Source organism: Halichoerus grypus, chromosome 8, assembly GCF_964656455.1.
Source record: "Halichoerus grypus chromosome 8, mHalGry1.hap1.1, whole genome shotgun sequence".
Classification (NCBI taxonomy): domain Eukaryota; kingdom Metazoa; phylum Chordata; class Mammalia; order Carnivora; family Phocidae; genus Halichoerus; species Halichoerus grypus.
The window spans coordinates 5,421,235-5,474,848 of record NC_135719.1 but is presented as its reverse complement, the minus strand read 5'-3'; the positions used below and the strand labels follow the sequence as shown (position 1 = coordinate 5,474,848).

The following is a 53,614-nucleotide window of genomic DNA, read 5'->3' as shown; positions in this document are numbered from 1 at the left end:
GGCCCGCCCTGGTCCGCTCCGGGTCGCCTTAACTTGATGCGGCTACGCTCCCCAGGCCAAGGGGTGCTGCCTCCCGTGGGTGCCTGCAGTGATCACGATCCCTTTCCGTGCTTGCCACCCCGTCAATAAGACATCATTTTCGTGGTGGTTCTCCTTTCCCTGGGCATCTGTGTGGTTCATAATTTTGCAGCATCATAAACCGTACCGCAGTGAACATCTCCATGAATTCCACATTTTTCTTTTTATAGTATTACCTTAGGACAGATTGGCGACAGTGAGGTTACCTGGGCTTTAAAGATAAAGACCGATGTGACTGAGTATACTTGGCGTTCTATTGCTCCCCCAAAGGATTGTGCTATCAATGACAAACTGTTGAATATTGCTTAGTTTTTTTATTTGATTAACCAGATTTAAACTGTCATCTCATTGTTTTAACTCCCATCTCTTTTATCACCACAAACATTCTTCTAAGTTTATTTACGAACTGAAAGGCCTGGTATTATGGTGTTAGACCTAGGCTAGGTTTATGGTCCCCTATGTCTCTGTCTTTTGCCCTGTGTTCTGGGAAATTTATCTTCCAACCTTTCTGTTGAATTTTTCATTTTGGCGATCATAATTTTCTTTTCTTTTTTTTTTTAAGATTTTATTTATTTGAGAGAGCAAGAATGAGAGAGAGAGAGAGCATATGAGAGGGAGGAGGGTCAGAGGAAGAAGCAGACTCCCTGCTGAGCAGGAAGCCCGATGCGGGACTTGATCCCGGGACTCCAGGATCATGACCTGAGCCGAAGGCAGTCGCCTAACCAACTGAGCCACCCAGGCGCCCGCGATCATAATTTTCAAGACCTCCTGTTTGTTCCCTGGTGATTTTTTTTTTTAATTGACATATAATTCACAGTCTATGGCACAAGTCTTAAGTGTACAGCTTAGTTTTGATGAATGTATGCACAAGGATAATCACCACTCAGATCAAAATGGAACATTCCCATCAACCCCAAAATGTTCCCCTCTGTCAAGAGGTCAAGCAGTCCCTAAGCGCAGCATGGTGGCTAACGAGGGTCCCTACAGAAGCTGCTAGGTGGGCCTGCCACATTTCTGTAGCCTCAGCCAGTAAGGAGACTTGTCGACAAGCCCCCATGGATCCAGATAGCTTTCTACTCACGCAGACAGCAAAAGCAAAACCAGCATGGTGTCAGCTTTCCCCAGAGGACCAGAGTGAACCGGAGGGACCAGATGATAGGCAGCGAGGTGGTAGGTCTCTCTGTGGCTAAGGAGCCAACTCAACAACAATCGGACACTTTCACGGCCTGCAGCTGCCCTCGAAGTGGAGGGAGGGGCCGGGTGGAAAGCCTGGCACTCAGATGAACTAGGAGGAGGGCTGGGAGAGGGCCTGGGGGCAGTGTCCCCACACTGTCAGGCTGCTTCTGTCCTCTGGCTCCAGGGGGAATCATAATGCGTTCTGCCAAGACTTGGGTGGTTCTGTGGTCGAGCCTCACCTTCGTGGCCTATCGGCAGCTGGACAAGGGCATCAGGGCGCTGTGTCGGAGCTGCTTCCTACGACTCTACTTCCTGCCACCCCAACCTTTCATTTCTCCAGCTAAGAATTCTTTTCAGGAGCATAGCCACTCCATCAGAGAGTTAGTTGTACTGATGGGAGCTTGGACCAAATCCTTTCTATTTGTCTTAACATCAGATGAGAGTGCCCGCAACTGTGCCTCCCAGTAGGGTGATCAGGCCCACGGGGAGGACCGACCACAGCCAGGCTCCCTACTCGGAGCCAAACCACGATATCCCAGATGCCACCGAGGATCAACCTTAGAGCCAAGAGATAGATCACTCCACCTGTCCTAATTCATTAATTCGAGAGCAGCGAGAGGTGTTAGAAGCCATCAATATGCTGCCTTGACTGGCCAGCACAAAGTTCGGGGAGCAAAAGAACTGTCCATCACCACTTGTACTACAGACTTTAGACTGGTTTGTGTTTGGCAGGCCTAATGTCCTCAGCCACAACAAGGGCAGTAGGAGAAACACCAGGTTAGGATCTCCCACCCCCGGCTCTTCTTCGCTGCTGTAGGTCCCAGGAGCCTGGTTTCCTGGAGGCAGGGATGAGAGGGGAAAAGAAAGAGTAAAGGAGACCAGTTGAGGCCTCTTTTCTCCCTCTCAACCTTATAGTTAAACACTATCTGAGTGAGAACCGCCCTTTCCTGGAATTGCCACGTTCGGAATTCACACCGCCTCGTCTCAAGGGTGGGCTCCATTGGGAGCTGAGCTTCGGTCGTCTACTTAGCTTTTTTAGTTTTTCCTTTAAGAGTACATTCCATTTTTTGTTGGCACCTGCTACCTGTCAGTGATACAGGGCATGCAATGTCCGGGGAATGCCACAGGTAGTTACCCACTGCCCAGTGTTCTTGGCTATGAAAGCACCACTGATTGGATGTGTTTGGAGAACCCAAATGTGCAACACGGCCCATTTAGGAGTCTTTAAATGGTAGGGCCCACATCTACCGTGCAGACAGGAATTGTCCATCTCTGGAAAAAAGCTGCCGAGAACAGTCATTGCCCAGCAGTACCATTGAGCAGGAAGTAGGAGACGCATCTTGTCTATTTGTCATGACCAGCCAGGTTCGGTGCCCCAGACTACATGCCCCAGAGTTCCATCACTCCACTGTATAGCAGTAGTCCAGGCATATTAGCCAGGCCCTGGGTTACAGCTGTGCGGGCACGTCCTGTGTGATAATGGATCCAGGTGGCTGTAGTTCTTACCTGGGTGGTGCAGGTCTAACCAGCTTGTTGGTTCCACTGATGTTCATGGTCAAAGGGTCCTTTTCCATGGGTAGCCTGTATTAGCCAAGATTCTCCAGAGAAGAACCAATAGGACGTATGGATGTGTCTGTGTGTTTGAAGGAATAAGCTCACGCAATAATGGAAGCTGGCAAGTCAAAAATCTAGAGGGTAGACCAGCAGGCTGGAGACCCAGAGAGGAGCTAATGCTACACTTCAGTTCTGAAGGCTGAGACCCTGGAGACCCAGGGAAGAGCCAATGTTGCCGTTCAAGTCCAAAGGCCATCTGCTGCAGAATTCCCTCTTGACTGGGGGAGGTCAGTCTCTTGTTTTCTGCAGGGTTTCGGCTGATTGGATAAGGTCTACCCCCGTTATGGAGGGAAATTTGCTTTACTCAAAGACCATCCATTTAAATGTCAATTGCAACTAAAAAAGCCTTCACAGCAACCTCCACAATAATGTTTGACCATGATCTGGGCACCATGGCTCAGCCAAGTGGACACACAAGATAACCACCATGCTTTCCATGGGTTGTGAACAGGAACATGTGTTCCACGCAATCTGTTGTCATAGTGCTCTTCCTACAGGAGTTAGGACTGGTGGCAAATCACAGGGGAATTCGGCTAGTCCTGTGGCATCACTGTAAAGGTGTATTGCAACCCAAGCCAATGAAGGCAAGATGATTTTCATCCTTTGGATGTAATGGGATGCTAACAAAGGCATTAGCAAACAATGTCCACCACCACATCCCAGGTGTCTTCAGTCTGTGCCATGAGCTCTGTGACTTGTAATAATCTGTGATGCACCACAGGCAATTGGCCTTTGTTAGTGGCCACTTAGGGCTATTACAAGGAGATATCAGGTCGTTGAGCCCCCTTAAATCTACTAGTTCCTTCATCGAGACAGTAGTTCCCTCCTTCATCCCCCTATCCCGCTCTGCTTCGGGGTAACCACTTGGCTCCATTAGAGGAGGTGACCCCTGGTCCCTATCCTAATGACCATGATCCTGATTGTGACATTTCCCCATCGGGAACATCCCTTACAATCAAGAGACGTTAACACACATACTCAAAACATCCACTCCCATAATATATTCAACAGTATTAGTTACAACCACCTGGGTGGGTGTTGGCTCAAAAGGACTCACCCCAAAACTACGGCAATCCAGCGTCCAGTTTGTCCAAATCTAGTGAGGGAAGCTTTTGGCCATGCCTGAGAGTATGTCCCAGTATCACAGAGGCCCACAGGAGGTCTGCGAGGCTTTGGGAATTTTCGTTGCTCTCAGTTTTCTAATTCACCTTGGCCACTGCATAGGGCCTCTGGTCTCCCCTGGGGACGAAAGGACCTTGGCCTCCAACCTAGCCCCAGTTTGTCTATGAAGGGGGTCAAGGATAGTGCAGAAAGCGTTGGGTCAAACCACAGTCTGAACAGCACAAACCTCAGTGGGGAGGTCAGGGCTTTCTTGGCGTCTCTCCTGTTTGCTCACAGGACACACCAAAGCTGGCCCAGTTACAGCCCACATCTTTAAGTCCCATGGCCGTCCCGTGGCATGATAACCAGAGATAATTTTTTTGTCACAGTAAGATTATCACTTTCCTCTTTCGGGAACCCCTGGCACAATAGCCAGGTCCAAATGGCCTGGTTTCTCTCCCCTACCTTGGCCTGGGGTACATTATCTTGGCCTTTGCCAAGGCTTCCATTCTGGAAAAATTATCATGCGGTAGCTGAATAGTTTCCCGGAGACATCCTCAGAAAGCAAGAGAAGGCTCCATTTCTCCCACAGCCTGGTGGTGTTGAGCATATGTTCCAGCTGACTTTGGGTGACTATTTTGTTTTCTGGGCACTCACGATCTCCATTATGAATCCAGGTTCCAGGGCACTAAAAGGAAGGGGTAGCCTCTTCTAGTACTATCTGAGGGTGCTCATTGGATGACAGGAATTCATCGTGGATAGGCCACCATTTCATTATAGCTGTGAAGACCCCCTGCACAAGCCCTGATTTATCTTTATATTGTCCTCCCTCACATCCATGACATTGGCCGGGACGGTTGTAGCCAGGGGGGCTTGGAGTTTGGGGTCAATTGTGAAGCACCCGAATGACTTCCATTCCTTGTCAGCCTGTGGAACTTGCATAGCATCCTCATTGGCTAGTCAGATGAGCCATGCTTCTATGGTTTCATTGGACTTTTGTTCAAATCTCTCTCTCATTTCCTCCTTTCTCACTCACTGTAAGTGGATCCCAGCGGATTTCGGAGTGGCTGACTGCCCTTGATCACCAGGGAGTGTTCCATCCGTAGTAACAGGAAGAGAGTGAGCAGTAATTGCTGTGTGCTTTCTTCAGCTCTGCAAGAAACTCCCTCTTTGGCTTCTAACTCTAAGCACCAATGGATGGGGCTCCCGGCCGGCTCGGTCGCTAGAGCCTGTGACCCTTGATCTGGGGGTTGTGAGTTTGAGCCCCATGCTGGAGGTAGATACTACTTAAAAACAAAATCTTAAAAAAAAGAACACTGATGGAACTTATTTGGGATCAGGGATGATGGCCAAAGACCACCTGTCTCTGATGTCACCAAACACGTCGGCACGAAGTGGACACTAAGTGAGGCAGAATTCTCTCCCATACTTGACCTCACAGTCCGTAGAAGCCTGTCTCTTCTCCAAAGTGAGATTGTGGCCTTATCGGCCCCACAGAAAGTGCCAGATTGGTCACGTGGTCAGGTAGTCCCTGAGGGCAGTGTGGTGGCTAACAGGGCCACAAGGGTCACTATTGCTGTCACAAGGCCCATAGACCGCCTCACATCATAGACTCAGCCAGGAAGGAGACGACAAGGCCCAGTGCATCCAGACAGCTTTTTATTCACAGACAGCAAAAGCAAGCCCAGCATGGTGCCATGGCCATGGTGCCAACTTCTCACACCCCTAGTTCCACAGGACGACATTGAACTGGAGGGACCGGGACAGGAGGTATGGGGGTAGGTCACTCTGTGGCCAAGGAGCCAACTCTAAGCTACAGCCAAGCAGTTGCATGGCCTCAGGCTGCTCTCTACGAGGAGTGGGGGGCAGGTGAATAGCCCTGTACTCAACTAAAACTAGAGGAATGGGATGAGGAATGGCCTCATGGTGGTCTCTCACAGATGGGGAGGCTCCTCAGCCGGCTGCTTAGGGCCCCCTGCTCCAGGAGGAATTGTAGTGCATTCTGTCAAGACTCAAGTCAGATGCCTCAAGTCTCGCCTACACAGCCTACGTAGAGATGTGCAGAGTTGTAAGGACACTTGGGTGGGGCTGTGACCCTGCATTCACACCTCTTCCCATCGGTACGCCTCAGACCAAACCACGAGTTTGACTTCTCTATAGCTTAGTTTTGCCTGTTCTTGAACTTCATAAAATGGAATCCTAAAAAGGTACTCTTTCACGTCTGGCTTCTTTCCTCAACATGTCTTTGAGGTTTGTCAATGTTGGTGCAAGCACCTGTGGTCTGTTCTTCCTTATTCCTATAGAGACATTTGGGTCATTTCCGGTTTATTCTGGTCCTAACCTTGTTCTCCTTCTGGAATATCCATCACTCATATACTGGAATCTCATGTGTTTTTTAGGCTCTGCTTTTTCCAGTCTTTTTTTTTTTTTTTTAAATTTGAGAGAGAGAGAGAGAAAGTGGGGGGGGGTGCAGACGGAGAGGGAGAAAGAATCCTTAAGCAGACTCCCCACTGAGCATGGAACCCAATGCAGGGCTCTATCCCTGGACCCTGAGTTCATGACCTGAGCTGAAATCAGGAGTCAGATGCTTAACCGACTGAGCCACCCAGGTACCCCTGCTTTCTCCATTCTTTTATTTTTTTTCTCTCCCTATACCTCAGTTTAGATACCTTCTATTCTGTCTTCTGTGTCCAATTCCTATGGTTGTGACTTTATGCTTTAGTCCTTTGAGCCTTTATAAAATTCATGCAAGGAGCACATAATGCCAGAGATGGCAATTTTCAGTTCTACCTGCTCCTTCGGTTCTTTTTAAATAGATTCAGTCCTGCTAAAATTCTCTATATTTGCTCCTATTTGTCTTTTCATGCAGTTAATACATTAATCATCGTTATTTTTAAGTCCTTGTCTGCCAACTCCAATATCTGGATCATCGGTGAGTCTGCTTCTATTGTTCCTTTTTTCTCCTGTTTATTGGCCCCATTTTCTATCCCCTTTTGTGCATGTTTTATAATTTCTGATCGTAGGTTGCATGTTGTGTATAAAAGAAGGGTATATTGATGAGCACTGAGTAATATACAGAATTGTTAAATCACTATATTGTACACCTGAAACTAATTTAACACTATGTTAACTATACTGGAATTAAAATAAAAAATATAGGGCGCCTGGGTGGCTCAGATGGTTAAGCGTCTGCGTTCGGCTCAGGTCATGATCCCAGGGTCCTGGGATCGCGTCCCGCATCGGGCTCCCTGCTCAGCGGGGAGCCTGCTTCTCCCTGCCTCTCTCTCTCTCTGTCACTTATGAATAAATAAAATCTTTAAAAAATAAAATAAAATAAAATAAAAAATATATAATAACTTTTATGGGGCGCCTGGGTGGCTCAGTCGTTAAGCGTCTGCTTTCAGCTCAGGTCATGATCCCAGGGTCCTGGGATCGAGCCCCACATTGGGCTCCCTGCTCGGCGGGAAGCCTGCTTCTCCCTCTCCCTCTCCTCCTGCTGTGCTCCCTCCCTCACTGTGTCTCTCTCTGTCAAATAAATAAAATCTTAAAAAAAAAAAAAATATATATATATATATATATAATAACCTTTAAAAAAAAAAGGGTAGGACTACAGACTATGTTATTCCTCTCCCTTATCCCCCATCCCAGGGAAGCCACTCACCTCGATGTAATCAAGTATTGAGCTGAGTTGGGGCAGAGCTATAGTTCCAGTAAAACTCAATCCTTTTCTGGATTGTCCCTGTCCCTTAGGAGTGGCCCTCTTGGATTTGGGTTTGAAAGCCTGGCCAGCCTATATCTCTCTAGTCCTTCAAGTTCTCTTTTGAGACTTTTTTTTTTTTTTTTTAATTTTATTTATTTGTCAGAGAGAGAGCACAAGCAGGGGGACTGGCAGGCAGAGCAGGCAGAGGGAGAAGCAGGCTTCCCACTGAGCAGGGAGCCTGATGTGGGACTCGATCCCAGGACTCTGGGATCATGACCTGAGCCGAAGGCAGACGCTTAACCGACTGAGCCACCGAGGCGTCCCTCTCTTTTGAGATTTTGAGGTTAGCTCTTCAGCCTCCAAGACCACCAGGTTCAAAATCTGGCCAATATCTTGAGGGGGGAGACCAGTTTTTGTTTCAGCCCCTCTCCCTCTAAACACTGCAAGACTGTGGGACTTGCCTTTCCAGCCCACCCAGTACTCAGCTGCCCACAGTGCTCCAGAACTCAGCAAATCTTCTGTGGGGAAAACTGGCTTGGCATTCCAGCCTCCTCTAGTGCCCAACCCATGACAGTCCCTGCAAGAACCACAGACTGTTCATTTCTCTTTTCCTCAGTAGGGTCTCCCTGCTCGGGGCAATGCTGGTCATTGGAGATGGCCCAGATCAACGAATGTCTGAGAAGAAAGTAACCACCCATCATCAGCTCACCTTGGAAGGTCTCTTTCCCCCTGGAAATTTTGTTCATCTGGTCCTTATTCCTTCCACCACTCCTCATTCTCTTTAAAAATGATGACTTCCAGGGCACCTGGGTGGCTTAGTCGTTAAGCATCCACCTTTGGCTCGGGTCATGATCCCACGGTCCTGGGATCGAGCCCTGCATCGGGCTCCCTGCTCAGCGGGGAGTCTACTTCTCCCTCTCCTTTTGCCTGTCTCTTCCCCTGCCTGTGCTCACTCGCCCTGTCTCTCAAAAATAAATAAGATCTTTAAAATTTTTTTTTAAAAATTAAAAAGATGATTTCCGTCTCGTTTCCTCCTAGCTGTTGCAACGGGAGCAGTGGCCCGTGGAGACCTACCACATCCTACCCAGAAGCAAAAGTTCCTTGGTTCTGCTTTTTATCACTTCCAATGATAAAGACTTTTTAGTATTTTTTCTTAATCACACTCTAACTTGATTTCCTCTTGTTCACACAAGTTATAGTGTTTTTATCTCCTTCCTACTAAGGAAGTAGATGTGATCTACTTCCTTAGCTTTCTTGAGGGATGGCCATTTTACCTCAAAGTTCTTGTTGCTTTGTTCTTTGGTGCGAGAGATCTTTCCTGGTTTCGGTTTTTCAGTTTGTTCATACCTCTTTGTCTTCTTGCCCTTCTCTGGAGCTGCTGGGAAGGTTTCTGATGATTTTATAGATTTCGGGGGGGCCTTTATAGACTTAGAGGAGGAGGTGAGGGCTCCGCGCTCTGCTGCCCTGTTGCTCAGTAGACTTGCCTTGATGGATGAACTCCCTGGGGAGCATGTTCTTTCTCTTCAGTCACCCCAGTCCCCTTTTAGGGAAACTCACTTTCCCTGACTCCCTGCCCCTCTCTCCTGAATCTCCTAATGACTGCAGCACACACCTAACGTTTGTCCGCTAAGGACTTCCCAACGCCAGTGCCCGGCCTTTGCCTCCATCTGGGCTTCTGGACTTCTGTGTCACACCTACATCCCCACAGGCCCCTCAAATGCAACGTCTCCCACCTCCCCACTCCTCCCGCAGCTCTGCTCCTCTGCCCGTGACCCTCTCCGGGTGCCAGAAGCCCACACACCGTCTCCCTCTTCCCCGCGTCTCGCTTCCAGGGGCTGCCGGATCAGGTCCGTTCTGCTCCGCGAGCACTGCCCGTCCTCCCCCTTCCCACGGCCACAGCGTGCGCCCCCGACTCCTCCGCAGACCTGCTGTCCGGAGGAGCGCACATGCCAAGAGCACTCAATGGGCACAAGTGGTTTTTATTACTTCCGCCCGGAAGAGGAAGGCCCGGCCGAGCAGAGCCGCATGGCCGCCGGCAGCATGGACGCCAGTGGCCGGGGTCCAGGACGGGGAGGAGCCATCGGCCGTGTGAGCCACACTGCGTGGACGTACACTCTTGCCTGCAGAGGCCACTGGCTTGAGAAGGGGGCCCGGCCTCACCGATGCCGCTTCCGGATGCTCTGCAGCTCCTGGGAGATGGCGCTGAAGCTGGGCCGCTGCCCGGGCTCGTAGGCCCAGCACTGCTCCATGAGCCTGAACACGGCGTCGGGGCACAGCTCGGGGCAGGGCAGGCGGCCCCCTGTGGGCACAGGCACCGCACACACGGGCTGTGAGGGCGGGCGGGGGGACCCGGCAGCCCCCGGGGCCATTCCTGGAGCAATGGGAGCTGCTTATTAAGAGGCACTGTTCTCGGGGCGCCACTCTTCGAGGGCCCCAAGGACACAGAGGCTCGAATCTCGGTCCCACCGTGTGCCAGCTGGGTGACCTCTGCAAGGCTGCTTGTTCCGGCTCTAAAAAGGATGTATTAAGCCCTCCCTCCCTTGTTGTGAAGCGTGAATGAGATATGCTGGCCTGGCACACACGGGGGCTCGCTCAGCGGCAGCTACGGGAGGACTCTCGCTCTGCGCCCGTGGGCGGTCAGGGGCCTGGGGGAGCCCGGCCGGAGCCCTGGGAAGGCGGCGTGGCTCGGCCTTACCCTTTTCCACAAACTCCCGGGTCTGCTGATTGCTGAGGTTGGGGTAGGGGGAGGCCCCCAGGCTGAAGGTCTCCCAGAGCAAGATCCCGAAGCTCCACACGTCGCTCTCAGAGGAGTAGCGTCCTGCAGGGAGAAGAGGCGTGAGTGGGCTGGCCACGTCCGCTGGCCAGAGTGAGGGCCCTGGCCTGGGGACAGCCGGAGTGGGTAAGGCCCAGGTACCGTAGTTAAGAGCCTCTGGGGCCGTCCACTTCACGGGGACTTGTCTGAGGCCCCCTGAGGCTGCATAGATCCCATCGGCTTCCTCCCGGGACATCCCGAAGTCACTGATCTTCAGGACGTTCTTCTCCGTCACCAGGCAGTTCCGAGCAGCCAGGTCCCTGGGTGGGGCAGGAGAGCGTCCATGCGGTAGCCGCACCTGCCCAGGCCGGCGCTCCAGGCACAGCCATGAACAAAGCTGCTCCCCCCACCCCTGGGACTCCTGGTCCATGGGGACAGGCAACCAGCAGGTCTGCAGCATGTGCCTGCCCTGAGGGGAGCGGCGGGGTGCGCCAGGTGGTGGGGGGGGCTGCAGTGGGCGCCCCTCACTCACCGGTGGATACAGCACTTGCTCTCCAGGTACTCCATGCCCGCAGCCGCGTCCCCCACCATCTGCAGCAGGGTCTTCATCCTCAGGCGGGCGCCCTCAGTCCGCAGGAAGGTCAGGAAGTCGCCCCCTGGGGGTGGGCAGGGGAAGCCAGGGTGAACCTTAGGCAGCAGCCTCCTCCCCACCCCTGCAGACCAGCTTCCTTGCTCACCCTGCACGAGCTCCATGACGATGTAGATGGGCTGCTTCTGGGTGCAGACGCCAATGAGACGCACGATGTTGGGGTGGCTGTACTGCTTCAGGATCCTGGAGAGCCCCGGGAACCCCAGGGAGACCGAGGGAGGATGGGAGAAGGCAGCAGAAGAGGAGAGCATGGCCTCTGAGACCAGCAGACCTGGACATGTGACCTTGGGTGGGTCACTGAGCCTCTACCCCTTGGCACTAAGTGGGGGGTACCACCTGCACGGTGCGGGGGGCGGGGGCGTGAGAATTAAGTCAAGCACTTTACCTCATGCCACGCACAGAGGGACCCTTTGTATGTGCAACTGTGGGATTGTTACTTTATCACCCACCTCGCTTCCTGTAGAAACTTGGCCTTGAGGTCAGGTGGGAGTGTCTCTCGACAAGACTTCACCGCCACCAGAGTGTTGTCGGCCCTCAGACGTCCACTGAACACTTCGCCAAAGTTCCCCTGAAAGGGTCTCGGGCTCCTACCAGTTGTCCCTAGACCATGGTCCTCTTCCTCACTCCCGGGGATTTGTCCTCATCTTGTCGCCACCCACCCTTCACTGCCCCCGCGCTCGGACTGCTCAGCCATGCTCCGCAGGAGTTTACCCCCTGGGTGGGGAGCCAAAGGGGTGCACACGGGATAGGCAGAGAAGGTTACCTCGGACTTGCCACATTCACGGGGAGAAGTGACACAGAAAACCCCAAAATCTCTTTCACTTGGGTTGAAAAACCATTCTGATTCTTAAGAAAGTGACTTTTTTCTTTAGCAGGTATTTTATAGCTCATGTGAACAAAGCGTATCACCCCACGCACATGAGAGCAACCTGAGGAGAAAGGGCCTGGGTCGCGTGAGGGGGCGTCGGGGATGCCGGCGGAAGTGGGGGAGGGAAAACCAGGCAGCCAGGGGGCTGGCAGGGCACTCGACTCACCCGCCCAATCTGCTCACCCAACACCAGGTCCTCGTGGTTTAGCACCCACTTGTCCTGGCGGAGGGAGAGGATGGGGGGGGGTCGGAAGTCAGTGAGGGGAATGGGTGCTGGGCCCTGCAGGGGACCAGACATCCCCCACCAATGCTATGTTTTTCATTTCTCAGCACCTCGGTTTGCTGGTCTGAAAAATGGGGGTTGGACAGTATCAGGATCACACTTAGATGACTTTGGGGACCAGGCGGGGGCCCCTAACTGAGGGAGTATCAGCTCTGCGTGTATGTGCATATGTGTGTGCGTCCCACGGAACGGGCGTGGCCTTGAGAGTCCAAACCTAGAGGGAAGCTGGCCCCCTGAGGCGTGAGGAATCAGGCTGCAGGCCGCACGGAGACAGGAACCGGGGATCCCCTCCTGCTCCGACGCTGCGCGGCTTAGCGCGTGCGCGGGGCTGGGCGCAGCTCACCTTGGGCACCGCCCTGTTCAGGACAATACCGCTCTTCTTGGTGAGGGGCTGCTGGGAGCGCAGCAGGTGGTCGATGAGCAAGGGGATGCTGGGAAAGCCGTCCCCCTCCAGTCGGTACAGGTTCTGCGGGGCAGGGGAACCCAGGGTCAACGGCCTCCTCTGCTGGGGGGCCTGAGCCCTGGGAGAGGAGAGACGGGAGGCAGAGCGGGCAGGGCAGGTGCTCTCTGAGGCCGCGCCACGGCCTGGAGCCCTCCTCGGGGCAGGACCGCGCTGAAGACTGTGCCTCTGGCTCGCTGCACGGACTGGGTGCTCTCCAGGGCCCCTTGCAGCTCCGCCAAGCAAGCGTGGGATGTCGCAGCAACTTCCTCCCCTCCCGCGGCCATTCCGCTGCTGGGGGGGCGGGGGGAGAGGCAGGGAAGGCCCGAGGGCAGGCCCCACTCACGTCCGCCGACTGGATGATGAAGTGCCGGGGCTGGCCGTCCCACAGCGCGGACAGCACGTACTCCTGCTTGCCCTGGCTCTCCCGCACCAGGAAGTCCCCGGAGTGCGTCAGCAGCTCGGCCACCTCTGCCCGGGGAACGGCCCCGTGGTACCAGAGCTGCTCGTGCAGCGGCTTCTGCACCTCTGGCACGAGCTGCAGGGGCGGGGGGAGCTGGCGGGCGCAGGGGCGGGGGAAGCGAGGAAGGGTCATTCAGCCAGTTTGCCAGGGGAGGCCACCGGGACAGACGGGGTCAGCTGGGGGGGTCTCTCTCACATAAGCCCCTCGTGCTCACGGACCACCTGCGTGGCGTTAGCGCCCCCGAGCAGGCACCAGACTGAGCCGGGCTCGCTCCAGGCAGAGCTGGGAGGGGGAGCCCAGGCTGGCCGATCTCAAACCGGGCTTCTGCCTTCTCCTCCGGGCCCCCGCGGCCCAACTCCTCCCTCCGGAGCCGGGGGGGGGGGGAAGGGGGGGGGAACAAGGTTGCAGCACACGTTGGGGTGGAGGGGAAGGAGGGGCTGACTGGCAAAGACCTGGGGACATACGCAATCTGGAATCCCAGGGAAGACGGGGACTCCCCAATAAAAGCGGTCCCCTCTGGGCAGAGCCGCCTCTCTAGGGCAACGCAGTGATGAACCCCAAACACCCTGGTGGGAGGGGCTTAGCGGGTACGTGTCGGAGACCCCTGGCCTGACCCCCTGCTTAGAGAAGGGCAGAGATGCAGGCCCAGGCTGGGCTCCACTCACCGAGAACTTGGGGCGGAAGATTCCCGAGATGTGGCTCTTAAGGATCTCCAGGGTGGGTGTCCTTCCCCCTTCTCGCTCCTGCTCCTGAGGCCAGGGACAGACGTCAGCGGGTGGCCAGGCTTGGGGAGGGGGAGGGCAAAAATGAGGAGCGCGCCCCGGGCGGGCAGGCGAGGCTGGTGGCGGCGGGCAGTGGCGGGCAGCTCACCGAGGACGATGTGGAGTGGCGGTCGTCCTGCAGGAGCAGCACGGGTGGGGGCTCCCCAGGGCCCAGCTGCTCCAGCTTGGCGCGCAGCAGCTCCTGCTGGGCCTGCAGCTTGGCCTGGCTGCACAGAGCGACCCGCAGCCCCTGCAGCGCCTCTTGTAGCACCTGCTTCTTGGCCAGCAGCTGCACCCTGCAGGCGGGGCAGGCGGGGGGGGGGGCGGGGAGAGGGGCTCAGCCCACAGCTGGCGGCCAGCAGCTGCACCCTGCAAGCGGGGCTGGGGGGGCGCCGCGGAGAGGGGCTCAGCCCACAGCTGGCGGGCCAGCGGACGAGGGGGGGCGCGGGGAGAGGGGCTCAGCCCACAGCTGGCAGGCCAGCGGGCGAGGGGGGGCGCGGGGAGAGGGGCTCAGCCCACAGCTGGCGGTCAGCAGCTGCACCCTGCAGGCGGGGCTGGGCGGGGGGGGGGGGGGGGCGGGGAGAGGGGCTCAGCCCACAGCTGGCGGCCAGCAGCTGCACCCTGCAGGCAGGGCTGGGCGGGGGGGCGGGGCAGGGACAGGGGCTCAGCCCACAGCTGGCGGGCCAGCGGGCGAGGGGGGGGGGGCAGGCCAGGAGGCTGCTGTGGGCGAACCCGCTCACCGCTCCCGGGGATGGGTGTTCTGCTCCTCGTTCCGGAGATCATGCTGCAGCTGAGTGACCGCCTCCTGCCGGCTAAGCACCGTCTCGGTGGCCACAGCCAGTTCGTCTGTCACCGAGGTCAGCCTGTGCCCGGAGGAAGAGCGGTGTCCGAGCCGTGCCCCGCAGACGCACGGCCGCGCCCCCGGCCGCCCCGGCCCAGCGCCCAGCCAGCACGCACGTGTGCTGCACGCTCTCCACGGTCAGCTCGTTCAGCTGCAGCTCCCCTGGCTCCAGCAGTTCGCCCTCCTCAAGCAGTGACTCGTCGAAGGTGACACAGGGCGGGATGTCGGGTGCGGACCTTCAGGGGGACGGTGCCCCGTCAGCGAACAGGCCAGAAGCCCTGGTGCCCGGCAGGATCAAGGAGGGGCTTACCCATACTGTCGCAGGAAGCCTTGGTACTCGGTCTCGGGCTGGATGCGGGCGACAGCGGCAGTCATCTCCAGGTGAATAGCCACCACCTCGTCCTGCACCAGGCTGCTAATCTCCAGGTACTCCTGCAGGATCTCCTTCCTGCCCCCGGACAGGAGCCCTGGTCAGTGGGGCCTCGGGCTGGGCCGGGCTGGGCAGCACGGGGCCCCTGACGCTGGGTTTGGAGGAGTCCGCCCCGGGGGGTTGACCCTTCCTCTTCCCCTCATCATTTACCAGCCAAATGACCACAGGCAAGTTACTCAATGTCTCCCTTATCTCTGCTTCCTGGTGCGTATGACGGGGATGCTGGGCATGGTGACAAGGACCCGGTGAGAGCTGGTGTGCAGAGCGTGTGGTGTGCGCGGACGGCTCGGTGAATGGGAGCATGGGTGCACCTGTCCCGGGCAGCCAGCCCCACGGCGGGGGCTCTGGGCTCCCATGTGCTGCTGGCCCTACACCTACGTGTCCAGTCCCAGGCCCTCCCCGAGCTGCAGCCTCACGCGGCCACGCACATACGCCAGCGTCCCCCCGGACGTCCCTTAGACACCCTAACTCCGTGAGTTGAAACGTCAACGCCTGTCTCCTGAACCCGTCTCTCTCCTTCCTGTCCACGTAAGTTAGCAGGAGCTCCATCGTCCCTGGCTCCACCTCACACCTCACTTCCGGTCCGTAGAGAAGCGGCCCCAGCTCCACCGTGGGAGCGCGCCCAGGAACCACCACTGGCCCAGCGGTCCGCGCTCCCGCAGCCGCCCTGGCCCGGCCCCCTGGAGTGTCTTCTCAACACAGCGGCGCCCGAGTCCTCACAGCGGCCTGCCGGCCCCTCCATCACCAGCAGCGCCCCAAGCCCTGGACCCGAGCGGCCTCGCTCCCGCTCCGCCCTCCCCGCCGTCCCGCTGCTCCTGGATTCCAGGCACCCTCCGCTCTCCCACCCCGGGGCCTGCGCACCTGCTCTTCCCTCTTTCTGGAATGGTCTTTCTCCGAACACCGCCCCCCCATTTGCTCTGGTACCTCTGAGGCCTTCCCAGAGCACTCTACTGAGAGCTGTCCCTCTCCCTGCCCGCCCTGCGCCCCTGCCTCCCCATCGCCTTTCCTTGTCTGATTTTTCTCACATGCTACCCATCGTAGCTGCTCTCATCTCTCTCCGATACCACGAATAACCCTAGAGGACAGGCGCTGTCGTCTCCGCTGTCCCTACTGTACCCCAGAGCCCACACTGGTGCTCCATACAAGAAGAAAACCCTGCAGCAGGAATTCTGGAATAGCGTGGCCCGGACAGACGCTGACGGGCTCCACGCCCCGGCCCAGGGCCCGCTCCCCCGTGACTACGCGGCCTTTCCCGCTCGCCCGCTCAGGGACTAGGTTGCCCGGGCCTGGCGGCAGGGCCGCGGGGCGCTGGGGGGCGGGCCGCGGCCGCGGGCTTACAGGACGCACGCCATGTCCTGGTGCAGGTCCTGCAGCGACTGGAGCAGGCCGGGCAGCATGAGCTGGTGGTGGTGCTGGTGATGGAGCTGCGCGGCCCGCACGCCCAGCACGTAGCGGTTGTGGTGAGCGAAGAGCTTCCACAGGCTGCGCACGTACTTGTCCTTGGCCTTGTCACGGTCCTTGTCTGCCGGGGGAGGACAGGGCTGGTGGGGGACGGCTCAGAGGCCCCGGGCGGGCCCCACCCCGTGGGCACCGGTGCACAGGGCAGGACCGGCTCGGGATTCCTTCTCTCCCAGGAAGGGAAGCCGCGCACCTTTGCTGGCCTCCTGGTACTTGCGCCTGGCCTGGGCGCTGTCCCGCGCCAGGACCCGGTACTGGCTCTTCAGTTTCTCGATGTCCTGGCTGTGCGTCTGGGGAGAGAGGAGGGGCCGGCGTGGGCTAGCGGGTCCCCGGGGCACAGGAGAGTTCCGCCCGAGGCGAAGCCCTGCACGCGGCCCACGGTCTTGGCAGGCCTCGCATCTAAGTCTGTCCTCCGGGAAGGCCCCGGACGCCTCTGGGGCCCAACTTCTGCTGAAGTTAGGTCAGAGGAGCTGGCTTGAGGACAGGCCCCTGGGCGAGGCAGAGAGGGGGGCCGGGCAGGCCACACCTGGCCCTCCTTGACCTAGAGTGGTATCTGGTGGCAGGGAGGCCCCAGCTGCGGGCACGTATGGCCTGGGCTTGGTTTAACGCTCTGTTGATGACATCTTGAAACTCTTTCATAATTTTTTGACAACAGGCCCTGCATTATCACTTTGCAGCAAGTCCTGCAAATTACGTTCTGGGTGGCAGGAACAATGGATGGTCAACAGCAAAGTTCTTATCCCAGTTCCCCTGTGTATGCACTGGGATCCTTGGGGTAAGTTCCGTCCCTGTCTTCTAAACCTTAGTTTCCCCGTCTGTATAACAACTTAATGGAAAGACGAGATGAACCTTTCTCTTGAAGGGCCGGATGGTAAACACTTTAGGCTCATACGGTCTCTGCTGAAATCACTCAGCTCTGCCGCTCTAGCTCTGTAACAGCCCCAGGTAACAGGAAACGAAGAAACGGGCATGGCTGGGTTCCAGGAGAAGTACCCCATAAAAGCAGGCCGACCCGGAATTAGATGCGCTTCTGGGGAGAGCGCCGGCGGGTGGCCAGTGGCCACCAGGGGCCGCTGTGGGTCCGTGGGAAGGCTGGGGTGGCGCAGGTGGAGGGGTGTGGTGCGGGGGGGTGCAGACCGGCACACTGCACCGGGCAGGCTCAGCCCAACAGCTCCGACCGCCCGGCCTCTAGACGGAGCAGCAGGGCGGGGCTCAGACGCAGGCGGGCCGACTTCACACCTCTGTGTCAGGGGGCCACACCGCTGCCGTTCGAGGAGCCACTCCTCCCCCAGGCCCCAGAGCCCGCCGGCGCCGGGCGGGAGGGGGTCACTGATCCTGCGCGCCCTGCAGCCGCCGGCTGGATCGCTCCCCTTTACTCCCCGCGCTTTACTGGGGCGCACGGTCAGGGCGCAGAGCATGCACGGAGAGGCCTTGCCACGGGGGCCCAAGGGCAGGGAGGCGGGACGGAAGCTAGGGCAGGCCTGCGGTCAGGGACTTGCACTTCCCCCAGTGAATCCAGGGGCTCTTGTGCAAAAGCAGCCCCTTAGGGTCAGCCTTTGGGCAGCAGGGGCCAGGGGGAGCCCAGGGCCCCCGACCCACCTTGGTGAGCTCCTGCTGCAGCTGCTGCCACTGCTCGCTGTAGGTCTTGCGCAGCTGCTGCCGCTCCCGGATCAGCAGGCCCAGCTTGCTCAGGGGCCCTGAGTTCAGGTCCTCCGCGTGCTGCCTCAGCAACCGGCTCAGGCCCTCCGTCTGGCTGGTGAGCTCTGCCCAGGACTGTGCGACGCAGGACGGGCGAGACAGGGAGTGGGGGCACAATGGCTCCCCAGCCCGGGCCTGCCGACTCCCCAACCCTGCCCAGCCCTGCCCAGCCCTGCCCAGTGGGCTCCGGGAAAGGAAGGGGGCGGGCGGACGGACAGAACCGTCACCCAGAGGAATTCCTCAGTCGAAGGCAGGAAGGGGATGAGGAGGCCCACCTGGCTGATGGGGCTACTGGGGCTCATGCCCCGGCCCCCACCGTCCTGTAGGGACATGTGATGCAGCAGCCCCGCATACTCCCGGTCGCTCTTGACGCGCTGGGCCATCCACTTCCTCATGCCCTCCAGCAGCCGCAGCTCGGCCTCTTGCATCTGCTGCACTGCCCCGTGGCCCTGGGGGCTGCACAGCTCCGAGGAGAAGCCCATGGTGCCGTCCTGGGGACAGAGACAGGGCAGGCCAGCCCTGGGTAAGGCAGCGGCCGGAGACGGAGGGGCCAGCCGGGGAGGCTGGGGGCTGTGGGGCGAAGAGGAGCTGCAGACAGACAGGAGGTGGGGTCCTGTCCTGCTGAAATGCAGCCCGAGGTCCAAAACGGGCAACTTGGCCTGGGACGGGCCCTCATTGCTTCCCGTGTCTCGGGCCAAGGCCTGGCGCCAGGGGACCCCTCCCTCCCCAGGCCCTCCCACCGGGCACCCTTCCCTTGCCAGGGGCTCGGCGTGCCCGGGACCCTCCGCCGGGCTTCAGGCAGCCACAGCCTGAGCCGGGCTCCTGCCCTGCCACGCGCACCCCACCGTGGGGGGCGGGGGGGAGTGTCCCCCTCTCGGCACCCCTGGCCGCCGCTGCCCCCCCGCCCCCACCCCCCCGCGCGCCCCTCCACCCCCGCGCGCGCGCGCCCGCCCGCGCCGCCTGGGCCTCGGGGCAGGAGTTACCCGCGCGGGCAGCTGCTCCGGGGCTGCCGAGGACGCCTCGGGGACGACTCCGGCCCGACTGCGGCCCGGGCGACCCTGGCCAGTTCCTGATTCGGCTTCCTCCTGCCGCGGTTTCAGTTGGCCGGCCGGGGCGGGCCCGGCGAGGGGAAGGGGCGGGCGGGAGGGCCGGCGCCCCCGACGCCTGCCGGCCCCCCTGCCCAGCGCGCCGCGCGGCCGCGGAAACGGAAGGGAGGAGGGGGCCGGGGAAGAATGGCCGCGCGGAGAGCCGCCTGCCGGCGCCCCCAAGGCCTGGGCAGCGCCCGGGAGCGCGGGGAAGCGGCCGCCGCGCGGTGGGGGCCTGGCGCCCGGCCCGGGCGGCCCAGAAGGGGAAGGGGGAAGCCTGCTCCAGGCCTCCCCACCCCATCGGATTCCCCTAGGAGAGCTCAGGCGCCAGCCAACGTTTGAATAAAATTTCCAAGTAAATATCGCCGAGGAGAGGCCTCCTTCTCGGGCGCAGGTCCCGGGGAACCGGCCACCACTCCCCTACCCGAGGCAGGGGCTTCCTGTCCCAAGGGAAGCCAGGGGAGGGGGTGCTGGCTGGGATGGGGGAGTGGACAGGTACGGAGTTTCCTGACGGGACACGGGCCAGCAAAAACCATCTGTCTTGGTTCAGTCCGGCTCCACCATAGACCTCAGCCCTACAGCCAAGGGAGATCCTGAGCAGGGGAGGGGGGGAACACCACCCTGCTGGAGACCAGGCCTGTGGGGGTGCAAGCCCTCTGCTTGTCCTACTCTTGGAGCTCCCCTGTCCCACAGCCTGGGGCTTGTCCCCAGCTGCTGCCTCCTTCCACAGCCCACTGCTCCCCCAGGGAGGCCCTAGAACTCCGTGGGAGACGGCCTTTGGAGCCCTGACTTGGGCCCACCTAGAGGCAAGCAGGACATGAACTGGCCCCAATCCCCGCCCCCATCCCGGATGCAGTCCCAGGGTCCTAGGAAGAACGACATCACCACACTGGAGACCAGGCCTGGTTTGCATAGTCTGCACGTTTAATCACTTTAAAACCTCTAACATTATCTCGTGTCCATTAAATAGAACCAACAATGCTGGGCCTGTTTAAATTACAAGAAAAAAAAAATCACTGGGCAGCAACCCAGTATCTTACAAAATCAGCCAGGCTGGCCACAAGGGTGGGGGGATGGGAGAGGAGGGGACACCCCTGGGCAGGTGGCTGGGTGCCAGGAAGGGCTAGGGGAGAGAAAGAAAAGAGGGCTCCCAGATGGGAGGGGACTGATTGTCCTAATGGGAGGGGTGCGAAAGGCACGTCAGAAGAGGGGGACTTAAGGGGGCAGAACAGGTCAGTGCTTTCTCCACAAGGGCACAGTGTTGGAGGGGGCTCAGTGCCACCACCTGCCCGCCCCTGGCACTTGGAGAACCAGTGACCCATGAGCCCTTGGCACGATGAGCCCCATCTGAAACACGGATGACAGCCTGCCCCTCCCACCACGATCCCCTTTCCTAGGGCCCACCTGGCTTGCCCGCCTGCCTCTTCAGGACTTGGGGCTCAACTCTTCCTCACTCCTCAGCAACATGCTGCAGCCCCCCGCACCTCAGGGCCAGCGTAGCCGGGGGAACAGCAGAATGGACAGTGGGTGTGGGAAGGTGGGTGGTCCAGCTGCTACCCCCATTACAAATACAAAAAAAACAAAAAAACCAAAAAAACCCAAAATCAGCATCTAAAGTGAAATAATCACAAAGTGAAAATATATCCTCAAACAGCCCCTGAGATCCCCACAGGGGAAAGCAGCATCGGGTGGGAGGCGGGAGAGGCCGGCTGGGCCACCGTCCCTCCCCACCACCCACCCAGGGGCTCCGGGACTGTGAGTGCCAACAGCCCAGGCAGCCCCGGGCTCAGAAAACAGGGACTTGGGCCCTGGCGGGAAGGGAGGGGAGGGGAGGGGAGGGGAGGGGAGGGGGCCCGAAAAGGTAGGGTGGTCAGGACACCAGCACGGGGCTCGGCGGGCAGCCAGCGGTGGTGGAGGTGGGGAAGGGGACACCCACGCGCGTGTGCTCACGTGCCCACCCTAAAGCACCTGCCTGGCCTTGGTCCCTTCCTTTAATCGCCACTTCCTCAAGAGGCTCACCAGACGTGGGAGACAAGGTCGGGGATACAAAAGCCCTTGGAGAGGTGGCCTCCTCCTTCAAATACCCCCTAGGCCAGCCTCCCTGCTGCCTGGATGGGGACCGTTATTGCTTTAGAGGGAACAGGGTAGGGAGAGAGCTGCAGCCCGGGTCAGGAATCCCCAAAGAGAAGGGCTGACCCTCTTCACTCCGCAGAAAACCCCGGCTGGGGCCTGGACCTTGGAAAGCTGCCCTAAAGGTTCCACTCCTTTCTCCACACGGAAGGGGTGCTGGAGGTGGGGGTGAGGCCCTCCCCGGCTCCCCAGCTGGTCCTGGGGCCCCACCTCAGGCAGCCAAGTGGCCCGAAGGTGGGGTGGGAAGCAGTCTCTGCCCCTCTTGCCTCCCAGCTGGGGTCCAAACCCAGTCCCAAGATAAAAAAATACTTTGGTGAATTAAAAAGTGCCCAAGGAGGGGATGGGCTTGAAGGGGCAGGCAGTAGGCGCTCGTCAAAGGGCGCTCTGGTCTTTGATAAAGGCGGTCCTCTCGCCCCGGCCCTCGTCCTCTTCTGAGTCGGATGGGCACTCTTCCTGCCAGGCTTCGGGGGGCAGCCCCTTGTAGGAGATGAGGCCGCGGTCCATGGTGTACACCTTCACCCCCCGGAAGCTGAAGCCGGAGCGCAGCTGCAGGACCAGGAAGACAGTGACGAAGACCAGCACGATGAAGGCGCAGCTGAGGCCGGCCACCACCTCGGGCAGGTGTGAGGGCGGCAGCCCTGCGCGCGGCCGGGGCTCCGTGTCCACCTCGGCGGGCGGCGGCGGCGGCCGCTGCTGGGGCGACTCGCGGCTGCTCTGGCTCTGCCGGGAGCACGTCTGCTCCACGGGGTCCAGGGAGGCGTGGCTGGGGCAGCTGAGGCAGTCTGTGGGGGCCAGCCCCTGGCAGGTGGCGCACGAGCTGTGGCAGGGGGCGCAGACGCTGGCCCGGATGATCTCCACGTCGTTGTCCGTGCTGTAGTGAGTATCGAGGACTTGGGGGGTGAAGCCCGGCGGGCAGCGCTGCACACAGCTCTTCTGGAGCAGGGAGAAGCCTTCCTCGCAGACTGCCGGCGTGGGGGAGGAGGTGCGCGTCAGCTCAGGAGGCGTGGCGGCCCCCAGCGGCCTCCAGCCCCGTAACCGCGGCCGCCCCGAGGTCTCTTCAAACCCCCTTTCCTCCTAGCCCTGGGCTTCAGCACAGGTCCCCTCTGGGCGCACCCACCCCCCCAAACCCCAGGCCCCCAGACCCCAGCAGCAACCACTACTGACCCACACAGGCCTGGCTGGTCGTGAGGGTCTTGCAGCCGCTGCTCTCGGGAGGCGGGTGCGACCCCTCGGGGGCCGTGCCATACAGCACGAGGGTGAACTTGGTCAGTGTCCCTATCCCGGGGTGGGGGAGGAGGCAAGAGTTAGGGAGCACTAGCACCGCTCCTGGAATCCCAGGGCCCGCCGGCTCCCGTCTCTGCTGCCCCCTCAGTCCTCAAACATCCCCAGTACCGTAGTTGTTGGCTTCGCTGGTGTTTTCAATCTCCAGGACCCACTCGCCAGAGGGGTCCTCATCCCAGGAATGGGTTGTCATGAAGGCCCAGTCGTTAAACCCATCTGCGGAGTAGTCGTGCGGCCTGCGGGAGAAGGGTGCCCATGGCTGTTGGAGGCCTCCGGGAGACCCCAGCCAGGGGACACCAGGGCCCCAACACGTGGAGCACACACCCTCCCCCAGTGCAGCGCCAACCCCACTGGGCCGGAAATGCCTGTAGCTGTTGTTTGCCAGTAGGCCAGCTGTTCTCCACCAGAAGGTTGGTGGAAACGTGCAAGGTGCTTGCTACACACGGGAAGGCGCACTACTGGCATGTAACGACTAGAAGCCAGGGATTCCTTCGATGCGGGACAGTCCCTTAGGACAGAACCATCCCTCCTCAAGTGCCAATAGCACCCGCACCGAGAAGAACGTGGTGGCCACTAAGACCCTGTGACAAGTCCAGGAGGGTGAACGTGTGCGAGTGTGAGGAACGGGACAAGCTGGGCAGGGGAGAGGGCAGGCACCTGGCGGCCAGCAAGGTGGAGCGGGTGCCCATGGGGCTGACCAGGTGGATGGCCAGGTCGCCACGGCGATTGTAGGACAGGGTGAGGCGGGCCTGCGCGTGCTCTAGCCGTGTGATGTGGCTGGGCTCCCCCAGGCAGGCGGTCACCGTCTTCCGCACCTCCAGCCGCTTCCCGATGTCCCTGTGCAGACAGCAGGGACAGTGTGCCGGCCTGACCCCCCCCCAACACCCCGGCCCCCCCCCGCCCCGGCACCAGCCCCGGGCCAGGCCTCACTTGGGTTCGGTGAGGATGTCAATGATGCATTTCCGCTGGGGGGGCACCATCGTCCAGTTCTGGGCCAGGGTCACCATAGCACCCGCGTCCAACAGCCCGTAGCCGTATGAATGGCTCACTGCGGGGGCAGGGGAGGCAGGGTCATCTGGGAGGCAGAGGGCCCCCTACCCGCCCCCAGCCTGCGCACTGGGCCACCCTGTCCTCACCTTTCCGGCCCACACCGTTGGTGGCCCAATCGTTAGCATTGAGGTGGGCGGGCTTTGAGGTCTGTACCACCAGGTGCTGCATGTCCCGCCAGGTGAGGTTCTTACTGCAAAGGGCGGAGAGTGAGGCCCGGGGCTCAGGCCGAGGGCTGCCCTGCAGGGGGCACTGGGGGGGGCGAGGTTGCTTACTTGGCTTCCAGGGTGAGAGCGATGATGCCGGCTGCCAAGGGGGCCGAGGCCGAGGTGCCCGTGTGAGACTCGGTGCACTTCTGCCGCAAGTCTGTGGTCACCTGCCGGGAGGACGGTGCGTTGGGCCCGTGATGAGTGCAGGGACTAGAGGGGCTACCTGCCCGCCCCCTGCCCACAGGCCCAGAGCACCAACGGATGGCAGGGGAGCCGGGGCCAGGACACCTCAGGCCCAGCTGCTGCCTCGCTCACTAGCTGTGAACAGGCTAACGCCTGGCCCTCCCGGGGCCTGTTTCCCAAGGCACGAGGGGCTGAGCTCCAGGCTGGAGACCGTTCAGAGCCGTGCGCATCTTCAGAGAGTCTACGCTTCTCAGGGGCTTCGCACAGCCCCGTGGCCCCATTCCCAGTCTCAGAGCGCCCCGGCTCCCGTCCCACGACGACTGAGCCACCGATCCCCCAGCCACACGTGGTCCGGGAAGGGGGCCCTGAGCAGAGCCAGCAGGCAGCCCCCACCTCCCCCCCCCCGGGCAGGACTCACGATCTGCTTCTCGTTCTGGTTGCCGCTGCTGTACGTGGTGGCCAGTGTGGACGAGCATGCCTCGCTGTACCAGGGCACGTTGCCGAGCTGCGTGGCGCTGCTGATGGACAGCGTGTAGATGCTGTTCGTGTAGCCGTCACAGTTGCAGCTGTCGTGCTCCCGGCCCCCGTTCCCCGAGGCCCACACGAAGATGGAGCCCAGCCCCCCGCGGCCCTGCGGACAGAGCGGGCTGGGGTCACTCGCAGACGGGGCCTGGGGGGGCCTGGCGGGAGGGTGCTGCCGGGGGACAGGGCCCCTCGTCCGCACACGCCGCCCTGCTCCGCAGCCCGTGAGACCCCTGCTGGGTCGGGCGCTTGTGCAAGTCTGTCTGTCTGCGCCGAACAACAGACCCGGGCTGCCACCGAACTGCCCAGACCGGTGACTGCGGGGGCTGGAACGATGGGTGATTTCCACTTATTTTTCTCTTTTGCTATCTGTCTGGTCCATTAGCATTTTAATAAATAAGCCTTGTATAAACTAAGGTGTAACATGAGAATAAACGAACAGGAACAGAAAAACATGGGGAAAAAAACTAGGGAGCAGACAGCGCCCGGCCTGGCCCGCGGGGCTGCGCAGGGACCCCCACCGCACCTGGCTAACCCCCCGGAAGAAGGCCTCCTCGGCGAGGCGGGCGGGTCCATCCACGGTCTTGCCGTCGTCCTCGGGGCCCCAGCTAGCGCTGTAGATGTGGATGTGGTTGGGGTTCAGGCCCAGTGAGCGAGCCTCCACCGCGTCCGTCACCTCGCCGTCCAGCATGCGCACCCCTGGCCGCGGAGGGGGGTGAGGAGAGGGATGCTGCGTGGGTCTAGCCGCCAGGGGCACCCCCAAAGCACACCCAGCCCTGCACCCGGAGGATGCGCAGGGGAAGGCAGAGGCCGGTGCTGGGAAGCCCTGAGCCCCTAGCCCCCGGGCCTCTCTGCCTCTCCAGGCCAAGAGCCCGAAGGGAAAAAGAGAACACACCCTGCCCTCAACCACAGAGCCTGGCTTAGAAGGAGCCTCTGGGTTCCCTAGGGAGTGTGGCGATCAAGGCCTGCCCTGTAAGGACGCAGTGGGGCTGGTGGGGATTCAGGGAGGCTCCTGCTAAGAAGCCCTGCCCTGCCCCGCAGCACAGGGGGCTCAGTTCTGAGCTGTCGAGAAGCCTCTAAGGAACAGCCACGTGGCCAAACGGATCCACGGATCCACGGTGGGCAAGTGACAGGCACTGGCCGGATGGGAGAGAATCCCACCCGCAGGGCCCTCCCCACGGACAGGGTGGCCAAGGCCCACACCCACCTCCGATGCGGGCGTTGTAGGCCACGCCCACACCGCAGACACCGTTGTTGGCCACGGCGGCCACCTCGCCCGCGCACCGTGTGCCATGCCTGCCGGGGCCAAGAGCACAGCGTTAGCGGCGGACAGAGCACGGCGGGCGCAGCCTGAGGGGCGGGACGGGCCGGCACGCCCCTCCTGCCACGACCTCTGTCCCCTCCCACGCTCTCCGCTCTGTGGCCACCCCTGCTCTGACCAGAACTGCAGCAAGACCACGGAAACGTCAGCCCACTGGGGGAATGGGTCTTAGCCCGGGCTCGACCCTGCTTCCTCAGTGGAAGGGAGGAGAAGGCAGGCAGGGGCCGGGGCCCTGCCGTCGCTTACCTGTTGTCATTCATCTGTGTGTACCGAGGCTGGGGGTCAGGGTCCTGGTCGTTGACGTCGAAGCTGGCGCCGGGATCCTGGAGAGGACATGGCCATCGTCAGGAACAGTCTGAGCACACCAGCAGAACAGGACCGCCCTGAGACACCCCTCACCGGGGACGGCTGCCTCCCTCCCCCACCTCCTCACATAATTGCCTGCCAAGTCTGGGTGGTTCTTCTCGATGCCATCGTCCAGAATGGAGACCACAATGCCGTGCCCCGTGTAGCCCTGAGCCCAGGCCTCCTTCACGTTCAGGTCCCGCTGGGTGACGCCGGACTGCAGAGACACCCGCCCCATCACCCCAGCACTTACGAGATGTGGTTGGCCGTGTGAGGTCAGGGGTACCCTGAAGAATCCCTTCACCACCCCTGAAACCTCTTTCTCCACCTGCCCCCGCGCCCGCAACACCATCCCTGGCTGCCTGGGCTCCGTGGGAGTGCCCAGAACTCTGGAAGGGCAGCCCCCAGGCTTCGCGGGAAGGGGCGGGGAGGGAGTGCTGGGCAGAGAGAAAGAAGAAGAAGGAGGGGAGGCCTGCACATCAGCCTCAGCGTCCCGCGGGAGCCCTCAGTGGCCAGATGGGTGCCGCCGGGGAGGAGTACCCACGACCCGAGGCGGCAACGTACCAGGTACCACTGCTGGGGAAACTTGGGGTCCGTGGGCTCCTGGTACACATCTCGTTTGGTCCTTCGCTTTACCACCTGCTGCTCCAGCCACTGCACCTGCAGGAGTGAAGGGGGCCGGTGTGGGCGGGGCGGGGGGGCTCAAGCGGCTCCAGAGAGCGGCAAGGGAAGGGTGGCAGCCGGAGGGGCTGGGGCCGCACTCACTTGAGGCTCCCTCTGCAGCCGGCTGTGTCGCAGGCGGTGAGGCGACAGGGACCGCTTTGTCACCGCTCGATGCCAGAAGTGGTAATAGTCCCCGAAGATCTGCAACAGAGCAGGGAGCCTGGGCTGGGCTTTCCATCTGGCAGTCCCCGGGAGGCAGCGGACGGGGGTGGACAGCCGGCTGCAAGGGGAGGCGCACGACGCCAGGGGGTGGTGGGGCATCTGCTCCCTGCCCAGGCCCCGGCCAGGGGGTGCAGGGGACGGAGAGGGACGCACCCTCCCGGGCAGAGTCTGCTCCCCTGAACAACCTCTGTTGGAAGCCCAAGGGCGGGACCAGCCACGGCTCCCATCCCCCTAGAGCCACCCAGAACATGCCTCCTACCCAGATGGCCCTGAGAAGATAAGCCCACAGTCCCGGTCCCGGTGCCCGAACCCCTGCCCTCGCTGAGCCCACCCCTGGCCATGACCCGCGCCTAGGCCAGCCGGCAGTCGGCGCACCTACCTGGCCCAAGTTGAGGAAGCCGTGCTTGCGCGCCAGGCTGTCAGCCACGGCCGGGCCTCCGGGAACGTGCACGGCCCACGTGTTGGTGTAGACCTTCTGGGCACGGGCGTCGGCTGCCAGCAGGACCAAGGCTCCTGCCGCTACCACCCATAGCAACCAGGGCCTCAGCTCCATGGGGGGGGCCGGTGGCCGGGACCCCGGAGCCCCCGTCTCCTTGGCCTGGTCACAGGGCCTCGGCTCCCGCGTGCCTGCTCACTGCCTGTGGCCCGGGGCTGACTGGCGGGGGCATGGGGCCGAGCAGGGCAGGGCTGGGAGGGGAGGAGGGCCGCCGGCTCTGAGGGGAACAAGGGAGGAAGAAGGGTAGACAGTCAGTCCCCCCGCCATGTGCAAAAGCCACCCCCATGGCTCAATCTAGGCCTGAAAAGGGCCCCCGGGGGAGACGGGTGAGAATCCAGCCCCTCCAAGGTCAGCCAGCCAGCCAGATGGACCCCCCCCCCCACACACACACACACCTCCCAAGCCTCTCTCCACACAAGAATACGGAAGTGGGATGAAGAGTATCAGGCTTGAGTCATCCAAAATCAGAAACAACAACAGAATAAATGTTCACCGCAATCAAAGTGAAAAAGAGATGGGTTATAAAGCAGTATGTATACATGACCCCATTTTGTTTTTAAAGAACTATTTATAAGTGTGTATTTATATATAACCACAAAACAAAATCTGGAAGGACACATGCTAAAACGTTAACCAACGATTCTCTCAAGATGGTGACGATTATGAATAACTGTTATTTTCTTCTTTGTGCCACTGTATATTTTCCAAATTACCTAGGTATATTTTATAAAATGTTGGCTTTTCAAAGTTTTTTAATGGGTGGTGTCTACCCAGCTCACCAGGGGTTCCTGGTTCAGCAAAGCAGACCTAGCCACAGGGAATTACCTGCACGAAGACCCACAGCCCTCTGGGAAGAAACAGCGGGTGACCTTAGGAGGGATGGGGCTTCGGGGGCTGAGCACAGGGGATCCCAGTGGCTTCACCTCCCTCCACGGGCAGACCCCAGACCAGTGTCCGTCAGCAAAGTCAGGGGCCCAGACTCTTTTGAGGCTGTTTCCTGGGGAACACTGGGGCCACCCAGCCCTGCCCTGCGCAGGTCCTGGGCGCAGAGGCCCCCGGCAGCCCCCTTGCACTCCACGCCCACCAGCCTTGCGTAATCCGAGCCCAGGCAGCCAGGGCAAACACTGGCTGCTGAGCCAGGAGCACCAAGGTGAGGCTGAATCAATAGTCTGCGTGTTGTTTTTCCTCCTTCAGCAAACAGACAGCGGGACCTCTCTGCTCGGGGCCACATAACTGTCCCCACAGAGGGCCCCTGACTAGCCAGAAGCCAAGCCCCTGGGGTGGGGAGAAGCTGGGGGAGGCCCCAGTGGGGCTGTTGGAGGTATCCTGCCTCAGTGCCAAGCTCACTGAGCAGAGGGCCTGCCCACAGGGCCCCGGATGCCCCCACCACTCCCAGCCCCAAAGGAGGCCACTCTGCCAGACGGCTGAAATGAAGCTCCCCAGCTCACCCAGGCCGTGGGGAGCTGGGCAGGCGGGTTCGCCCCTGGGAAACCTTGCCCCTCCAGGGGCTACCCTCAGCCACAACCAGCCTTGCTGGCCGCTCCTACTGCAGTCCCACCCTGCAGCCTGGGAGGGACTCAACACACAATTCCCAGGGTATTTTCAGTTTACACCAAAATAACCTGACAGCTGATGGCAGGAGGCATCCACAATACGGCTCCTCCTCACCCTGGATGGGGCAGAGTCCACGGGGCTCCAGGACAGGCCCATGATGCCTTGGGCATCCAAGTTCCAGAAAGCCAGTCTTAGCAATGGCTGGGTGGCCAAACATAGGCCCTAGGGTGTGAAGAGACCCCACGCCCCTCATTTAACAGAGGATGTGGGGCCCTGAGGGCAGAGCCACGTAGGAACAAGGCCTCTTCTGCTCTTCTGCCCACTGCAATAGCCCCCTCTTGGGTCCAGATGGCAAGTAAAGCTGCCCCGGACCACAGTGCTGTGAGCCCCGCCAAAGCCCCCAAATCAAGACGGGCTCATCTGGGTCTAGCCTGGGTTCCAGCACATTGTGAATGGAGCTGCAGCTGCTTCGCCTTAAAGGTGATTAACCAACTAGTTAATTACCCTGCAGCACCCAAAAAGCAAGCAGGCTTCCGGCACAACCCAACTATCCCCCAAGAAAGGGCCTGCCTCCCTCTGCCCAGCATCCCTAGCCATGGTGAGCTGTGGATATGGCTTCCACAGAGCCCCGAAGACCACCCCCCCAGCCCCACCTCAGCATCCTGGAGGGAGGGAAGATTTCCCCACCTCCCTCCCTCCCAAAAGAGCAGGCTCTGAGAACAATGAATGAATGGGCTTCTCCCCACCCCCATCCCAGACTCTGACTCACCCTCTGAGTCCCAGTTCAGCTTAAACACCCCCCCCCCCCCAGGCTGGCTGTATTTCTAGCCTCCTGCGATGCCCCCTCACATGGGACTGAGCTCTGGGCTGTGGCCACAGAGTGCTGGGAGTGCTCTTCCTGGCTGTGTTCTTAGGCAAAGCCCTTTCTCCAGAGGTCCCAGGAACCTCGGACACCGCTCTGAGGCCTCAAACTGAACCTACCCCCAGGTCCGGACGCTGTTTCCCAGGCACTGAGGGTCTGGTGTGTACAGGATCCAGTCCCTCTTTCTAGCAGAGACACCAAGCCAGGTCCTGTTACGGGAACTGAGAGGCTCCCCTGAAATTCTGATTTCCAGTCTATGCTCAACTACTCATTTGCTGTGTGATCTCAAACAAGTTACTTCCTCTCTCTGGGCCTCAGTTTCCTTGGTGGTAAAAACTGCTAGATATGAGATTTTCAAACTTTTCTTTAAAGCCACATAATCCTTTTTTAAAAAAAAAAAAAAATCAAATCTCACGTGAAAGCCCCATATAGGAAACAGTAAAATTTGGGTTGCTCTGGTCGAGACGCGTCAAGCTTGGCCAGTCCCCTGTGCTCCCTCCACACCTGGCCAGCAGCTGCCCAGCCCTCACTAGGCCACATCACCCGGGTTCCCCTCACGCTTCCCGAGTCCAAAATAGAATTCCGACACCCTCTCGCGGCAGAGGGTCTGCACCCCCTCCCCGGGCCACGCGGGGAGCAGGTACAGCCCAGACAAGTGACTGCTGTCAGACCTGTCTGGCGAGCAGGCAGCCCCGCAGCCCAGCCACCCCACGGGGGCAGCAGGGGCCTGCGCCAGGCCTCGGCGGGAGGCAGCCCCAGCACCCACCTGAGCCAGCCTCCCGGAGCCCGCAGAGCCCGCACCTGCGGCTCCGTCGCCCAGGTGTGCGGCCGGGGGCGAGGCCGGGCCGGGGAATGATCCCCTCCGCCCGGCGACCAGCCGTCCCTCCCCTCCCCGGCCGCGGAGTGGGCGAGCCGGCGGCGGCCCCCGGCGGCCGGCGGGGAGGCGGGAGCACCCGGCGCCTCTGGAATTCTCTCCCCATCCCGCCCCCAGCGGGGGCCCCCGCAGACGCTTCCTGAGGTCAGAGGGCTCGCCCCGGCCCCAAGCGGAAAAGTACCGGCACGGGCAGGGGGCCGGGGGCCGAGGCGGGCCCGGCGCGCTCAGGTGGGCTGCAGGGCGCCCTTCCTGCCCCCCGCGGCTCCACCCTCCGGCCGGCCCCCGGGCCAGTTCCGAACGCCGGGCGCAGCGGCCGGGGCCTGGGGGGCCCGGGTCGGGACGGCCCCGACCCTCCCCCGCCGGGGCGCCGGGGCCCGCTCCCGGGGCACAGCGGCCCAGTCCGGCCGGCTCTCCCCGGGCCCCGCGCCCTCCCGCTTACCCGAGGGAGCCCGGGCGGGTAACTTTTCCAGGCGAGCGCCGCGGCGGCTCGGGCGCCCCTCGGCCGAGCGGAGAGCCCGGCGGCGGGGGCCTGGGCTCGGCGCCGTCCCCGCGCCCAGCAGCAGCGTCACCGCGCGGAGGCGGGGAGGCGCGGCGGGCGGTCCTCGGCGCGGCCCGCGACCAGGGGCAGGGCTCGGCCTGGGCTCGGGCTCCAGCGCGGGCGGGGGCAGCGGCCGGGCCCCGGCGACGCTGCTTGTTTACTCCCGTCGCTGTCAGCGGCGGCGGCGGCCCGGGCTCCTCCTCCTCCGCCGCCGCGCCCCTCCCCCTCGCGGCGCCACCTCCGCGCTCCCGGCCCGCCGCCGCCGCCCCGCCGCCCCGCCGCCGCCCCGCCGCCCATGCCGCCTGCGCCCCGGCCGGCGTTCGGAGCCGGAGCCGCGCGCACCCAGAGCGCCGGGCCCCGAGCCCAGGCCCTGCGGCCTTCTGGGGCGCCCGCTGCCTCCGGCGCCCGGTAGGGGCAGGTAGAAAGTGGGGCCGGAGATCCCAAAGCCCAGGCGGCCGCCCGGCGCGTCCCCACACCCCCCCCCCACGGCCCCGCTGCCCGCGCCCCCGCCCCCCGCTCTGCGCGCCCCAAGCTCCCGGGGCAGGCGGCGGTGGAGACCCGAACTCGGAACCCTCGGCTTGGGCACACAAGGGCTCAAGGAGGCACTCGGAGCTCAGTGTCGGCTGGACTGTGGGGGAGCCGGCCCTCTCGTCCCCAACCCCCCACGACTGCCCCATTCCTGAGCCAGGAATTTGGGCATGACCCAGTTGAGTGTCCCGGGGTGACCGACCTGGGGTAGCTCCCCCTGAGGTCAGACTTCAGCGAGGCGAGGCGCACCTTCCCAGGCCTACTGTTAGGGGAGTCACGACTGTTTGCGTCTATATAGACAGGTGGAGAAGCTGAACCAGCAGCCCACGCCTTTTACTTTTTTTTTTTTTTTTTAAAAAAACACCAACCGCGGGCGAGGCACTGGGACAGTCACTTTACATTACCTCCTTCTTAAGTACATTATTTAATCCACATAATCCCTCTGGGCCGACATTATTAATCCCATTTTACAGATAAGGAAACTGAGGAGCACAAAGTTAAATAATTTGCCCGAGGTCCCCCAACTAGCAGGCCTCAGAGCCTGGGCGAGATCCGGGCCCTGGCAGAGCCCGAATCCAAGCTACTTGCAATATACCAACGGGCTCCTCTCCCTCCCTGGGTCCCTGCCCTAGAAAACGTCTGTGCTACTTGGCTGAGGCCGCCACTGCTTGAGCTAAGAAAGAAAAGAGGGGAAATGTGGCCAAGAGCTCCCCAGGCTGGGTTATTCCAAGGTCATGGAGCAGTCTCTGCCCATCCCTTCCTGCTCCCTGTGAGGTTACCTGGCAGGACAGTATTATCCTATGGTGTCCTCAACACAGGGGGTAATGACAAAACCGAACGCTGCCCAGTGCTCTCTATAGGCCAGGTGCTATTCTCGGCTCTTTTCCATGCGTTAACTGACTTCTCTCTCCCCACAAACCCCACCAGGTGGGTACAATACATTTTCCTTTGGCACCTTTCATGTAGCATTTATGTCTACATTTTACAGAAGAGGAAACTGAGGCCCAGAGAGGTCAAGTAATATCCCTAAGGTCACTGGGTGGCAAGTCAACTGGCAAGCCCGGGTCCAGATTCCCGGGGCACTGTTGCATACCCCGCCCCCTTGGACAAGTTACTTCCTTCTGAGAGCCTCCATTTACTCCTCAGTAAAGCGGGGAGGATCCTCAACGAATGCCATGAGGTACCACTGGGAACCCTTTCAGATGCCGCGGAAACTGGAAACTCGGGTTGCAGTGTGGGGTTCCGAAAGTCGGGCTGGGGGCTAAGTCTGGGTTCGCTCCCGCTCGGGGTGGGAACTTCCCTCCCAAGGAGCTGAGACTCCTGGGGCCACCCTGGGGTAGTCCCACCAGCGGCAGAGCAGCATTTGGGAGAACAATGCTTGTGCAGTCAGACTGAGGCAGGAAGTGAGTCATGGTTCTTCCCTAGTCTATGAGCTAGAGAACCCCATTGAGAGGAAATTTGGACTGGGCTAGCCCCACCTAGGCTCGGAGTTCCCTAGTGCCCTTCCCACTTGTCCTCTGGCCTTGCAAGAAAGGTCACCGCAGAGAGAGAGCAATCCTGGCCGCCTGGAGGTGCCCCACCCATCCCGGAGGCTGGCCCCAGGGGCGCTGCGGCGGGTCTCAGGAGGAGGAGGGGCTGGCCCTGTCTCAGAGGGCTGCCACCCCGGCAGGGCCTGCCTCTCCAATCCCGCCTTGGGCAGGAGGTGGAACTCTTTTCAGCTGTGTTGCTCAGCGGTGCATCACTTGAGGGGAGGAGGGGGGCGAGGACTGAGCAAGTGAGCACCTGTCCTTACTTTGCCCAGAGCATCTTTACCTTCGTCCCTCTCCAGTTTGGGAGTTTCACATACAATCGTATTTTGCAACAGTCCTCTTTGCTAAAATGAATTTGGAAGCCACTCTCCTTGAGACGAGGCCCCTCCGGAGAGAATCCCACCTTGCCACAGCTGGTGATCGTTAGCCAACTTCTTCCTTTATCTCCCCCGAAACAAGTCCTGGGGGCATGTATTGTTCTTTGGATCATGCCCAAACATTTACCTGAGGCCTTAACGCCTAAGGGAGCTAAGCGGCCCCTGAAGCCCAGGTGTCACCCCCCCCCCCCCCCACACACACACACACTGCCTTAGGGCCTTAAGAGCCCAAGGGTCTCTGGATCCGTTTATCAGTTTTACACAGCAGTTGATAAGATGGTGGGACCACATGACAGAAGCCTGGAGTAGGAAGCCTTGGGGGGGTGGGGGTGGGGGAAGCAGGGCCCGCCGCGTAAGGCCCGACAGACGAAGGGGCTGTGAAGGGGGTTCCCACCTTCCCAGCAAGGCTCTGGGAGGAAGGATCCAGCCAGCCAGGCCGCTCTTTATCTTCAAAGTGGGGCGAATCTGCAAGGCTCCTGAGGGCAACCACCGTCCTGTGGCTACGTTCACCCAGACACTCCCATGTCCCCTGAGTGCTCCCGGGGGGGGGGTCCTCTTCTCCCCAAATCTCCTCCCCGCTCTCGGGCACCTCAGAGCCCTCCACAGCAGCACCCACACCTGGTTTTAATCAGACCCATTCGTGCGTGCATGTTAGGGCCCCTGACAAAATAACTGGTACTTTCTCTGAAAGGGTGGTATTTTGAGAGCTTTTTTTGTTTTCTTCCTTTTTGCTTAGCTGCATTTTCAGGAATGTCTACAGTAACTTTTCTAATAAAATAATTAAACCTTGAAGTCATGCAAAATTGAGTAAAGCACGCCCATACTTCACCAGCTAGCGCCTGAACACCTGGGGTCCATCCCGAGCGCCTCCGCCGCCCGCCGGGGGCGACAGCCAGGCTCCTCCTATCTGGTCACGGGGCAGGGCCTCTCCAGTTCTGGCTAAACCACTTTGGGAAAACCTCCTTTATATGACAGGCCACCAGGGTGTCTGTGGGTGGGGGGAGGAGCCAGAAGTGCTGACATCTGAACCCAGCACGGCCAGCTCTCCTCATTTTCCTAGTTATTGGGGTGGGTCTGCCACGTCCCCAGGTCATTACCGGCTTAATGGCTTCTCTCTGCCCACTTCGTGTCTTCTTCCTCGCCCTCAGTGCCCCGCCAGTGTTACCCACAGCTGGGCACCTGACAGGTGCGTTGGGTGCAGTCTAGCCTGGCTGACATTCATTGAGCACCTGCTGCATGCGGGGTCCCGGTGCCTCAGTGCCGCGTCCCTTAGAGCTTGTCCTTGGGAAGCCAGCGACCACCTCTGCTAGGGTTGGAAGGAGGTGCCTGTGAGGACACCAGTGTCCCTGAAAATCTGCACCCTGCCGTGCCCTTGCAGCTCCAACAGACCCCTGCCCTTCCTTCTCCCTCAGTCCATTTTCATGACTTCTTGTTGAGTTTTCCAATCAGTGTGTCATCATCCAGAATGGGGTTTCTCAACGTCAGCACTATTGACCACTTGGGCCACCGGATCATTCTTTTTTTGTGGGGACTGTCCTGTGTATCGTAGGATGTTTAGCACTATCCCTGGTCTCTAAACACTAGGTGCCAGGAGCACCACCGCCCCATCGTGACAACCAAAAAAACATCCCCCAGACGTTGCCTAATGTCCCCCGGGGTGGGGGGCGCAGAGTCTCCCCCAGCAGAGAGCCACTGGTCCAGAGTGAGGAAGGCGAATGGTGCTGGAGGCGGCTGGTGAGCCCGGGTGCGAGACAGCAGGAGTTGTCTACGTGCGGAGACAGTTGGCAACAAGGGGGAAAACTGCCAGGCCCCAAACCGCCTGTCATAGCAGCACAACAATGGGGCCATTTAGTGTCCAGGGCAAACAGTCCTAGGTGTTTCTACGGCATCTCTTCGGTAACATTCGCGATAACGCCGAATCCAGGTAAGAACAACCACGGTGATCACACTGTTTCCTAGGGTCGGGGAGACAGCTTTGCCGTAAATATGTGTTTAGAAAGCAGACTGGTAGCTGCTTGGGGAGCAGGGGCCAGGAGGGGCCGGAGGAAACTTTCAAGAGTGACGGGGCAGACTTCATTAGCTGGATTGTGCGGAGGGTTTCATGGGTGTGTACAGACGTCAAAATGGATCAAGTTGTACCCTTTAAACACGCGCAGTTTAGAGTGTGTCAATCATATCTCGATTCACCTGTTTTTAAAATGTATTTGTTTCAAGTTTTAGTGCTTGAAAGGCATTATTTTGAAAATTTACTAACATGCACTAGCCTGCTTCTTGACCATGACAGATAAATTGAGGGTCCTTAAGATCAATGTGGTACTTAAGAAGAAAACAGAAAAAAAAAGAAGACGATCACGGGCCTCAAGGCTGACCTAAAGGAGGGAGAGCCAGAGTGAAGCCGGTGAGAGCCGGTCCCCCCGCTCAGGGGAAGCGCAGGAGTTCTGCTCTTGGAGGATGCTATCAAACCAACGTGTCTGGAACCGTATTATCAGGGGCTTGGGGAAATGAAATAACAAATGTGGTGCTGGCTGCCAGGAAGGGAACAGATGATTCTGGACCTTACAGGCTCCTCCACTAACTTTAATCCCTAAAACAAACATTGCTGGGGAGAAAGTCAATTAATACAGGAGGAGGGTGGGCGCTACTGCTCAGTGGGGCATGGAACACCCAGGGAGCAGAGAGCCCTTACGGGGGCCACCTGCCCATTAAAGGCACCAGCCCTAGTGCCCGAGGGGGTGCACCTGGCAGGGCGGGGTGCTGGAGATGCCCAGGAGGGAGAGTCATTGCAAACAATGAGGGGCTTCGAGAGCTTTTTAGCTGATGGAGACATCCAACCAAGGTTCTCAAGAACCCGTGAGTGAGGCCGGGGAGCGAGGGGAGGACTCGGGTGAGGCTAAGGTATTGGGACCATGAAACCCTGTTTGTGGAGGGTTGATTGTGCACCAAGCGTTTCATACGTTCGTTCCTTAGACATTGACCGAGCACCTGCTGGGCGCAGGACCTCCTCCAGCGCTCCAGTTGTGGTAAGGGAGGCAGACAGCGGCGGGTAGGTAAGCCAGGTTCCAAGAGGAGTCCAGATCACCGTAAGTTCTCTGGAACACAAATCATAAAGACGGCAATTCGGTAGTGCCTGGGGGAGGGCGACGGCCGCTGTCCCTAGGGTGATCAGGGAAGGCTTCTTGGAGGAGGTGATATTGGAGCCCAGGCTCAAGAAGCAGGCAGTGATGTGGAGATCTGGAGAGAGGGCGTCCCAGGCCAGGGAAACTGGGAGGTCACGGGCCTGGGCGTGAGCTCGTGTGCTTGGGAAGCAGACACTTCTTGGTGCGGTGGGGGCAGCCAGAGCGGAAGAGATGAAATGGGAGGGTAGGTCAAGGCCAGGTTGTGGAGCACGGTGGCAGGTCAGTCAGGGTGTTGAAATGAATTCCCAGAGCACTGGACAGTTTTGGGGAACTGTTACTAATTTACCTCTTTGCAAGGTTCTCTGACTACGGTGGGCAGAAGACACGTAGGGGGCAAGAGTGGGAGCCCCACAAAAGCCCTGCGCGGGAAGCACCGTTAGCAACCCTCCCATGTCCCCTGTGGGCTAGGGGTCTGCCTTGGGGAAGCTGAGTGACTTTCATAACTTGGTCAGCGGGTTTGTGGGCTCCTGAGCAAGCCTGGAAGGATGGGGTATCACTCATCACCTTGAGAAACCAGCACCTCTGCAGGCCAAGAGTTGGCCAGGGCTGCCGGCTCTGGAGTCATCCCACTGCCGCGGGGGCTGCTCGGGGGGCTCGGGGATGTCCTCCAAAACCACCCGTATGTGGGTGTCCTAGCAAGTGACTGGGCAACGGGGTTGCTTTGAGTGAACGCCTGGAAGTCACAGGGCGCTCGTTCGCTGGTTCTGTGACCGGGCTTGTGCTCGTGGCTTCATTTATGGCTCAGAACACCCCTGAGGCAGGTTCCGTCAGTATCCCCATTTTATAGATTCGGAAACTGAGGTCCGGACGGCTTGCTGGCAGTCACGGTTCGGAAGAGGGAGACCCACGGTATGAACCTGGGGACCCGTAATGGAAAGCCCACATACTTAAACCGCTCAGCTCTCTGCCTCTAGAAGAGGCTGAATCACAAGCCAGCTCCCTCAGGCGTCGTGGCGCAGGCTGCTTGGCTGTGATTCACCTTTGACTCTGGACAAGGCCCGCTCGGCCGCATCCTTCCAGAAGTCCGTGTTGCCGTTTCTGAACGTGCGTCCTGCTGCGCCGCTGACCCGCCCTGCCCCCCCCCCCACCGCACACCTTGCGGGAGGCCTTCCAGGTGTGCTGGTTGTCCGTCCAGATCCCGCTCTGAAGGCCCCCTGGGCAAATTACGTCACCTCCTGGGGCCCCAGTTCCCTCCTCTGGAAAATGGGATAAAAATCTACCCCGAGCATCAGCTGATACCTGTGAAGTGCTCAGCCCGGCACCTGGCCGGAATTGATGGCCTCTCTGATTAAGCGGCCTCCTCCTTCCTTCCAAGGCAGGAATGCTTCCTGATGCTTCCACACTGGCCTAAAACCAGGCTCTCAGGCACAAATTCTCTGCCCTCACTGCAGCTCTTCTGGGGCTGTCAGACTTTTTTTTCTCTTTCCTGGACAGGAGAGTTGCTAGCCTCCTCGCACTGCTGTCTGTGCTCGAGGCGGCCTTTGGGGTGGCCTGGGCCCTGGGTGGTCCGTGAGGTGACTTGTACCCATTCTGCAAGCTACCTGCTCCTTCGCCCTCTTCTCTCTGAGGTCAGAGACCTGCAGGCAGTCTTCCTGTCTTGTTCACAGCATGACTCGCAGAATATGGGGGCAGCCCGCTGGGGCAAATGGACCAGGCTGGTTGGGGCTGGTGGGGCCTTGCCGACAGCAGCCACCCCACATCCTGATGCCTGCCTGCAGGGCTGTAGGAGCCATTTCAGGCACACTAGAGGGCAGGGCTCTCGAAGGGGCACCTGGCGGGCTGGCCACATGGGGGACAGGTGGCTACACCCCATCTCCCAGCACCGGCCACAGCATCGTGCTTTCTGGGCTCGCTCTTCAGAGAGTCCTGCTAGGGCTAATCTTCCTGACCTTCTCATTGTTTAGACATAAGGAATACTTCCAGATAGTATTCTAGGAAGATAGTTCTCCTGGGAAGCAATAGGGCCCTTTATCATCGACAGTGTGCCTCTAATCCGAGCCTTGTACATTCCCTTTACGGGAGAGAGACCCCTGCAGCCTCCCCAATGCTGACTGAGGTACATTATTTTTGTTCTATTAGGTGTACATTCCTTGTCACACTTCTTATGCAGCCATCCATCCAGAATGATCCAAAGGTCAACACTATACAGAAAAATACACAGAAAGGGATCCCACCTCTGCCCCCTCTATACGGCCCCCCACTACACCTGAGCACCAGTTTTTACTAGATCTGATTTATCCTTCCAGAAAGAAAAAAATATATATATATGTATATATATATATACACACATACACATTCATCTTTCTCTCCATGTATATTCTTGTACTATCCCCTTCTTATCAAAAGGTGGCATATAACAGTTTGTTTGTTTTTTAAAGATTTTATTTATTTATTTGACAGAGAGAGACACAGCGAGAGAGGGAACACAAGCAGGGGAAGTGGGAGAGGGAGAAGCAGGCTTCCCGCGGAGCAGGGAGCCCGACATGGGGCTCGATCTCAGGACCCTGAGATCATGACCTGAGCCGAAGGCAGACGCTTAACGACTGAGCCACCCAGGCGCCCAACAATTTGTTTTTTACTTAGCAATACATTCTGGAGAAACTCACATAATAAATACAATCAAAACTACAAACTCAATACAATTCAAAATGAACATTTGTCTAAAGGGAAGGATGATGTTGTTTGGCTGAAACCAATCGCTGCTTGTGGGGACGTGGGACTGACCAATGAGAACGGCGCTCCTTTTGGGTTTGAGATGCCTACGGATGCTGCCGTGTGCTGCGAATGACTCAGTGCTCCCACTACTTTTCTCTATTTGAATTACTGCAATACTTCTGTTTACACAGTGGGCTGTTACATCATTTGGCCTTCGCTTGGCTTCAGCGCATCATTTACGCATTAAATCCGCCTCTGTTCCGTTCTTGCTAGCCAGCAGCGATTAACAAGGACTGCTTGATGCCAACACAAGCACAAACACAAACGCACACTCGGGCAGTGAAATCCCGTGTCAACGGTAGATTGTAAGGTGGTCAGGCCGACAGTAACGATGATGAAAATAATCGTAATGGCCAACACTCACTGAGGACTTGCTGTGTGTTCACCGTGCTGAATCCTTTACATGCGGGGCCGTATGTAATCCTTTATGAAGGAAGCACTGCCCATTTTAAAGATGAGACTGTTTGGTTTTACAGGGATGAAATAACTTGCTCAGGGTCACATACATGTACAGGAAGTGGTGAACCCATGTCACTGACCCCAGTGACCACTCTAAAGGCTGGGGGCTGAGGCAGGGACCTTACTAAGCTCTTTGACATCAGATCCTGGCCATAATTGCGCACCTTGGCCAGGCCCTGCTGGGCTGCGCTAGGCAGGATATATGGGGCTAGAGCAGAGGGCAAAAGGGGAACATGGGGGTCATAGTCCCTGGTGGGACCTGGACCCCCAAGGGACCCTCTCCCTGAAGTCCTGGGTAAAAAAGTGTGCTGAGCCTGTGATCCTGCCTCCTCTCTCTCAGTATCAAAGCAAATCAACACAAGCCAAAAATACCTTTTAGAAGAAAACGATCTATGTCCGTGACTGTAACAATGACATGTTGTCAGGTCCTGGCGGAGGACTGGGAGCTCTACATGTTCCCGTGGAGTCCCTGGCCAGCTCTGCTGGGCTGGGGCCGGGCAGGGGCTAGGCAGTGTTTAAGATAAAAGTGCAGAAAGAAAAAAAAAAAAGTGCAGACTCTATGGCCATCACCTCCCCATGGCCTACTATTTACCCCGACTCCTGCCCTGCCTCACTTCACCTCCTACCCCTTCTCCTGCCACACTACCTGTTTGTTCTTTCCCTGTCCTGGGCCTGACCTTGCTCCCCGTAGCTCCGGGTGCAAGAGAGAAGGTGGTCAGGTAGGCCCGGAGCCAGAAGCCTCCGCCCAAGCCTCCGCCCAAGCCTAGGGATCAGGTCACAGGGCATGTCTGAGCTGCAAAGGCTTCCTGGCAATGGGCAGCAATAGTTTGATGATGAAGAGGATGACCCAGTGAAGTCCCCTCCTCAATGGCCGCCCCAGGGTGGGTGGGGGTTTAGCCCTGAAGGATCAGGACCCTCAGGGCCAAGCAGGCTGCTGGGGCTGATTCACTGGAAGGTTCACATAATGAATGCCTGGGCCCTCTCCATGTCTAGGTATTCCCGCTGTCTGCCAAAAACTCTCTCTTGGCGAGGGTCCTGGGAGGCACGCCCAGGCCCAAGGCAGCCGGGGAGGGAGGGTACCATTCCACGCCCACCTTTGCACCCTTCCTCAGATCCAGGCCTGAGAACACTGACACCCTCCCCCGGCCCCCACTAGGCCCAAGGAAGCCCAGCCCTTTCTGTGAAGCCTCTTACCAAATTACATAATAATTTGGTTTCCATTTTCCTATGTCAATACAATTGTTTATAAAACTAAGTTGCCCTGTCTCTTTGGCTCCACGTGACGTGCCAGGCACTGTTGGAGTTCCAGAAATGCTGGTCCCATCGTCAGTTCCCAGTGTGGTCTTTACTTGGTTCGCCCTGATTGGATCTGGGTATTCTTTTTACCTGGGTTGGAGCTTCTGCTAGAGTCTAACCCTTTCCTATTTAAAAAATTTGGCTTCTTGCCTTACCAAAGCCATACATCTGCAAGCACCATCTACTCTACCCCTGGGCCTTCCTGACCCCATCTCATCTCCCATAGTTCTCCACCTGGCTCATTTGGCTCCAGCACACTGGCCTCCCTGCTATTTCTCAGTCTCTCCAATAGCACTCCTACCTCAGGACCTTTGCACTGGCCATTCTACCTGGACTTCTCTTGCAAAACACCCATGTGCCCTAGACTGGTCATCTCGCTCAGGATTTTGTTCGAACATCACCTTCACTGCCTACGGTATGTTAAAATACAAATGTAACACTCCCATTCCCCCTTTCCTTGCTTCATTTTTTCTCCATCGGACAGACTCTGTCTTCTCTTCACGTGTTTGTTTGTTGCCTTCCCCCCCCCCCCCGCCCCCACTGGATTGTCAGCTCTAGGAGGGTGGGATTTTTATCTCTTTTGTTCACTGCTTGTCCCTAGTGGCTACAACAGTGCTGGCCCTGTGGTAGGCACTCCGTTAATTTGTTGAATGAATGGTTTCCCTGTAGAAAACGGGAATCTACATAAAGACACAAAGAAGAAATAAAAGATGCCTAGAATTTCCAATCCTTCCAGTGGAGCTCCTCGTCTTTGGAGGCATGGAAGTGGAAACTGAGCATCCATTTGGTGAGGAGTTGTGGCAGGGATGTGGGCACTGGGTGGAGGCGGGACTCTAGTCTCAGGAAGATTTTGGGGATCCTGCAAAATGCTCTCCACCACTCTGCAATTTAGAGCCACCGAGCAGCACAGGACTTTCCTTTGGTCCTCAGGACTGGGTGGGGAGCCCTATGGCCCAGAAAGCTTGGGGAACAGGGTGGAGTAGAATCACCTATCACAGCCAAACAAGACCGTCCCAGGAGAAAATGCAACAGAGACCTGCAAAACAGTGACAAAGGTGTGGTGAAGGCCTGACTGATTCGAGGAATGTCGGCCCGTCCCCACATTGCCAGACACGTCCCAACGACCAGCCACAATGTCTGGAGTTCCTTCATTAGAGAGACTTAAGTTTCTGCTTTTTAAAATGCACTCCTGGGGGGCGCCTGGGTGGCTCAGTTGGTTAAGCGACTGCCTTCGGCTCAGGTCATGATCCTGGAGTCCCAGGATCGAGTCCCGCATCGGGCTCCCTGCTCAGCGGGGGGTCTGCTTCTCCCTCTGACCCTCTTCCCTCTCGTGCTCTCTGTCTCTCATTCTCTCTCTCAAATAAATAAATAAAATCTTTAAAAAAAAGAAAAAAAAAAAGTTTAAAATGCACTCCTGGGAGGGTCACGCATTTGGCCACGTCAGCCATGTAAACCAGGTCCGAGTTTGCACATCAGCCCCGAACGGGTCACGAGGCAGTGTGAGATTTGGTCCCGGGGGCATTTAGAAGCAGGGTGCTGCCTGGAAAGAGAGCAGCTTGCAAGCCCTGTTCTCCAGGACAGGAGTCCCCAGAATCGAAGAGCTCAAAGACAGCAGCGTGACATCACAGGTCAGCCCTGGTGCAGGTATTGGAGCGAGTTATCTGGGACAGGAAGTGGCTATGAGAGGCAGGAACCAATGCAAAATCCCCTCTCAATAGCTGCGTAATTTCTCCAAGGAGCCTGTCTTCACAGAAATGGGGTTACTGGGGCACGTCATCTGTGGGGAGCACTTGGGGAACTCCTTGAGGGCTCACTGGGGACAAGACACTTGGGGATCACAGCTATGGCAAACACACAGCGCACGCACTACCACTTCTTTATCCTTGCCCATGGCAGACATTGCTAATCCATCACCACACAGCTGTGCAATCCTTCTCTCTCCCGAGTTCCAGACAGTCACTGCTAATCTATCGGCACTCAGACACAAGAGGTGAAACATAATGGCTATCGCTGGTGGGAGGGCCATGCCTGAGGGGGAAGGTGGTGGGCAAAAGAAATGTCTTCACCTTGCCTGCCCTTCGAGAATCATGGGGTTAGGATTCCTCAGATGAGGAAACCAAGGCTTAGGGAGGGAGGCAGACCTGGCCCAGGTTACGCTGGACATTAGTGGGGACAGGTGGGTCTGGAGGTCTGGTCTCCCCGCTCCTCACCTGGAAGCTATCACCAGTGACTGGCCAGTTGGTCCAGGAGATGGAGCACACGCGTATGTCCCCACGCCCACGTGCCCAGCGGAAAAAGCCGCTCTAGCCCTATATGTCAACAAGTGCAGAGAATGTGAAACCCCAGGGTGCCTGGGTTGACCTTATAAAATGTGAACTTTTTGGGCTCCGTGAGTCAGCGGGACAGCAGTGGGCAGATGTTGGGAAGGCCCCGTGCCCGGAACATGGCTGCTATCTGGATAGGCCCATTTGAGCCTTAGTCCCTGGCCTATATCCGGGGCAAACTCCCAGCATCCTCAGGCAGAGGGAGCCGGGCCCAGTCCAGGGGACAAGACTTGCTTTGGGATGGTCCCTGTCCTGGGCAGGCCATCTCTGCTCCCTTGGCTTCAGATGCCTGATCCATCAGTGAGGAAGCGACCTGTGACTTCACCTTGCTGAGGCTCAGTTTCTTCATCCATTAAATGGGGATAATGATACCTCCCTGTTGGGATGTCACAAGAAAGGGATGAACTAATTCTATAAAGTGCTTGGCGCAATGCCCCGCACACACAGCAGGTGCACAGGGAGGGCAACTGGAATCACCTGAGGACTTTTCCGGCTGCCAGAGCCCAGCCCGTGACCCACACCTTCCTGTGGGAAACAGGCCATCTCACGCTGGCTCTGCAGTCACCAGAACTAATACACCTTGGCCACGCTTGGAGGGGGAGAAAATTGATTTCTCCTGGATCTGGGGAAGGGCAAGAGGGAAAACAATGCCCTCTGTCTGCAAAGCAGCCCAGGAGGCCCCAAACACCTGCCCCGGGGTGCCCTCCTTCTGCGCTGGGAGCTGCAGACAGAGGGCCCCTTCCATTCACGGGGGGACTCCCCATGAGGCCGCCTGGCTGGGGATTAGGCGGACAGATCAGTGAATCTCCTGTTTGGAAGCCGGTTCTGGTAAAGACAGGGTGTCACTCTGCCTACCTCTGGCTTCCCAAGAGCCCGTCCCCAGTGACCTCAGCTCCCGCGTGCCCACCCACATCACACAGGCCATGCTGGGGGACGGGGGCCTTTGGCGCCACTGGGTGGCAGAAGGAAGGGCTGGTTTTGCCTTGTCTGTCTGTAGTGTTTGAAAACACAAAGATGGCCCATACTGAAATTTTACAAGATAAAAAAGGACCAGGTTATAAAATAGTACGTGTAAATGGAGTTTACATTTGCACACTGAGCCACAGCTAGAAGGAAATATGCCGGCAGGCTGAGAGCGGTTGTCCCAGGTGATGGGCTGGAGGCTGGGTTTTTAGTTTCTTCCTTGTGCCTTTCAAACTTTTCGACTGTGAACACGATTTGCTTTTATCGTCAGAACAGCAACAACAAACCCCACTACCCTTAAACGATGTCCACGAAGCCTACGGCTTGGGCCCCAAAGCGAGCAGAGGGCAGACTTCCTCAAGCCGCCCCCGCCCACCACCACCCCCGTGGCTGGTGACCCTCAGGCAAGAGCCGGGCCAGGTCGGCTCCTGGGGAATGGTGAGATCTGGTTCTCTAGCCCTCAGGCTGGGGGGGGGGCACCTCCTCCCTCTTGCTCGTGGGTCAGATCCAGCCCTCTCCCATCCCCCAGTCCTGAAGGCGGCAGGGGTCCCGCGAGTTTGGGTTTGGCCCACACCTCCCAGGGGGCTGACTGCCTGCCTGCCGGGAACCGGGTCGGGCGGAAGGACATGGTAACAGGCCCCGGTGACGTTTCCCCCACTTCCTTTACCTGCCCCACTGCGTGTGCTACTGAATCAGGGTCCCTTTGGGGACTGACCAAAGGAAGTGGCATGACACAGCAGGATGTGATGATGCTCTGGGCGGTCCCTGAGGGCTCGGCAAGAAGTCCCAAGGAAAACGAGAGCAAGAGCAGAGGCATGGGGCGCCTGGGTGGCTCAGTCACTGAAGCATCTGCCTTCGGCTCAGGTCAGGATCCCAGGGTCCTGGATCGAGCCCCACGTCGGGCTCCTTGCTCGGCCAGGAGTCTGCTTCTCCCTCTCCCACTCCCCCTGCTCATGCTCTCTTCCTCTCTGTCAAGTACATAAAATCTTAAAAAAAAAAAAAAAGGAAAGAAAGAAAAGAAAAAAAAAACAAGAGGAGAGACATTGTGTGTCCCTGCCCGTAGGACCACGTCCTGGTCCTAGAGTTGGTTCTCCGCAGCCTCTCTTCTCGGGCCTTGGTCACGGGCCTGCCCCCCAGACCCTCACATCTGTGTGTGCATTGGCCTGAGCGCATCCCAGGCTCCTGGCCTCCCGTGAGGTAAATGTGGTGGCAAACGCCAACCCATGTTTCCAGCTCCCCGTTTCATTGCTTCCACTCTAGAGACCACAGAGCTTCGGAGTTTTTCAAAGGGAGAGAGATGCTCTTGGCATCGTGAGGGGATAATCCTTCATGTACAAGTGTTCCCTGTGTTGCCGTGGCCCCTTCCACTAGATGCCCAATCACTGTGATGACCTGATGTGTCCCCCCAACCCTCCATTTCCAAACACCCCATAGACGCTTAACCGACTGAGCCACCCAGGCATCCCATGGAGAGCTTTTCTAAGAGAAGGGACAAAGATCCTCTGTCCCAGCTCCCAACCAACACCAGCAACACACACATCTGGGCTTCTCCAGATGAGAAAAAAAGAGCCTCTGTTCTGCCAGCGCTACTGAGTGTTGGGTCCTCGGTTACCTGATGACTAACGCGTTCCTAAGTCCACATGTGGGGAAACAGAGACACAGAGAGGAGTCACTCACCCGAGGTCTCCTGCCTGGCAAGGAGCGGAGGCAGGATTCACACCCGGACACTCTGGGTCCAGAGGCCCCACATGTCGTTACCACTGAGCTAGGTGGACTCTGAGTGCCCTGGGACTTTCAGCCTCGGTTTGCACGCATGTGCCTGAGTGCACTTTCTTTCCCCTGAGGAGAGGGTTCATTCCTCCCATCAGATTCTCGAAGGATCCACAACTGCATACGAGCCCTCCTCCCTTTATGTTTTTGTCCCACTCATTTTACAGGTGATACAAGGCAAGGCCCAAGAAGGAGAGTTCCTTGCCACACTGGTGACCAAGCTGAGATGATCAGTGGGCCTCACCCGCAATCCTGTCCCCTCCTCACAAAGGCCTGGACTGGTGCAGCGGCCTCCCCGTGGGCCTCCCTGCCTCTTGTCCTCCCTGCCGTGCGGCCTGAGAGGCTCCTACTCTTCACCTGCTGCGACTCTGCCCAACTCATTCCAGCTCGAAATACGGGTATTTTCCTATGTCTACTGCCTAAAAATGGCCACAGAAATCTTTTCAGTCCCACGCGGTCTGAAACCTTGCTGCGCCCCACGGGAGGTGGAGGTCATTTCCCCTCACCTTGAGGCTGACTCGCTGAGGCAGCCGTGGGTGGCAAGGTCATAAAGGCCCTAAAGATGATAAGGCTGCGGCCTCCCTCTGCCCTCCAGTCTCTCCTGACCTTTGAACCCATTGCCATGGTGTGAGGACGTCCCCGGCCGGAGGCTCTGGCCAATGCCAAGCCAAGATCTCCGCTGATCGATCAGGATTCCAGTTTTTGCTATCGAGTCTTCCAGCTGAGGCCCCAGGTGTGGTGGGGCAGGCCCGGCTGTCCCCTCCGGTGGGCCCTATCCAAATTCTTGAGGCCAGTAACAGTTAACTCCCTTGAACGGGAGACCCCGACAAGCTTGGGCTCAGGAGTCAGGAGCCATGGGGGCTGCTGGATGCTTTGGAGTCCTATGGGCTTTCTTTTCCTGTGAGGTGTTTGCTCACAACTTAGGCTGAATTTTCTGTTGGGTTGGTTTGTCTGTCTTTTTGATTTGCAAAAGTCCTTTACATATTCTGAAAACTAATCTCCTGCTGGTTATATGTATTGCAAATATCTCCTCCCAGACTGTGGGCATATCCTACCATCTTGGTTATGGTATATTTTGTTGAAGATTTGAATGTAAATGTTATCGGGCTCATTTAATATTTTCCTTTATGGCTGATACTTTTTGTACCCGGGATATTCTTCCTTATCAAGAGGCACCACGGGACTTTCCAAGTTGCCAGCTGGGTCCTATTTCTTGGCTTGAGCGCTGGGTACAAAGCTGGGTTCGCTTTGTGAAATTTTACTGAGCTGTGCACGTATGACATGCACTTTCCTTTATGCATGTTGTAATTAACAAAAAGGTTTTTTTTATAAAAAAAGAAATCATTCCTTACCCTGAGGTCATAAAAATATTCTCCTAGGTTTTCTTCTAAACGTATTAAACGTTCATTATTCACAGGTAAGCCTTGACTCCACCTGGACTTGTGTGTGTGGTGTTAGGCGGGGATCTAATTTTACTTTCTCCATATGGATCACCACTTGTCCTGACGCCATTTAGAAGAGTCTCGTCCCCACGTGGGTGATACCTCTCTGTCACGTAGCAAGTTCTCACTTAGGCACAGTTGTGCCTCTGAGTCCTTCTTCTGTTCCCTTCACCTCTTTGTAGCCTGATGCCAAAGCTGGTGGGTTTCGTTTCTTTAACAAGCTTTAATATCTGGTAGGATCCAGGGGAGGACGTGAAGGCCTGATAAATGATTGAATGAAGGAGGGAAGGGTGGGGGTGGGGGTGGTGCCATCCTACCTCCTGCGACCGTTGCATCCTCTGGGAGGATGAAGGACCACCCTCCTTGTTTTACACAATTCTCTGTTTTAGGGCACCTGGTCATGCCCCCCAAGCAGGACTGTCATTGCTGTGAGGGGAGAGGGGCATCTTCCCTGCCTGTGTGGTGGTACCGCCCCTGAAAATTCCAGCTCAGGGCTGGGCCTCCCAGACTTCTGTCCCCAGGACACTGGCTCTTGGAAGGCTTCCAGTCCCACGGGAGGCCCGAGGAAGGACAGAAGCAGGCCCGGTAGGCTGTGGGTCTGGCTCTGTCACCCGCCTCCCTCCTCGGTTATAGAGGTGGCCTAGGTGCATCTCCGCCCAGTTATTTTGGGAGCCTGTGCTATTTGCCGGGATGAAGCAAGGAGCCTTTGGCTTCCCCTGGGTGGGAAGGAAGCACCTTGGTGGAGAAGCTCACGGCCTCAGAGGCCTTGCTCGTGGGTGGGGGCTCAGACCTGGGCGTTTTCAACCAGATCACTGCTGTTTACAGTCTGCTGGTGGCTCATCATCCCCAGCTGTTATGAAAACACCTTTAGTTCATAAACCTTAGAAATTGCATCGAGCACTCAAGCTGAGTCATTCCTCTGAGCGAGCCTTCAGCTGGGGCAACATTTTTGGCCAGGCCTGGGGTGTGGCTCTGTGTGGATCTGGGTTTTGCCTGTGGACAGCCCCAGGTGGCTTGGCAGGTCCACTCAAACCCCAGAGCATGGGCTTCCTTCACTGAATCAAGGCCCATTTTAAGCCCCTTCTTTGTTTTGTCACCAAGGTGGCTGAGGAGAAGGGAGGGATCCCCGGGGCCTCAACTTCCCAGACAACTCAGAGGGTATGCAGAGTGGTGAGGCCTGGCGAGGAGGAAAGGGGTAGGGAGAACCTCGGCTGGTGGGGGAGAAGGCCAGGCTCGGCCTGGGGCCGGCTTTGTCCGAGCACCTGGGAGCCCTCGGCCTGAGGTGCTGTCTGTCCCACCACAACCCTGGCCAGAGGTGACCTTCAGACTGGGGCCCGGCATGGCTTTTGGACGGGAAGGAGGAAGGAGGGCAGTATAGAGAAACCAGTCTTTACTAAGCACCTACTTCATGCCAAGCCCTTGGCTAGCTCGTTCTTCGGCCTCGTGCCTGGTCCAAGAACCTTGGCCCCTTGCCCGCTGCAGGACCTCAGGCCAGTGATTTCACCTCCTGAGTGTTCTGTCCTCGTCTGCCTTATCTTCCTCATCCGGCCTCATAGCAGTTGTGACGGTCAAGCAAGATGGTACAAAGACAAGTCAGTAAATGGGTTTTTATAAATAAAGAGTGACACAGCTCACATCTATTGAGTACACACTCTACCGGGCTCAAGGCTGCACGTTTTTCTCACAGAAACTCATGGAACCCTCCCAGCAACTTTGAGGCGAATTCTCTTTTTAGTCCCATTTTACAGATGAAGAAATTGAGGTGCAGAGACGTCGGGTCATCTGTGGAAAGCCTCGGGCGCTCTAACGCTGAGGCCGACACTCTGACACAGGTAATAGTAGTTTATGTGACATTACATAAACCCAGGCAGGCTGGATTAAGTTGGTCTCACTGTGAATTCTCCAGAACCCTCATCTTTTCTTCATTTTGAAAAGCTGCTTCACAAGGGCGCCTGGGTGGCTCAGTCGGTGAAGCATGTGTCTTCAGCTCAGGTCGTGATCCCAGGGTCCTGGGATCGAGCCCCACGTAGGGCTCCCTGCTCGGCTGGAAGTCTGCTTCTCCCGCTGCCCCTCCCCCCTGCTCGTTCTCTCTCTCTCTCTTCCTCTCAAATAAATAAAATCTTTTAAAAAAATAAAAAAAAGTTGCTTCACCATCAGATAAGCATGGGAAACACTGGAACATTGCATTCTCCTTCTAAGACATTCATCGGGAACTTTGATATAGTAAAGGCTCTCCGAAGTGCTGTGGTTAAAAGGAAAAAGCAGACGACCTGTTTGTGTTTAACCCAGCATTTCTGAGCTAGTTTGCTCTCGGAGCCCTATTTCTGGGGAGCCCGTAGTAAGATCAAGCTTGGAGCCTGCACATTGCCACAGCCTGCATGCAGGTCTTTGCCTGTCTCACGGGGGCACCCCATGGACCGCCCTGGGTCCAGCACCCTGTGTTTCTCCTTTGTTCTATCATTCATTCACCTATTCCACATGGCTTGACTTTTTTTTTTTTTAAGATTTTATTCGAGAGAGAGAGAGAGAGGCGGGGAGAGGGAGAAGCAGATCCCTGCTGATCAAGGAGCAACTTGGGACTCAATCCCAAGACCCTGGGATCATGACCTGAGCCAAAGGCAGATGCTTCACCGACTGAGCCACCCAGGCGCCCCACACCTTGACTACTCACTGGCATGATGAGAGGTAAAAATGCGACTTCGGCTTTAAGAATCTTGTTAAGACTGATGGGGGAGACAGGACAGTGTGATCAGAAGCTCAAGGGTCTGAGGAAGCCCGGTGGATGGTACCTACCCGCTGTGGGAGCGGGGGTGGGTGGCTGCCTCCTGGACAGGATGTGGGCTCAGTTGCCAGGTGAAGGACTTTGGGTGGTCAGGTCATGGTTGCAGGAAAACATGTACATCTATGGAAAAGCGATGCATTATCTAGACTCTAGGGGACACCTCTTGGACTATCTGATTCCATCCTATGTAGGCTATTTTACAACTCTGCAAATTGTAGATAATGCAAAACCATTCTTATCTATAGACCTGCGGACTCTGGATTGTCCCATAGAACACCAACTGATCTCCCCTTCCCCAGTTTTGCCTTCATTTGCACATTCCTGATCAATAAATGCATCTGTTCTTCAGATTCTCTTGTGGACTGGTAATAACATGTGTCTGGTCCCTCACTGATTTAGGAGTTTAATAAACTTTTTTTTTTTAAGATTTTATTTATTTGAGAGAGAGAGTGAGAGAGCACACAAGCAGGGGAAGCTGCAGAGAGAGAGAAGGAGAAGCAGGCTCCCCGCTGAGCAGGGAGCCCAACATGGGGCTCGATCCGAGGACCCTGGGATCATGACCTGAGCCGAAGGCAGATGCTTATTAACTGACTGAGCCACCCAGGTGCCCCGGAGTTTAATAAACTTTAACACATGTTCATTTTTATATATGTATGACAGTGATGATTCTACCTCTTCTTAAAAGGATGATAGTAAGAGGCTCCCTCGGCAGAGAGACGCACATGCAAAGACCTGGAGGCTTGCTCTCAGCACCGAGCATTGAGTAACAGGTACCCTGACCCGGATCCTTATCCGAGCAGACCATCAGGAGCTGCTGCAATGGGCTCATTTTTCAGCCCCCACTCGTGAAGGGTGGAGGCAGCTGGGGTAAAATGAAAACAGCGGGTGATCAATTGTCAGGTGTTGATGTGCATATGCCACTGGGGATGGCATGACTTGGTGTCACCTTGATTGGTGTGTTTACAGGGGAGCTAAATGCACTTCCGCCATGGAATCTATCACATCTTCTGACACTGCAATTGAGGCGGGCGCTCCTCCCTGACAGGGAGCCCAGAGGGAACCCCTCTGCTCCCCAAGTTCCGCTTCCTTGTTGGATTTGCATGACCACGTGCCCAGACTTGCTACATACCTTCTGCACTTAGAGCTGAAGCCCAGCACTGCCCTCTGGCCAAAAACAGAAACAACCAACCCACCAGCCAAGCAAAGCTCCAGGCAAAAGGAATGCCTGTTGGGGTTCCTGGGCAGTCTCTCTGGGGAATCCACTCTTGGGAGCTGACTGGCTCTGGAGGGAGGGTTTGGGTCAGACCCTGGGGAGGGGCCCTCCTTGAAACCACACACCCTGCTAGTGTGAGGCCCAGTATCCCACACGGGGGGCCTCGCAGAGCCCTCGGAGGGTTTCTCCTACACACACCTACATACGGAGGGCTGTAGGACAAGGGCAGCCCTCGCGGCACCGCTTGGCTGGAAATAACCTGCATGCCCAACACTGGGGGATCAGTGATCCCGGGCATCTATTCAGCGGAGTCCCCAGAGCCCTTAAAAAGAACGAGGTTTCCAGAGTGTGCTCACACAGGAAGGGCAGCTCCCGCGCCCCCCTGCAGGCACCCGGCCCATCCCCCACCCCAGCGAGATGCCCCGTGTCCTTCAGAGCGCCCCCTCCAGCCACCCTCAGCGCCCCTGCTTTGTGTCGCTCCGTCCCTGGCCTGGCACTGAGGGGGGCCAGAGGAGTGAGGTGGAAGACAGAAGACTGCAGAGCCGGGTGGGCCTACCAATCCCAGTGGCCTTGAGCCACCCAGCTGCCACTCTTTGCCTCAGTGTACCCCTCTGTAGAGTGGGGACAATTTACCGACCTCACAGGTGACATGAGCACCCGGCCCGCAAAGCGGGTGTTCAGTAAAGGCGACTGTGACTTGAGTTTTGCCTCGTGGGGGCTAAGGGGGTGCAGACCAGGGGCAGGGCCGGGCTCGGGGAGGTGCCCTGAGTCGTCTGCTGGGAGGAAGCCTGCCCTGCCTGCCACAGGCGCCGTGTGAGGGTTACACATTGGGCTGTGGCTCCCCAGGCCGCCCCCACAGCAAGTGACGTGCCTGCGAGGAAGAACTCATGCCGGGAGGGAGGAGGAGGCGCATCAGGTGACACGGCGGTTGACAGCCGCAGCCCTCACTCTCGCCTGCCCTGACAGCCAGCCCTGCTAGCGGCCGGGGTGACCTCAGTGCCCCGCCAGCGCTGGGGCTCGCCCCGTGAATACTGTCTGATCTGGGCGAGTCCTGCAGGAGTGGTGGACACTGTGGGCGCGGCGCCTCCCGAGGCTCTGGGGGACGTGGGGGCCTGGGGAGGGAGCCCCGGCTGGGCCTGGCAGCCAGGGACCCAGCCCCGTCCACAATCCTCTAAGTACGTGACCCTGCGGCCCCCACAGACCTTCAGCTGGCTCCAGAAAAGCTAGACTTCTTTTCCAGTTAATTTTTTTTCTTTCCTTCCTTCCCCTACTCACTGGGTGATTCCTCCTTTCACTTCCCCCTCCTTCCTTACACCCGTTGTCATTCTTTTAACAAACCTTAAAAAGGCATACTATGTTCTTTATTCCTTTCAAGGACCCCATGAGGAAGATTTTAC

The 53,614-nt window shown here is 58.3% G+C and overlaps 2 protein-coding genes across 4 annotated transcripts; both read right to left on the bottom strand.

The window, feature by feature from the left end:
• Nucleotides 1-9,628: 9,628 nt before the first annotated feature.
• On the bottom strand, nucleotides 9,629-19,452 carry FES (FES proto-oncogene, tyrosine kinase). 3 transcript variants are annotated; one of them, XM_036095655.2, is made up of 19 exons: nucleotides 19,295-19,452; nucleotides 18,587-18,802; nucleotides 18,213-18,386; nucleotides 16,807-16,903; nucleotides 16,494-16,677; nucleotides 15,036-15,173; nucleotides 14,842-14,961; nucleotides 14,625-14,747; nucleotides 13,994-14,180; nucleotides 13,789-13,872; nucleotides 13,007-13,216; nucleotides 12,565-12,687; nucleotides 12,105-12,158; nucleotides 11,520-11,638; nucleotides 11,159-11,253; nucleotides 10,954-11,077; nucleotides 10,584-10,741; nucleotides 10,365-10,487; nucleotides 9,629-9,968 (listed from the first exon to the last, which is right to left on the bottom strand). In XM_036095655.2, the coding sequence occupies exons 2-19, from the start codon at nucleotides 18,791-18,793 to the stop codon at nucleotides 9,826-9,828; spliced, it is 2,463 nt and encodes an 820-aa protein (XP_035951548.1). In that variant the 5' UTR covers nucleotides 18,794-18,802; nucleotides 19,295-19,452; the 3' UTR covers nucleotides 9,629-9,825. The 3 variants fall into 3 exon arrangements, with proteins under 3 accessions (XP_035951548.1, XP_035951549.1, XP_077934982.1); XM_036095656.2 differs by having other exon boundaries at nucleotides 16,503-16,677; XM_078078856.1 differs by lacking the exon at nucleotides 12,105-12,158.
• Nucleotides 19,453-20,297: 845 nt separating this feature from the next.
• FURIN (furin, paired basic amino acid cleaving enzyme) lies at nucleotides 20,298-31,801 on the bottom strand. Its single transcript, XM_036095657.2, has 16 exons — nucleotides 31,545-31,801; nucleotides 27,699-28,032; nucleotides 27,200-27,298; nucleotides 26,999-27,094; nucleotides 26,523-26,651; nucleotides 26,336-26,412; nucleotides 25,976-26,064; nucleotides 25,295-25,467; nucleotides 24,665-24,877; nucleotides 24,130-24,230; nucleotides 23,944-24,047; nucleotides 23,738-23,855; nucleotides 23,465-23,644; nucleotides 22,919-23,043; nucleotides 22,691-22,801; nucleotides 20,298-22,488 (listed from the first exon to the last, which is right to left on the bottom strand). Exons 2-16 carry the CDS (start codon nucleotides 27,870-27,872, stop codon nucleotides 21,899-21,901), a joined length of 2,379 nt encoding a protein of 792 aa, XP_035951550.1. The 5' UTR covers nucleotides 27,873-28,032; nucleotides 31,545-31,801; the 3' UTR covers nucleotides 20,298-21,898.
• Between the last annotated feature and the right edge of the window lie 21,813 nt (nucleotides 31,802-53,614).

Bases quoted from the DNA above. Each gene is read 5' to 3' on its own strand.
- FURIN (XM_036095657.2), bottom strand. From the start codon at position 27,872: ATGGAGCTGAGGCCCTGGTTGCTATGGGTGGTAGCGGCAGGAGCCTTG. The intron at 23,044-23,464 runs GTGCCTGCCCTC...CTTCTCCCGCAG, and splicing joins TCCACCTTGCTGGCCGCCAG to GCCGCACGACTACTCCGCAG. The intron at 22,489-22,690 runs GTCAGTAGTGGT...CCACGCCGGCAG, and splicing joins GACCAGCCAGGCCTGTGTGG to TCTGCGAGGAAGGCTTCTCC.
- FES (XM_036095655.2), bottom strand. From the start codon at position 18,793: ATGGGCTTCTCCTCGGAGCTGTGCAGCCCCCAGGGCCACGGGGCAGTG. The intron at 18,387-18,586 runs GTGGGCCTCCTC...TGCGTCGCACAG, and splicing joins CCAGTAGCCCCATCAGCCAG to TCCTGGGCAGAGCTCACCAG. The intron at 15,174-16,493 runs GTAAGCCCGCGG...GTCCGGGGGCAG, and splicing joins CAGGACATGGCGTGCGTCCT to GAAGGAGATCCTGCAGGAGT.